Source organism: Cyrtonyx montezumae, unplaced genomic scaffold (assembly GCF_038088225.1).
Source record: "Cyrtonyx montezumae isolate F1298 unplaced genomic scaffold, pur_monq_1.0 scaffold_30, whole genome shotgun sequence".
NCBI classification, from domain to species: Eukaryota; Metazoa; Chordata; class Aves; order Galliformes; family Odontophoridae; genus Cyrtonyx; species Cyrtonyx montezumae.
In genome coordinates, this window is record NW_027072035.1 from 11,557,393 (window position 1) to 11,629,481 (window position 72,089).

Sequence of the window (72,089 nt, forward strand, 5' to 3'; positions counted from 1 at the left end):
TGCATGTGGTGTGCACAGGTAACAGCCCTGCAACAAATCTGTTTCTCTAATACATTTTTTTTTTTTTAGAAAAAATAAAAATGTTTCAGTCATAAAAGACAGCTTTCTGTACATGTCACAAAGTTGCTTTGTAAGGTGGAGCTCTGCGGAACAGACAATGATTAGAATCAACATAATGTTCTCGTTGGTTTTGGATGGCCTCTTTGAGGCAGCAAACATCACACTTGTTCTGTTTCCCACCTACAGATAATGTAGTTTATGAGACAGATTCTAGTAGACATGTGTCAGTTTAATACGTATCTGTCTGAAATAACGCATGGCTGGTAGTTTAGTCAAGAAAAAATAAATCTGTGGAGAATTTAATCCAGTTTTACAATCAGTAACCTCTGTCCTCAAAAAGTCCATTCATCCGCAGTCTCAACATGGTCTTACAGCTTTAGCCCACTCATGTAGCTGGGGTGGTGTCTGAACTCCTAGTTCAGGCTCAAAAATATACATCTTTCATTTCCAGGTATTCATGTGACAAGGAGTATACATGAGCACACTTTCTTCAGGAAAACATATGGCCACAGCTATCCCAGTTCTGCCTATATGAGTGAATTAACTCATTTTATAAATATCTGCTATCTTGATACTGGCCTTTATGAGAATGTTTCTACCTGAAGAATTACCTGGCTACAGTGACAGCCTCTGGTGCTGTGTAATACCACTCAGCTGAAAATGTTCCATAGGGATGATTAACACTTCTCCCTGGCTCGTTCCTTCAAAGCAACATTACACACATCATTGAAGAGTTGAGGTAGGGACCTCTAGAGGCCATCTAGTCCAACCCCCTTGGTGAGGAAGGGCCATCCATGTTCCAAACCCAGGAAACTTTTAAAGATTTCCACAGGCTCCCTGGGCAACCTGCGCCAGAATTCAGACACCCTTACATAAATGCTTCCCTCTGCTCAAATGGAATCTCATACTCCAATTTGTCCAGTCAGTTCTCTTTGCATCCTTCCATCATGTATTTATAGACATGAAGAAGATCCAGTGCAGACCAGAAGACTGACAACCTTCCCTGTGGCAAGGGCACACTGCTGGCTCATGTTCAAATTGGTACCTACCAGAATGACCTTTCTTGCCTATTAGGCAGTCCCCCAGCATAAACTGAAGCACAGGTCATCCCCCTCCAAGTGCAAGAGTTTGCACTTTTCCTTGCTGAACTTCATGAGCTGATTCACTTCCCCAGCCTATCCAAGTTCTTCTGGATGTATCCTTTGACTCCATTTATTTTCTAATATCTCAAGCAAGAGAAAAAGTGAATGAGATTGTAAAGGCAAAACAAAAAGAACAACACTGCTATAAGCAGTACAGAGATTTTACAACAGCTGTGTTAGCTACCTCTTGTCATTCCTTATCCCTAAGTGCTATACTCTGCTCAACTATTAACTAGTTACAAAACTTTGTATTCCAGTGTTCCACATTGAAAGAAATTGTTACCCAGTATGAAAGAATTAATGATAAGATAAAGCTATGTTAAAACAGCCTTCTGTAGCACTCTAGCAAATCTTTTTAATAAATTGTGCATGTAGAGATTATTTCAATTTTTAAAAAACAGAAAGACTTTATATCGCAGTGTGAAATGCCCTCAACTGAAATAATGAGGGAGCTACAAGATAAAGCCTCACTGAAGTTCCATACCATTTATAAAAATAACTCATATAGGAGTAGGAGTGATTGTCTAAAAAAGATGGGCAGAGATGAAGTTCAAGGGTTTTCCCCTGTACAGAAAAAAAAACAAACATAACAGCAGGATGCAAATAAATATAATGGTCTTTGTTATTTTAGTGGGCCCATGAAAGCTTAAGACAAAAAAACATTTTAATTTTAATTACAAGCCAGCTAGATTCATAGGAATTAGGATGTCTAAGGTAATATAAATGAAGACAAACACACACATAAGAAGTTATCAAAGAGTACAGCCATTTAATTTTCTTTAGAATTAATATAGAAATATATGCATCTTTATAAGAATTTTTTATTTAGATAAAGATGAACAATGAGAGATGTATCATTATTTACTGCTGCTGAGAAAGAAAGAATGAATTTTAATGGTTATAGTCATTTCAAGATGTGTCTACAGCAAGTAAAGTAACTTGTATATTAGCAATATAAAGAATCAGATTAATGTTAAGTAATCTGCAAAATGTTTCAATTGTTGCTTCTGAAGTAACTGAATTTTTTGTATTCTGAAGTTCTTCACTACTGTGGTAGATGATCAAGGAGTTCAGAGCTTGGCATAATCTTTCAGGATCATTTCCAATTTCTTGCTCAGCATGATGTTCCCCTTCACTTTCAGTTTACCAGAAAAGAATGCCTATAAAAACCAAGAACAGAAAAAATATATTCACCTGTTCATTCACAATTGAAAGAATTACTATTACCAAACAAGAACCCAATGAAAATTGGGGTTGCTTTGTGCTTATATGAAAGCCTTATGTGAGCAATACACACTGGTTCTGGGTAATTAAAAGAAAACAATTCCAGCTCCAATTCAGTAGAAGCCAGAGCACAGCGTGATGGAGTAGGCCAGTTTACCTCTCAGGAAAAATTAAACAAAATAAATAAAATCCATTTCAGTGGCCTGCATCTCTTTTCTAAGCATAGCACAGAGGATTTCATCTGGTACAAGCAAACTTTTTCATAAGCTGATAATAAAACTTTGAAGATGAACAAAAATAACGCTACCAGTCTATTCTTGCCTTTGCAACCTAAGTCCATTCATTTCTGTCTGACTAAATGGACACCTACTTGCTCAATTTCATAACAATTCCAAATAGGAATTTTAACAATACACATTTAAATATATTCTGAGGAATTGCAATGGGTTTATATAAAGCATTTTAAAACATTCAAGAACTAGAAAATGGAGTAGGAGACTGTTGTACTTGTAGAATCAGAGATCAACCAATATTTTCAACTGGTATACTATACTTGTATTGCCCCTAGCTCAAAGAGCTATATATGCTGTTTCAATCTATTCTAGTTGGGTTTCTTTAAGTTTTGTTTCACTGTGGCTTCACAATTTGAAAGCCCTTTTAATGTTCTCAGAGAAAATGTTTTGCATAGCTCCATTAACTTGAAATAGATTAAAATTAGGAAGAGAAATAGCAGAACAGAAATCAAATAGACGCTTATAGCTCCTTAGATGAGAAAACTCCAAATCAACTCAAAGGAAATACTAAATTCTTCAGAATAGATAATATGCCTGAATTGCAGTCACAGCTCTCTTGCTTTCTGGAGATTACACATCAACATCTAAAGCTTGGTTTATGCCCTATGCTTGCTATATACAGACGAGCACAAAGGATTTTACCTCTGTAGTAATGTGGACTTCTAACAGACAGCTGCCATCACTGGTAGCCTCCAATTTTAAACTCAATTCTCTTACAACTTTTCTTTGGGATCAGAGAAATATATGATGAGCTAATTAAAGTGCTCTTTACTAAATGCTACTTTTGTGTTTGTTTAATTTACTCTTACACATGGCATTTTACTAGTAAAATTAGTAATTTTATGTAGTTCATTAACCTAAGAAACTGAAAGTACCAACTCTGGTTACAACTGAATTTTGGTGAATGGATCTGCCTTTATGCATTGTGTGCGATTTTTCCTTGCAGCAGTAGTAGCAGTAAACCAGGGTTCTGCAACAAATACCAGTTCCCTGTAACATGACATATCAAAACACCAAAAGGAGCTGTAAAACTTCATTCTTACAGATGATACTGTGAAAAAAGGGAAAAGAAAAAAGAGGGAAAAAAAAAAGGAAAATTAAAACTAGCAACTTTGTAATGTTAGGCATTATCATCTGAGGTATTTTTGTCATCCTTTACCACTTCTAGGAGGTAAAGATGGCATAAATTCATTTCCATGCTTTCTCACTTATTCAGTATAATGTGTGCTTATATCTAATCTAAGTCTGGTTTGCTTCATCCAAACACCCAGTGCTGCAGGTTTTGGAATGAAAACAGTCATGAACCAAAACTTGAACTTAGGCAAACTTCCCAGGCAAGTGAGTTTGTCACAATCATTTTACCATTTCAGGACTGGTCTTCTGTTGCACCACATCCATAAAATCCTGGTCTGAGAGTGTGAAGGTGGTATCAGCAGAACTTCTTGCAGGTCCCTGGTACACAGCTCCAGAACCATTTTTCAAGTCAATTGCTGAGAAAAAAAAACAGCAAAATATAGTTTTAGTTCAAAAGAAAGGTCAAACCTTCGGATTAAAGAACACTACTCTCCACAAGCATTATTGTGAAACATCCAGCATAAGATAAATGTCAAGCTAAAAGTTACTTAGAAAATGAAGGTTTTTCTAATTCTTTTAATGAAAGAAAACAACAGAGATTAGAGGGAAAAAAAAAAGACACCTTTTCTTGTGCTGTTGCAACAAACTGGACATGTACAGACAGTAAAAATGTTTTCATCCTACATGTTTGCAGTTAAGAGATTAAATTCTGAAAATGCCAAATTTTGAACATTTTTGTAAATTAACATTTGTAAATGAGATTACAAAAGTTTTCTATCTCTTTTAGAACGTAAACCAGAGAGAAACATAAGAATGTAACTGTTGATTAGTTTGTACTTCAGTCACAAGCACCTACTTTTATAGTAATTGAAGGGAGAAAATACCTACCTTACCTTAAAATTCCTGTCCTTTTGTATTTATAGACACAAAATGTATGCATCAGCATTGCACTAGCCCAGTTTGCATTACATTGCTAGACTGAACTTTTGATATTCAAATCAGACCGGCCCCTCTCCTTTAAAAAACGCTTATTTTAGCACAACAAATTATTAAGGGGCACATGCACCTAAATCTTATTACTTTATCATGGTTCCATGCATATGGGTTTCAGTAATTTCACTGTCATCAGTATAGTTTAACATAGCACAGCAATCTGGATGGGAACTTTAGTGGATCAAAGGAAAATAAATCCACTAATTACACAAGGCAGGAAAATATCTGTTTAAACAAAAACAATTTTTAGGTATTAAAACACTTCCTGGAGGAAGAAAAAAAAAAGTAATAGGAAAGTTTTCAATTAAATCTCAGCTTTTTTGTTAACTCTAGAAGACATATATAGACTATCTGCCTAACAAGGAGGGGAACTTACTGGAAGGAGTGCCATTTCAATATGATTTTATAGTCAGATGAAAACATTTTCAAACAACATTTAAGCGTCACAAGGTATTAATGAGTGCAAACAATCCAAAATGGTAATGTTAGCAGCAAAGTTGTGAGGTCTTTAATTCGGTACCCTTTAGTCAGAGAAACCAAATGTGGTGGTGCTCAGTACTTGATGGTATTTTCTTTTTTTTTTTTGCCGGACAGCAGAATGCAGCCTATTCTACTTGGTGGAAAGAGCATTTCAAGCCTTGCCAAACAGATGTCCTCTTCTGGAAAGCCAAAAATTTCCTGAAGTGCCTGGAGATTTGAAGTGTTATTTTCCCAAATTTTCCCTGCCAAAATGATCTGTTACAAGGCTAACACTATCAGGTATAATGTCATTTGTTAAAAGTATTTTGACAATTTGTGCTCTGTCAACTTTTTCTCAGATTTCACAAATTCTCGGCCTCTCTACATAATTTTCCTTTCGATCCGCTCTTTCATAAGCACAAAACAGTATCATCACTGAAGGATACAACATGAGGGACAAGGACTGTCAGTTTCCAAATTTTAAGTCACTTGCCTAACTGTGGTGACTAAAAACTGGTTCATCTTTTTTTTTTCCCTTATTTTTCTGAATAGTATTTCTGAAAGGTTAACTACACAGCTTTTGACTATTTGAGGCTATTAAATCTTTCATTTTCTGAAATCTGTTCTACATATTATCTTTTCCAGTTAAAATAAAACTAGAAAGAGAATTAAGTGTGCAGTGATGTTCAGTGACAGAAACGACATACTACATAATTATTATTCATTTGATTTTTAAGGTAAGTTGTAATTCCAGAAACAGGTTTAATGGACATCACAACCTTGATACAGTAAGAATAGAAAGGAAAATTACTCAACAGCAGATAAACAACCTGCCCATCTATCATAAAAGAAGTGTATCAGTAGTAAATATACCGCTCCAAGATACAAATAAGCCTAAATAATATTGTATACTTTCTTTTTTTAAAAAAATTGTTCATATATTTTTTAGTTTTGTACTCTTCACAGCTGGTGAAACAAAACACCAAGTTCTGCTTCTTGTCATATCAGCTTCCTCTACATATATATATTAAAAAAAAATCCATAAATATTTTGGTTGCAAAGCTCCACCATGTTCACATGATGAAAGCCTGTTTTAAGAAAAAAGCGCAAAAAATATTTGTCTAGCATTAGGGCCACAACTGTTTTTCTACAACTCCTCTGTTTGTGGGCTGGAGCTGTGTAATGTCCCTTTCAAGCCATAAACCATACCACTGTAAACCTAACTGAGCTCATTCTGAGCCACACAAACAGCAATGACCAGCAAGTCCTTCTGTCTTGGCTTGACCTCAGATGGCTACCAGGAGCCACAAAGCCACTCTCACTCCTGCTTCTCACCAGAATGCAAGAGGAAATACTATGGAAAAGATTGTGGGTCAAGATAGGGACATATCACTCAACAGTTGCTATGTTTGACAAAACAGACTCGACCTGGAGAAGATTTGCTTTATTTATTGCCAATTAAAAATAGGGTAGGCTAGTGAGAAACAAAAACTCAACTAAAAATATATTCCCCTCTTAATTCTCAGTTCCTCTAAACCCTCACCAACTCTGAGCACTACAGAAGGATATGGATATGAAGTTGTGTTCAGCCCACTGCCATTCCTCTCTGCTGAACCTCTCATCTAACTCGTCTCCTCTGTAGTTTCCTCAGGAGAACCTGCTTCTGTATGGGCTCCTCTCCATGGGCCATGGCTTCCTTAATCCACTACTGCACCTCAAGGGCTGCATGTGGAGATCTGCCAATCTGCTACACATGGTGCCCAAGGGCTGTTGGGGACAGCCTGCTCCAGCATGGGTCAATCCTGGGCTGAAGGGAACTTATACTCTGTGCCTGGAGTACTTCTTGTCCTCCTTCTGCACTGACCTTAGCTCCTGCAGGGCTGCTTCTCAGCATTTTGTCACTTCTCTCTCTCAGCTGTTGCGCAGTCTTTTTCACACTTTCTTAAATGTGCTGTGACAGAGGAACCACCAGCATTGCTGATGGGCTAAGTTCTGTCCTGAGATGGCTCAGTTTTGGAGACGTGATGGCTGTATCCACCATGATGTAGGTAGCCCCTGTTCTCTTCTCACAGCAGCCAACCCCAGCAAGCAACCTACTTAAAAGCTTGCCACATGCAACCCAAACATCTAAATTCATGAAATACATACACGCTCTTATAGGATGCTTATAGTTCCTAATCAATTATTTTTAAAGACTTCTGCACTTTAGAAATAAATAAATAAACAAGCACAAGTCCCTCTTTTGGTCATCATTTTGCACTTGTTATATTTTTTTCTTGTTTGTCCCTAATCCCAACAACATCCAAAAGGAAACCCAGATGCTGAAAGCCTGACATAACATCTCCTAAGGCACAACAGATCCTCTTTTCTCTACTGAGTACCAGCTAGAAAGGCATATTTTTATATATCTCTCAATTATATTTTGATATATCTCAATTGTATTTGTTGATCTGACTCAGTACTGTAAGGTTTAGAAGACACAATGTTGAATTAAATGTTTCAATTACTTAGACAAATTCTTATATATCTGAACAAAAAAATACAAAATACACTGTGCTACAAAGGCTGTTCTCTATTTCACATCTGAATCACAACAGCATTGCTGATCAAATCATTCCCATAAATAATTGTAAGCTCTAAAGCCACAAGAACATCTTTAAATACTGCATGACCATGGCACCATGGATAATATTAAATCATGAAACCATTTTTAATTAAAAGTTATTAGAAAACTTCAAAATAGAGGAAACAATGTTCTATTCCAGATATATGAAAATATGAAAACTATAATTTCCATTACCACTTTATTCTCTTCAACAGTGTTACTATATTCACTGGAGAAGAAAAAATAAAAATAAAAATAAAAAAATTCCAGCAGACACAAATGAAGAGCTCCGTAACAACAAATCCTGCCAGTTTCATAAAAACACGAAGGATACTCTCCTGAGACTACAGTGCCAGCACACAGAAATGCAGATATAAATTAGCAATGAAAGAAATTAGCTGAATACCAGAACAGATTCCAACCATCAAAGCAGAAAAATTTTAACTCTCCAAAGTGATTTAAGACTAAAGATGGTGCCTTAGTGTAAAACACACCTTTGTGAGACTAAGGCAAATAACACAGCTGTATGCTGTAGAAGAAAATGGTCTTGACACAAGCTTCCTATATACATTTCCTACAAAATCTCCTGGATATGTGTCTCTGCAATTAACGTTTGCATTTTGCACAGCCATTACCAGTGGTCAACTTAATAATGATGTGATATTGGTGTGCCACTGTCCCTGCTTAGACTCCAAGTGCAGGTGCATGGTGGCCTGGTTAGATGCCCTTCCACACTGCCAGCATAGTTCCACAGCTCCAGAAACACCTGAGTAGTTCCAGGATGTCCCAGCTTTTCCCCTACCCACTCACACAGCTCATAGGTTCATAAGGTTGGAAAGGACCTACAAGATCATCTAGTCCAACCATCCTCCTATCACTATCCCTACCCAACTACTAAATCAAATCCCTCAGCACCTCATCTAAACGCTTCTTGAACAGCACTAGGGATGGTGCCTCAACCGCCTCCCTAGGCAGGCCATTCCAGTGCCTGACCACTCTGAGTAGCTCCATTCAAAAACAAGTTTGAGACAGAGGCATGGTACTCCTCAATACTCTGTGTAGCAACATAACTTAAATGAAACTTAAAGCTGAAGTCTCTTCAAAATCAACTAGCTTCTCAAATACATAAAATTGAGGTACTGCTTTCATAGTAAAAAACAAATTCAAGCATTTCCAGTGCATAAAGCAGTAGCCAATCTTTTTGTTTTTAATTATATATATAAATGCTACACTACAGTAAATACCTAGGAATTATTATTCTCTGTAAGATGTGCTTGTCAGACTGCCCTGCTATTCACAGGAAAAAGTTATCAGGTGATCACCTTTTTTTTTTTTTTCCTTCACCCCAATTCTCCCTCACAGAAGATAAGTAACTGCAATATGAAGCTCAGCCTGAGTGAAAACAGAACAAAGTGTCACCCACTCTTCACTGCCCAAAGTTACTTTGCAACATAAATGATTAAACTGCTTCCCAGTAATTTTAGTGACATTCACACTGAAATGCGCATAATCATTTTTCCAATGTTTTCCTATAAAAATTTCATTTTTTCTAGAACTGGAAAAGAAGATAAATATTTTATGCCTTCAGGATGATATAGAGCAACAGAAGAGGAAACTTCTAAACTGAACATAGTCGGCTAATAAATCTCAATGGCAATATCTGAAAACTACTGAAAACAACCGAAGCAATTGTACAGTAATAAATATGCAGAAGAGTTAAGAGTATTCTTTAGGTAGTGAAGCTAATGGGAGAAGCTGCAGTTAAAGCTGGGGGATGTCTAATAGGAAATCTGTTTTTAAAAAAAAAAGATAAAAAAAAAGATACCCTCCACTGATAAATTTATTCTATATAGTTTCAATACTGTCCAAATAGATATTGATTTATATTCATTTTCAGCATGCTTGTACATTAGATTAATTTTTTTCTGTGACAACAAGAAAAAAAAAAACCCTCTAATTAAGATCAGTTGTCAATAGCTACAGTTCAAAACTTTTCAGACAGCGAATGAGCTGACAAAACATCCAGACTGCAAAACCAGAATTTCTATAACTATATCATTTATAGACATTAAGATGAAAATAAAGATCACTGCAAATCAAAAATACTGTTACTATTAGTACTATCATCAGAAGTGCCTCTGTAACAAGTTACACAAGGTACAAGTTAGTGTAGCCAGCAGGAGCAGGGAGGTGATCATCCCCCTGTACTCAGCTCTGGTACGGCCGCACCTCGAGTACTGTGTTCAGTTTTGGGCCCCTCACTACAAGAAGGACATTGAGGCCCTGGAGCGTGTTCAGAGAAGGGCAACAAAACTGGTGAGGGGTCTGGAGCACAAGTCTTCTGAGGAGCGGCTGAGGGAGCTGGGATTGTTTAGTCTGGAGAAGAGGAGGCTCAGAGGAGACCTTATTGCACTCTACCACTTCCTGAAGGGGGGTTGTGGTGAGGAGGGGGTGGGCCTCTTCTCCCTGATAAATAATGACAGGACGAGAGGGAATGGCCACAAGTTGCGCTGGGGAAGATTTAGATTAGACCTGAGGAAACATTTTTTGTCTGAAAGAGTGGTCATGCACTGGAATGGCCTGCCTAGGGAGGTGGTTGAGGCACCATCCCTAGCGCTGTTCAAGAAGCGTTTAGATGGAGTGCTGAGGGATTTGATTTAGTAGTTGGGTAGGGATAGTGATAGGGGGATGGTTGGACTAGATGATCTTGTAGGTCCTTTCCAACATAATGTACCTACAAACCTATGAACCTATGAACACATTCTAATTAAAATAATAACAACAATTAGTCTTACTGCAAAAAAAAAAAGAGATAAAAAGGTTAGAGTAACACTTAAAACAAAGCTCTAAAAGAAACTAATACTAGAAAGAAAAGACATCAAAAAACCCTGATGTCTTTAAAATTTGGAAAACACTAGAATGACTACCTGTATGAAAAAAAAAATCACAGCAGCCCATGATACTGTTTGCTTTCTCTCATCTGCTTCCCCTCTCACCCCTCCAAGATCTTAAGAAGCTCAAGGACATTAGCAGGAGATGCTATCAAGAGAGACAGAAATGAGCTACAGGGCCCAGATTGTTTCTAGCACTGTCAATTGCTGCAGTTTTCACAACAGCACAAAGCTGTGCAGAAGTGACAAGTCCAAAGATCAGAAGACAAGGAAACACAACTAAGTAACAAATTTAATACAGGAAAGAAGCCCAGCAGGTAGCAAAGGAGAACCATAAACACTATTTGTGAAGTCCTGTGTGGTCCTTATAAGTAGAGGTTTAGAAAGAAGATGGATAATGAAACAATTAGTACAAACTCAGAGCTTAGAATAAAACAAAAACCTCTCCCAGGTTAATCTCACATTCCAGATGTTTCAGTGATAAGAATTCTGAACACACATTGAAGAAATATGCAATATCTACCCAAAGAAACCAAATTCAAAGTTAATTTTTATTTCATATGTTTCTCCACATTATTATACCTATTTTTCACAGGATCGCACTCAAGCAGAGGAAAAGATGACAGAGAAAAGTTATCTCTAATGGCTTTTAGGTGGTAAAACATTCACTGGAAGAAGGAACAACTTTCCTCCTACTGCTTCAGTAGCAAACAGAAGAAACAGGGATAGATCCTCTCTCTAGATACAGAGGCAAAAACATCTTTAGGAGATGATTTTAGGAGTGAGCATTCATCTACTAGTTTATCTTTGTTAAAAAAAAAAAACAGTTTAATTAAAATGAGTATAATTAATCTCACTTCATTTTAAAAAATGCACTGTGACATTATATAATAGCTATTACTTACTCCACTGCATTGCTGTTTTTCCATCTTTAGTGATGTCCCACTGGAACACAGCACTTACTTTCCTTACCAACTCATGTCCAATCTCTTTGATGCGATGGCCAATTTCTTCAAACACCAGGTCACTCTGCAGCCCTGCAGTCTTAAAAAAAATAAAAATAATAAAAAAAAGAGAACAGTGAGAATTTGAAAAGGAAAGCTCCTTTTAAAAATAGAATACATATGACTATTAGTTTAAGCATTGTGTGAAGGAAAGTTTCTACTACAGAACTAGGAAATGCAATTGAAATGTTTTCCGCCACAAATAATTACTTCTATTAGTTGTCAGCACTAAAGAGTACACTCTAGCAGAAAATGCTTCACAGACTATTATTTGAGAATTATTTCATGTCTTGTTTTTACAGTTTTATTCATTTATCACTATAATATAGGATATGTTTTACACTTAGGATTTTTTAACAACTTCTAAATTCCCTTTTATTCCATTTAGAGGATAGTAATTGTCACTTTTTCCATAGTGAATGAAATATTCATTTTTAGAACACAAAAATTGTTTCCAATGGTATGTTACCTTAGTGCGTCATGATAGATTATCAGAGACTACAATATGAACATGGTCAGAACTCAATCTAATCACACTACATTTACTACTTCAGAGTGGGTTCGGCTACATTCTCTTTTAACTTTTACAAATGTGATGTTGTGCAAGCCTTTCATTGTTTTACTTCACCTAGTACTTGTACTTGATAAAGTGCTCTTTGAGAAGCTCCTGAGCAATATTTTTATCCAAAGAGAACTGAAGAAAGAAGTTACCTTAGCTTTGTTTTTTCTGCTATATCGACCCATGTAACAGGATGCAATACTCCTCACGCTACTAACTTTTCTTCTCCATGGTTATGGCTAAGAAACATTTTCCATTATTCAACATGATTTCTGATGACATCTTAATTTGACAATCACTCAGGTGAGTTTCCCCTAGTGTGTGACTCAGCCAATCAGGAAACTCCTGCCCAAATACCTTAATTTCTCAGAATAAGCTTGAAGAAAAAAAAACTTTCTGTGTTAAACAAATGTCTGTAATTATTTCACTGAAATGTTCTAATGCCTAAATGTTTGTAACTCAAATGTAGATTTGGCAACAGTTCAGAATATCAAAGGATTGGACACAGTCAATGTAAAGACACAGGTTCCAGGAATATATCACAAGCTTTAGATGAATATCACTATCTCAGTATTTTATAAACTTCAGTGGATTAAAGTCTCACCCTTTGCACACAAAAATCAATGGAAAAAAAAATCAAGGTTTATTAAGGCAAAGTACTATGCAATCACATCTCCAAAGACTACTTAACAACCCAGAAAGACATCAGCAGATGCTATTTTGTCTTTTGTATCAAGTCCAGTACTCTGTGAATATACCAATACCCCACCAAATCTCTCTCTCTTTCTCTCCCTCTCCCTGTTTCTCTTTTTCAGAGGATACACACTGTGAAGCACACAGTTTGTTAGATCACATGCTCAAACAGCATTGAAAACTTTCTCAAAAATAATTAAATGATAAAATTGTTCTGTGAGGACACTATTTCATTTTTCTCTTGCTCCTTTCTTCTACTGCCTTCCTGTCACTCTCCCCATGTCTCTGGATGAATGGGAAAAGAAAACACTCACTTTCACAGCTCACAATTAACTCAGTCTCTATCATCTGCAAAAGAAAATTGACACGCTCCTTCTATAGTTACTGCCCTAATGCATTACTGGTTACTGAATGTCTCTCTTGTTTTGTAATGCACAGAGGAATGCTTATACAAACAGCTCAAATGGTATAAAGAACTTCAAAGTCCACCAGGTATTCTGTGGATTCTGCCAGCGTGTTTCCCTCAGAATAGATCCATGAGCCCTACACAATAACCACAGAGTGTGTTCACATCTCTGAAGTCATATACTCATGTAATCTTTGTGAAAAAGCAAGCAAAAGGCAAGCAATCCTAGTTTCTCACAACAGTAAAGCCTAACCATGCTCTTTTACAAGTCAAAGCATCTGTTGCTTACAGGCTCCCGTGAAGAAGGCTTATCCAAGGCAGATATTAAATCCACATAGCCCCCTGTAATAGCAATGTCTCCAGTCTCTTTGACCTGTGATGGGAAAAGAAGATTACATTAAAGAGGTAGTGCATTGGAAAAAACAATTACAATAACACAACTTCTTTATGTTTTAAGCCCAGAGATCAAGAAAACAAAATAGATTGGTTTCAGTGAGAAGAAAAACAAAGCCTAGCTTTAAAGCAAAATAGTATTATACCATTTGCAAACAACTCTTCAAATGAAACAATTAATTCTTAACAAATTAAACCAAAAGATAATTATGTTTTTCTGTTTACAGAGTGATCCAAAAACATTATGTATCTGAAAAACCATAATCTCTGATACAATTAACTGTTGATCTTACTTCATTACAAATATGCTTCATCAATAACTGAGAAAAACACATAGCTCTAATATGGTTTTAGTGAGGCAGGTGAGCAGCTTACAGTATCTTTAGGCATCTTACACTGCAACTTGCACAATAAACAATTTTTTAAACACCGTAATATGAGAAAGAGTGCAAGGAGAAAGAAGAAAAAAAATACTTGAATTCCTTCCTGTTTTATTTTTTTAAATAGTTATGATAGATATGAAAATGAGTTTCATTTTGGCATTGTTTCTTTAATGAGTACTGACACACAAACCATTTTGACTACTCGACAGTGAAAAAAAGGCAGCAGCAAAATGATTCACTGACAATGCATATAGAGATTTATATGATAAATTGATAAGAATAGGCAAAAATCATACTCTAGCTTATTGCACAGTTGAATTCAATACAGAAAGAATGTACACAAAAGATTATTCAAGTCATTCCTAACATCCTGTCACCACCACCACTGCAACTTCGGGCAGTGTTGAAAAAGTTAGATGTGTATTTTCCATTTGATTCATCCTGAGTGTACTACAAGTACACAGATGAGCTGATTTTGGACTACCTTGATTTACAAAAAGCAATAGAACTCAGCATAATTGCTTTGAGTAAGCAACTGTCAGAACAACATTGTTTTTCTATAATCGTGTTAAATTCTACAATCTGCCCTCAAACTAAGTTATGTTATTCCAGTCTGAAGCTTACTAAGAAAATCTGTATCAGTATCCCCCAGAACTCTGCATACAATGCTAACATTAAACCAAGCACAACAATAAATCCAGCCTTGGAACACAATGAATGATCACATTCTGTACACAAATTTCAGAGGGCTGGGAAGCAAACCATAAGCACTGTTAGTTTAGACTGTACACACAACCAACCTAAAAATTCTCTCAGAACTGAGCAGTAGTAACTTTTAACAAATAACAGCAGCAATTCATGATTTAAAATAATGCCAATGGCATAGGACACTATAACAGAAACAATGAGAATTTACTTTTCACCTCTACATGAAGTATTTTTGCCTGACATTGAAGTTTTCCGCCATTACAGGATATTAACACAAAATGCTAACAGCAAATTCAAAGAAAATTCAGTAACACAAAAAGTGCATTTATAGAAGAGTAAGATCTCTTTTACTGTAGTTATTATGTCTGACTGCTATGAAACTTCAATTGTTAAGAAAGCTCTTCTGTGTAGATGCAGCTAAAGTTTAAGTCAATTTAATTACATTCTTTTGAAATTCACCTTCATTTACTGTCACGAGTTCATTTAAGCTTGTTAAACAAATCGTAAAAAAAAAATGCACATGTACAAGACTATGATTATTTGCAAAAAACAAAGGATACTGACTTAATAATTCTTGCTTTTTTGATTTTTCCATAGTGGACAAACCAGAAAACATGATACAGTGAAATGTGTTTCAATAGTATTTAAAACAAGGAACATATAAAGTCCCCTAACAATATTTTCGTTATTTTACTGTAATCTTTGTGAAACAATAAGTAGGAATATTTACTTATTTTCCTGAATTTTCTTCAGTGGTGTGGCTTGTTCAACGAGCCACTTTTTTAACTTCCTGTCATACCCACAAACAATACAACCCACACTTTCCACTGCAGTCAGCAACAGTGTCTGCATTCTCACCTTGGTCTGAAAATGAATTCTATTTCCTTCCCTCCACATTTCAGTTTGTAAAGTTTGCCCTGGAAAGACTGGCTTTGCAAAGCGAACCTGAAAATAAACAAATAAAAAGATTAAAGAAAATAAATAAAACATTGTCAAATCTGTCATAATAAAGTAATTCTAATAAATGAGAAAAAGAAAAAAAAATCAGTCAAATAGTGATGCAAAACATACAAATATTTATGGAAACATAATAGACAGAGGCATTAGAATGTATTAGAATGCATACAACAATAAGTAAGACTAATTGTGTCAGGACAATGAAAATAACATATCCACCCTGAAGAACCTTCTGTCACTGAAATCAGAAAATTATGAAAATTAACATCTAAGAACAAACTCACAGACCTTGATTGCCTTGAATCTGGTGACATCATTGTTTGCAAACTGCTTCAAGACATTTCTAGCAGCAAACCCAAAGGTGCATAGTCCATGAAGTATTGGCTTCTGAAATCCTGTTTAAAAAATTAACATTTTAGTGATTGTAACATTAGGAGTTTGCATGTTTCTACTACAAATATTTGTGTTTTAGTTGGAGTATTTTCCTGCAGTGAAATTATTAAATTAGTCTAATAGAAAGATTATCTTGCTGAAAAAGCATCTGTAACTACTTATTACTAACTCAAGGCAAAGGAATGTGTTCACTGAGAACACTGAGTATGCCATGTAAGACTCAAAAGCATGAATGAGTCACTGGCTGTACAGGTGATAAAATGAAAATAAGATTATCTGTGTTATTATGTGCGCACAGGCATACCAGATATATCATTACAAGGATGTCTGCATATTAATAGCAAGGGGTATAGTAACAACTGAAAAGTGGTGACACATGAACAAAATGCGTCACATTTTGAATTCATATCAATCAATATCAAACATGTTCATATTTAGTACACAATTCAGGAACAGCTTTAGCTTGTTTGGAACGGAAAAAAAAATCACTCAAAAGGGTTCAAGCATTCAGAATGAAATGAATAATAAATAAAAAAATAAAAAGTTATACTGCTTTGTTCATACTGACATTTTGCTCAGGCTTCCTTGAAGCATCATGCTTTGCAGCAGAAGCTGGATCATGGAAGAGGATAAACTTTATATTAGCAATGAATCTTCCACTCCTGGCAAGACTGACAGAACAAGCCTTTAAAAATCAGCCTGACTTGTGCTAAAGCACAGTGATTAAGTTATAAAAATACAGCTTGCACTCAGTATGCTCTGATCCCTCAGTAGGTTGCTCTGACCTCACTGGGCATGTGAACAATAATTGATCATGCTTGTTAACAGCTCATGGATCTGAGACAGGTCTGCCCAGACTTGGCTCTGAAAACAGCTGCTTTGCCTGGCTCATCTGCCGCTCTCAACTGTCAGAATCTGTTTTTCCTGAACTACATGAACAACTCCTCACAGCATCTACACATCATGAAAAGCTGTCTTAAGGGACAACTAGGAGAAAAACAAAAAAAGAAAGAATAAATAATAATGTGTGTATGTATGTACATCCTGTAGGAGACAGGAGAAAGATTGGCCTGAGGAGAATCAGAAAAGATAAAAGACACCACTTTCAAGATCAAGACAAGAAGGCCACTAGCACTTGATGTAGGGAAAGACAGAAAGTCTAAGACAGAGCCTAAAGGGAAGACAAGACTACCAGGAGTCAGAATGACATACAGAGATTATGACTGGTCAGGTTAAGAAAAGAGACATAAGGACAAAAAATACACAAAGAAAAATCCCTAAGGTAATCTAGTGACTTTTTACCTACACTAAGATGAAAGCAAAAAAATGTTATTTTCAAATTTCAATATCTTCATGTATTCACATGCTGTGGGAATAAAAGCACAGAGATACCAATATGTTTTCTTCCAGTATCTTCTCTGACATATTACACACCTGCAAGAAGGTGTAACTGTAATCACCTAAATACATTAAGCTTTATGCTTCCTTCCTGTGTACACAGGTAAGAGGTCAATTTAAAAGATAAGAACGAATTTAAATGCATACTAGGAAAACGTTTCTGTATAACTAGAATAAATACTTTTGAAAGATATCTTCAGAAATTTTCTTTTTCTTTTAAAAATATATTTAGTATAGATATCTGAGTAGGAAACTGCCATAGTTGTAAAATCCAGTACGGTACTTTCGTATTCAGACAGAATCACCTACAGAGTAAATTTTGTTTTTCACTGTAAGTACTAGTGCTCTTGGTATGTTGAAGAATTTTACTCCTTCTGTAAGGACTTTTTATGCAGCATTATATAAGTGGCCAGTCTACTGCGCTACCAAGAGGTCTAGGTAGGCAACCTTACAAGAAAAACGTGCTGCCAAATACCCCCTCTCTGCTCTTTCATGTCCTCTTGTCCTTTACTGGAGTTGAGAAGACTACACAGAAGCAGAAAAGGCTATTTGAGCACTAACATAATCTCAAAATCATTTAGATGGAAAGAATGATCTATCATATAGTTTATGTAATTCCCTCCAAACATTTTGATAGTTAATAGAATTATTTCTGCTTATGAAAACAGAGATTGAACAGATGGGAAGGTGGACATATACAAACTCCAGCAGGAAAATAGGACAAAACATGAGCTTCCACTGAAGATAAGGATTTCAGCATCATTCCAAGCATTCCCAGCTAAAGAAGGAATGCTTGTGAGGCAAACACAAAACTATGAAGACATCTAAAGCTGATTTTAAGGATACCTATGAAAAAGCATAGCTTTTCCCAGCCTCTTAGAGACTTTTTGATCAAGTGAAAAGAAAAAAAAAAGTACATTTGCATCATCCTTTATCCACATATAAATACAACAGGATCCCTTAACTCACCTCCCAGTGCAGCAAAACTTGGATCAACGTGTAAAGGATTCCAGTCCCCACTAAGCCGATATAAAGCAGCCTTCAGAAGCAAAGAAAAATGGGAGGTTAGCTGGGCTTGTAGAAACCAGCACAATCACTTCAAACTATAGCTCAACAAACTGCTTAAAATTTGTTTTACTAGCTACTGGATAATAAACTCTAGAATAAAACAGATTAACGTAATTTTTTTTCTACAGATGAACTGCCAAAGTTCAGAACAAATTAAGAAAATGTGATGTGTCTTGGTACATGGTAAAATAATTAACTGCTTAATGGGATTAAAAAACAACATATTCTGGTGACAGGCAAATCCAGCTTTACAAAATTTGGCAGCAGGGAACTAACATATTTATTAGAATTTGTCAGTAGGTTCATTTGCTTGAAGTGTAATTTTAAATAGTCTTCTTGCATGACAGATTCTTTTACTTAAAAAAAAAAATTACATATGAAAACTTTCAAAATAAACAACAACAAAAAAGGCGACTATGCTTCTTCAACACATGATTCATTTATAGAGACCAGAAACATTTGCTTTTTAAGAGTAACGTGACAGACTAATTGTGATAGTGTCCTCTCAGCGCTTTCCAGGAGGGCCAATCCCAATATTAAATAAACAAAAGCCCCCAGATTGACAGGTCAGGTTTTCTAAAAGGTCTCTGCTTCACATTAAATCTTTCCTTCACTAGGAAAAATACAAGACATACAAATGTATATACTGTATATGTAGATAAACCTGAGAAACAATAAACAACATGGTTGTTGTATTGTACTTAAGTTTCCTATGTTTGTATGGCTTTAGCATTCACACCATCAAATCTTCTATTTGGTATATGTGTGGAGTGGCCAGAAGTCCATAAGGGGAGATAATAGCAAGACAACCTTATCTTTCTGGTCTATATTATTCCACAGTCATGAGATTTCATTCAAAGAACTAAATCACGAAGTACTTGTACCATAATGTTTCCAACTGTGTATAGACAATCAGCAACTAACATTAGTTAAAAGGCATATACCAATTGAGCAATAGTTTAACTGAAAAAATAGCATATAATTATCATGAACATTCTTTCCCAGTACTTTGCACCAAGACTATACAAAAATCTATGCAATTATACGAATGAGGGTAGATTCCACGAAAGGAAGGTAACAATCTGAAATGAATCTTGTATGATCAGCAAGAAATCAAGATAGCTAAAATACCTTGCCGAACAAGAATAAAGTCAGGATCTGAAAGCAGTGCCTTTCAGTGCCATGGCACTACAGCTAGCTACCTACAGGCCAAATAAAGTTGAAAAGAGGAAGTCAAATTTACTGCCAAGTGCTGTGACATCACCAATGCCATGCCAGAGGGGGCTTCCAGGGAGTGTGCACTGAAATACACACTGCTGGCTGAGGAGCTTAATGTAATAATATAAATATTAATGTAAATATCTTCACTGCCACATATGAGGTATATGCAGCAAATAGTGGAAAAGAAACAACTAGAAAGAAGCTAATCATTATTATCTGTGGATATATCTATAGTAATTAGAAAGATAATCTGAGTTAAGAATTTCTTCCCAGTGTCTAATCTCTGCCCTGCACTAACACAGGCGGTTCATACAGCCCCAGTTCTCAAGCCTATCAAGGTCCCTCTGGATTGTGTCCTTTCCTTCCTGGATGTTGACTGCATCATACAGGTTGGTGTCATTCTGTCTGATCTCAGCTCCCACTGGAATTGAAGGAAAAAAGGGAACTAAGAGTGGCACTACAGAGGTTCAATATACTATACTATGAGGTTCAATAAGACCAATGAGGTCCTGCACTTTGGCCACAATAACCCCATGCAGTGCTATAGGCTTGGGGCAGAATGGCTTGAAGAATGTAGAGAGGAAAAGGACCTGGGGGTGTTGGTTGATGCTCGGCTCAACATGAGCCAGCAGTGTGCCCAGGTGGCCAAGAAGGCCAACAGCATCCTGGCCTGTACTAGAAATAGTGTAGCCAGCAGGAGCAGGGAGGTGATCATCCCCCTGTACTCAGCTCTGGTACAGCCGCACCTCGAGTACTGTGTTCAGTTTTGGGCCCCTCACTACAAGGAGGACATTGAGGCCCTGGAGCGTGTTCAGAGAAGGGCAACAAAACTGGTGAGGGGTCTGGAGCACAAGTCTTATGAGGAGCGGCTGAGGGAGCTGGGATTGTTCAGTCTGGAGAAGAGGAGGCTCAGAGGAGACCTTATGGCACTCTACCACTTCCTGAAGGGGGGTTGTGGTGAGGAGGGGGTAGGCCTCTTCTCCCTGATAAATAATGACAGGACGAGAGGGAATGGCCACAAGTTGCGCCGGGGAAGATTTAGATTAGACCTGAGGAAGCATTTTTTCTCTGAAAGAGTGGTCAGGCACTGGAATGGCCTGCCTGGGGAGGCACCATCCCTAGCGCTGTTCAAGAAGCGTTTAGATGGAGTGCTGAGGGATTTGATTTAGTAGTTGGGTAGGGATAGTGATAGGAGGATGGTTGGACTAGATGATCTTGTAGGTCCATTCCAACAATGTTTTCTCTGCCAAAAGCTAGAATGAATAGCAGCTCCGAGGTACCACTAATTTCTTTGCTAAGAGCAATCTGTGGTCTTCATGACACACAAATCATGATGAAAGAAGTTTTTGTGGGAAGCAGAACCTTAGCTTCACATAAAATAATTAGTGGGCAACAACTTTAATGAAGTTGCTCTCAACACAATTAAACAAAGCAAAATATCATCCTTTATTAATGAAGTTCTTTCAATAGAGTCAAAAATGTAACAATCACCACTTCTTAGAAGCAGAAAATTAAAGTTGCCAAATATTAATTGCACAAAAATATTAGACTACTTTAAATTAAATAAAAAGCCATCAAAGGGCTTCCCCCCTCCAAGGAGCTGTTGCAATCAGTGTTAATCAATACTAACAGTTAAGGTAGAGGAAATTTTTTTAAATAAAATATTATATACGTAATATTATATCTAAATTATATAAACATTTTATTATATATTATATGTAATAACTTATTTATAAATATATTAAATATTATATACGTAAATAAATCATATTTACGTATGAGACCAAATTTCAAGTTAAATCTAGCTGTGCAGCTGTTTCTTACTGAACTTGTTACTTAAACTCATTTACTTATTTATTTAGGGTGACAATAAGCAGTACTTGGGATCCAGTACTTGTACCAAATGCCTTTCAAAATAACTAGTGAAAAATATCATTACACCAGTGACAATATGAATGTAACATTTAGGAAATAATTAAGTTCAGAGAATTAAATGTGATCAAAATATTTTACTAAAAACCTTACACATGAATATAGGAAATACTCGTGCTTTTCTATTTTTGACAGTTAAAGTGGCAGGGGTCACAGTCAGAAAACACATAGCTTGGAACAAGTAACACAGGCAGGCTATTTCAATTTCAGGGGAGTCTGGTTAGGTCTGCCATCAAACATTTTTTCACTTACCAAATTCTTTGGTATTACTTAATTAAATAAAATTATATGAAGTACATACCACATTAGAAAAGAATTGCTTTGAAGCCTTCTTAGCCCTACTTCCTATACTCCTACAATAACATTTCCTGAAATCTTGAGTGATAGGACAAAAGAAAGGAAGCTGATGCATCCTTGGAGGATGACAAGAGCCAATTGATATGGGGCATTAGACTGAAGTCAGTTATAATATGGTTAGATTGTTCTCCAATTAATAACACAATCTGTCAAGTCTCATTTCCTAACAATTTAGGAGTTCTGCCAGACCACAAAAGGAAAGGCGATATTCAATCTGTCTGTGCCAACATTTCAGTCTTGCCTGTGGACTGCAATAAAGGTCAGTGGTAAAGCTAACAAAAAATGAAGCCAACTCTCCATACAATTTCCCTTCTGACTTGTCAGACAGAGCTTAAAGACCCAAGAGCTTACACTTTCAGTACTTTCATGTATGTGCATGTGCATTTATGTGCTTGTGTGTATACTTCACTGAATAACTTATTGAAGCGACTGCAAGCACCCAAGCCATCTCATAAAGAAAAAAAAAAAAAAACCAGCCACAAATCTCATCTACATTTCAATGAGCTCTGTCTTACACTAACAGCAATGAATTTTTCCAGGTAGACTGTCAGTGATGATGCTTCAAGGAATCAAATTAACTCACTATAGTAATAAATAAGCAACTACATTTCAACTGTTTAAGATCCCTGCCATAACTTCTTTTTAACTCTCTTTTTATGTCTAAATATAGATATTGAGAAGGAGCAATCAGTAAACAGTAACACATAGCAAAGTAAAAGTGTTTGTTTGTCCCTTCCGATAACCATTTTTCTCACCAAAGTAGGCCTGTGTGTAAAACACAACAGATAATATTAGTTGTTCATAACAGCTTCCAATGTCTGAACATGTTTTGTCGAAATCTGGTTCAAATACAATTTATTTTTTAACAAGACTGTAACTAAGATTAACAAATGTAGTTTGCTAGGCTTTTTTAAGTTTGCAATTAAATTTTCTTTGTTGTTTGGACAACATAAGCTCAACACTTCTGTGGAACAGGCTTCAAAGATATTAGCTATTTATTGCCTCGTTTAAACATAATCACTGCTATCCTACTATCTTTGTTATTATTATTATTATTTTTATTTAACAATCTTACTGCATAAAATTCTAGTATAACTGAAGCCACCAATCATTTTTCAAAACCATCATAAGTAGAAATTTATATTCTGATCCTCTCAACAGCGATAAGCGTGCACACGCACATACAAACAAAACAAACAATGCAACAAAAAAAAAATCAATCAGGTACAGCAGGCACCGTAATATGTAATAAACTTCAAATGTAAGCATTTACTAACTACACAATGTCAAGAGTCCAAAGAATACCATGTCTGCATCCTGAAATCTCTAGACAAATTTAAAAAAGATTATCAAGTCTTTGCAATGGCTTCACATTCCTTTGTTCTGCATGCATCATCCTTAGTTGTTAAGCACATTTTGTCAGGCGCACTCTCAGTATCTGAGAACCTACTGAAGAACTTTGTTCTTTTCATTATGAAACAAATTATTTATGCTACAAATAGCAAAAATCACCTGAGGCTCACAGGAGGCTCTCTGGCACTATGTTCTGAAGTTAATTTAAATTTACATGTTTTCAGGCAATGCTCTACCACAGTCTTTACAGAACAGGACATAAAGAAACATTTGTCCTGTAACCATATTTTCCCAATCCGCATGAACATGCTTTCATCATCATCCCTCTTACAGAAGTATATTCTACTCATTCAAAAAAACAATCTTAATTCAAAACACTCCCATTCCTCTGTTTTTGTTTTTGTTTTTACTCTTCTAAGCTGTGAAAAATAAGAATAAAATCTCTCCAGAGAAACGGATAAAAGCTGAAAAAAAAAACCTTTTATGTAGACTGTCACAACATGAAAATCGTTCTACCTACATCTATGTTTTCTAAAAACACACACAAATATTTAGTCTTAAAACAAAAACAGAAATGAAAAGTGTTGTATGAAAGATTATTTTCCACAGCTGAGTACCAACATGCCAATTAGACAGAAGCTTGTAGGGGTCTTCACATTTCATACTAAGTGTAAAGTGATGTCTTACAGCACTGAACCTGCTGACAATGGGTGGATAACATCTTACTGCAGATTTCAATTTAATAATGCACTACACTTTTAAATGTTTCCTATAGATATCTTTCCTTCCAAGATATCGTTTTAATAAGGTTTATTTCAAAGTCCACATTTTTGCAATAAACTTATTTTGTACACTGTCTTCACAATTGTTTCCACTTGAATGAAGAAGCGTGATTTTGACAGAACATTAGACAGTGAAAACTCAAATAGCTAGAGGACAGCAGTAAATGAAAGAGGACAGCAAGACTGAGAGTCACTCATGAAAGAGAGTGCTGTGGTTTAACCCTGCAGGCAGATAAACACTACACAGCCTTTCACTCGCTCCCCCCACCTAGCCAGATAGAGGAGAGAAAAAAAGGAGAGAATTAAGAAGAAAAATGAAGTAGAATTCTTACATTGAGATAAAATATTTACTAAACAGAAAAGGAAGAGAGAAATAATAGTAATTATAATTGTATGTATATTATTTTCCTTATATACATACACACACACATATATATTTGCCAAACAAGTGATGCATAATGCAATTGTTTACCACCTGCTGACTGATGCTCAGGCAGTCCCTGTGCAGTGGTTCCTTCTCTTGCCAACTCTGCAGTTTTGCAGATTTTTCATGTCATAAAGTATGGAACCTCCCTCCTGACAGTTTAGGTCAGCTGTCCTGACTCTGTCCCCTCTCAGCATCTTGTGTCCCCCCCTACTGGTAGGACAGCTTGGGAAGCAGAAAAGCTGAAACATCTCTGCCTCTGTGCAGCACTGCTCAGCAGCAACTAAAACATCAGTGCGTTATCAACACTGTTCTTCTCCTAAAGCTGAACTACAGCATCATATCAGACATTATAAAGAAAATCAGTTCTGTCTCAGCTGAAACTAGGACAGAGGGAAACTCCTGAAGTCATAGTCACAAGAGATGATGATGCTACCTGAAATATCACAGGTACCAATTCTTCAAGAAAAGCACCTGCCTTTTAGGAAACAAAAAAGACTAGAAAGGAGCAATTTCTTCATATCTTATTATTCAATGTTTGATCTGCATGTGGCTGTATACAGTTTGTGTGTTTTAAATCCTATCAAATTAGTTTCAGTGTGTATTTGCTGAATCTTTTGGAAAACTAATGAAGAAATACTAAATCACTGCATTTCCTAAAGCTGGCTTTTCTATGCTGTTTATTTTATCACTGTCTTGAAGAGCACCAGGCACTGTACGTCATTTCTTTAAACACACTCTGTGGAATTAAATGCCTCATGCATTTATAAACATCTTTACCTTACAGACAGCAGAAAAGGTCAGAATTGTCAGCAGCACAAACCAACTTGGGCTCTCCAATGTAACATTTTATTTAAAACTGTATTATAAAGCACTGCATTCACCAGATATTAGGACTACACTCAAAGCAAGCTTTATTCACTTTTTTTTTTTTTTAATTTGAAATTCTCTGCAACACTTATAACCTCACCATAACTTTCCACAGAAGATCAACTCATAAATGACAGGATATCAAAAAGCTGTTTATCACCATCAGTCTCAGTTTCACCAGCTTTAACAACAAATTTCAAAAATTCTTGAAAACAGATCCACCCAAAAGGATGGCCAACTTTTTTAAGCCCCATACTAGAAGTGTCATGTGCTTCAGACAGTTAAATGCATGGAAAAGTAGCACCAAGAGTACAGTTTGTGTGACAAGCCACGTGACACTATTTTGCAGAGGCATACCAGAAGCACAGTTGCCTCTACACAATTGGCTCCAAAACAACTGGAGATTGAGACACTGGTTTTACGAAATCCATCCTAACAGTCTTTTCTACCTCTTTGATTTGCCTGCTTCTCATCTATTTAAGTAACAATGAATACTCAAGTTTCAAAATTTTAATGGGAAAATACTCCAATGAAATACAGGATACAGTCACAAGAAAACATGTTTTTCCAACTAGTAACAATTTCTGAAATACTAGACATTTTACTGAACTGATCTGATTTTGTTAATGCAAAAATCTGGAAGTTCTGCAAACTTCTTACAACTTTCATTTTTCCTGTCGACAAAGTGGGAACACAGAACAGTAAAAACAAAACTGGTTCTTGAAAAACTTAATTTTAAAGAATACTGTGTATTTACAGTGACAACACTGTACATGCTGAATATTCATTTTGATATCTGAAGTTAGATAACAGTTCCAGTTAGATAACAGAAGAAACGTATCAAACTGCACAGTATTAGAATGCTAATGTATGCAAATGAACAAAAGAAAAACTGAAAGCCCCCCAACATACTCAAGACCCCATGCTTCTTTCTTTCCTCAGAAGTTGCCTGCATCACTCAGACATTGTCAACTTTAAATACAGACTACAGCTTATTTTGTGTTTGCCATCAAAAAGTCAATTCCAAAATAATCTACACATTTGGGAAGGTCATGAAAACTCTCCAGAGATACAAGTGTGTAATATTTAAGCACATCTAAATTACAGGAGGAATCATTTACCAGAATTTGTTTCACTGACTAGTTTACAGCCCTGTCAAGAAAGAAAAGAAAGCTGGCAAGAAAGGAGTAGTTTGGTGATACTGAAAATCTGTCACTATGTTATACACTCCCCTAATGGGCTGAAACTGTATGAATCATTTCTTATTAAATGGCTAATAGTTAAGCACCCTCTAGTCTTTCTGATCTTCTGTCAAAATCTCTATTTTTACTCAAAAGATTTATGGAAGTATGCCCAGTAAAGCATGGCTCTGGTTTCAGAGAACACACTAGAAAATTCCACCTCATAAACATATCTCTTCAATATGGGGAAAATGTCACTAGTTCTTTACAGAATATCTCATGAATATCACAAAGAAAATACTTTATGTACTTCTGGAGGATGCAATTTTTAGTCCTTAAACTGCTTTAGAAGCTCAGACTCTTAACTACTTTTCATCTTCCAGCAGCTCACAGTATGGCACTTCAGGTCACTCATTCAAAAGCACCGGCTGATGTTTAAACAACTTCTCTGGAACAGGATAAAGACTTATAACAGTATATTACTATATTAATAATTAGTCTTTGATACCACGAACCAAAAGGATGAGTTTGCTCTATCAGCAAACACTGACATAAGAAACAATCATATTTCAAGGAACTGTAGGTGGCTGCAGCCTCCACTGTGCAGCACATACAGTGAAGGGCTGAAAACAGCTGTCGTGCCTATGTTCCCACTGCCTTCTTCCCTGAAATACACTGTTCTGTCTGGAAACACATTGAAAAGTATTCTTCCTCTTACACTCTAACTTCACCCAGAGTTTTCAAAAGTTGTCTTATTTCTACAGAGTGCACATAAAGCTGCAAAGTGCAGCAAGAGAAATGTCAACACACAGATAACAGAAAGCAGTTCATTTAAAATTAAATGTAGCTTCTACAACAACCAGTGAAAGAAAGGAGTCACTAAATACTTTCAAAAGTTGCACAGTGATAGTTATCAGAAAGTTTACTACCTGATGAGACTGCAAGAAGTGAAAGGGGAAAAAACTGTATTTTTCTTAAGAAAACAGTGGTAACACAAAAACAGCCTGTTGAACATCACAACAATCTTTGGAAACTAATACAGTTCATGTTAACAAACTGTCTCAGTCTGTCTCCTCAAACTCAAACACAATGAGTTTCAATGAGTTAATGGCAATGGTCACTTCTGCCGAAACCTTAGGCATTTAAACACAAGGAAGAAATACATTCCAGAAACATTAATGCAATTTGCATGCCAGCTTATATTTACAAAAACGATTTTAGGCAGTTACATGTCATTCCACAGACACAGAAATGTAAAATTTTGATATCATTTCCCCAAGTGGTCCAACACCTAGAAGTCTGTATTTTTCCTCAATATAGTTCCTAAGATCTGCATATTCTCAATCCTATAGACATGTATCATTACTTGAGCACAGATGTTACTGAATAATTTGACAGATAAACCTTCTGATGCTGAAACTCCACTTCCTTTGGCTCCTGCAAGATCTAATGGAAGATCAATTATCACTGTATACTTATCTGCCAGAGAAGATCATGAAACAAACACAGTGTGATGGCTATTCTGCAACACATCTTTTATTGCCAAAACCTAATTTGTTGTAGCAAAGTTTCCAAATTTCTGCATCAACGGATCACTACCACACAGCAACAACGCTAGACAGACTCTAGCTTGATATTTAGGCTCAGAAACTAACCTATGAACAAGGGGTCGCATACATCTTCTGAAAGCTGACAAATCTGGAATGAGTTCTGAAACTATAACATAAAGAAGAATCTGAACTAGATTTTCAACATTGAAATTAACTGGGTAATTAAAATTGCTGTGTCTTATTTTCCAATTACTAGACAGAACGATTTATCCACCTGGGTGTCCTTTAGACTGACATCATGAACTCAGGATGCAGCAAGTAAATTAGTGACAGAAACAGAAATGCTGACCTATTGTCCTTCCTGTTCAAGTGACTAGGGCTAACTTGGACTTCAAGCATGTAAATCAGCTGGATGAGACTTCAACTGAATTACAGTTTACAAATACAGAGCCAACCAGGCATCATGGTTACCACAGCTCAGATGATGTCCAATAATGTAACTGAGCATCTCCAAAAGGTATAGCCTCCTGTCAGGACTGCATTACTCTTAAAACTAATACTCAGTGTCTTAATGCTAGTACCTTTCCCTTCTTACATGTCTTCCTCTTGCATTTCTGCACATTCAGGGAAGGATGTATTTTCTTTACTCGGGTTTTTCCCTTCGGAAAGTAGATGCCTGTAATTCATTGTGACAGTGGATAGGAGGAAACATAACTAAATGGGCATTTCTCAGTATTTCAGGTTTACCTCACTACAACTACAAAAGAAGCATGTGGCATTTAATGTAAATTCTGAACCTTCTTTATTTTCCTACAACAGAATACATACATTCAGTATGTTCATCTACTCTGCATAGAATTTTGTAATAAAAAACATAAGAAAAGTGTTACCATCTTGTGTAAAGAATGTTTTAGAACACTGAATATACTATGGTAACTTAACATGGCAAAAATTTTACCTGGAGTACAAAGATATATAAATAGATGAGGAATAATACTGGAACTATTAGTATTGTGTAAGACTAGTTTCTCCATGTTTTCTCCAAAAAACATTTTTACATCCTTAGCATGTACAACTCTACCTGATCAGATGTTGTGATGTCAGAAAGTACAGCATCTGGAGGCCTCTTGGGTGGATTCACTGTTACCTAAAGCAAAAGTAGTTATATCAGTATTTCAGCACAAAAAATCTTATATCAGAACTACAGTCAAAAATGTACAGACAAAAATAGCATTTACAAAGCTGTTAGGGTTCCTCCCAACCTTTCTTCAAAGACAAGTAGGAGAAAAATATTAACATTAGAATGTTCTGAAACTTATCTTTGCAAAAACAGTGAACGAGGCACCAGATCTGCCTATGCAGCACCAAGCTACTCAACTTGATTACATTTCTTCTGAACAATTAAAAAAGAACAAACAAGAATGACCCCAAAAATTAGTTGTCTCATGCAACATGAATATTTTTGGAATGCAGATATAAAAGGGAAGATTTTAAAACTATATCCAAAGCTCAATAGGATACCAAAGAAAAATTACATCAGTTCTGGTCTTTCAATACCTTTTTCCTTCTGTTTTTAGAAATACATGCTGCATATGAAGCCACACAATATTCTAAGCAGGCTGTTCTTTTGCAACCTGCAGCTTCTCTTTTTTGCTCAGTTTTGACTGTATATATATGTACTTTACCACCAGCATACTGTGAGAGAATAACATATGTAATGATAAAAAACAAAAAAAATTGCATAAGTATTTGAAAAGTTTTGAAGTAAATAAGAGTGGAAAATTCTCACTTCTTTTTATAGGGACTTAAAAACAAAACAAAATGCAAAACAAGTAAAAAAAACAACAACTGGCTTAAGCTCTAAAGCAAAACTAACTTGACTCTTATCTATATAAATTCTCCTTAGTCTTCATTTTATAACCTTTTTCACAAAGGAAAAAAAAAGGAAACTGAGTACTGAGTGGTTACACATCAAATAACAGCAAAGGCACTTCTTATGCAGAAGAAATGTAGATATCACATCACTCCTGCACAAAGAACCACAATGGCTACACAGATTATTCAGCTTAAACATTACCCAACATGATTTCAGAACATGAGCAGCTTGCCAGCTTATTTTAGGTTGGTTAAAAGAAACTCAACTTGTGCCACTGAGCCACAAAGAGGCTGAAATTAGCCAACAAATGAAATGGAAGCCTGTTACCAGCTGGGCACAGCTAAACAGGAGAAATACAGCTAACAGTGTTGCTCACATTATACTCCAACTTGGAAATTAGTTCTCCTTGGCTTGCAAGAACTATAAACGCATCAGGTGACAAAAACATATATTGCATAACACATTGCCTAGGATTTACTTTTGGCACAGAGGAACATGAAAGGTTGTTCTCTGACCTCCCTTCGCTGCCTCTCTGAAGGTTGTGAACACAAAACAGGGAAAGCTGTCACGTGAAAATGGCCTCTTGCATGCAGAAAGATTGTTAAGAGTGCTGATCATGTGTTGCCTTAATTAGACAGTATTTATTAATTTCTTCTATTACAAGAAAAACTGTTTCCTGAAATGAGCACTCTGTATTTTGAAACGTAAAATTATTTAAATTGCATTCTCGTCCTTCATGAGAAGCATTTGTCTTTAGTGCACAGTTTACACAAACACTGCTAAGGCTCTACAGTGAGACTCACTGACACCCCTATAGATTACTATAGAGGCAACGCCTCTTTTGGATTATTATTTTTATATGCACTATTACAAAGCTTATTACATGAGCACTAAGGGTTCCATCAAAGAACATTATGCATCACCTAGAAGAATATACTATAAATTTATTACACTACACAGAAGCTTCTCCCGTTTCATTTGATTTGTAAAGTTAAAAAAAATCCTCTATTAATGAAATAGGTTTAAGTTAAAAAGATTAACATAAAATAAAAAGTCCAAAAATCCTAAATAATGTTCACGACTGTATTACAAATGTATGAAAACTAGGTATTCCGAATTAGTGAAAATGCTGAGCGTACAATAGCCCATGCTGAACTGACTTATTACTGTAGTGCCTTAAGGCTCTAGTTAATAGTAACAGCATTCTGTCATGCTGGCACTACTCTTCAAACTCAGTATTAAAGAAAAGGTCGGAAACCGGACTAGTTACTGCATTCATTTGGTCATGCACACTGTGTGTTCATGTGACACTGTTCATCACTTGCTAACTCTCCCCCAGAATGCAGGAGCATCACTCCAGCAGAAGTGATAAATAAAAACTCTTCTCTCCTCTTACGTTTTCCAAACCTCCTTCATATAGATTTATGAAGAGCTACACCTAGAGTTTTCTTCCAGAAATTGCAAATTCAAACCCAACACTCTTCAGCATTTTAGCAAGATAAGATTTTCAACACAGCAATGTATTGAAGCATTAAAATTTGATCAACTACTAGCACAAACCTATGAAAAAAAAATTGTGAATGAAACATTAGCACTCTCTGTATACATACACAGAATATTCTAATTAGATATCAGTTATCTTTAAATGAAAACAGCCCCCTCAAACACCTCACCCTTCCCAAACAGAAATAATAAGCTCCGAAGTGGAGGAGAAGAATACATTGCAGTGATAAACTGATGGAACACGGGATTATGGGTTCTAAATTGGAGTTATAAACTTGAGGCAGAAATGAAAGCTGGAGCAGGTTTAAAATCACACACACACACACACACACAAAAAAAAAAAACCTTTATGCATCTCGATGGCACAATCCCAACCACTCAGTAGCAGGCCTTCAGGCAGTCTCTAAAATCTCTGCTTCATTCTTGTCACTGACCTTGCTGCTCATGTTAGAACAAGAACAGCCAAAAATTACAATCTTGAAGTTATGTATGAGAGGTAAAGCTCCTCAAATCTACTTTTACAAATAAAAGACACTTCACTACTTTTGTTCAGATCTCAGCGGCTTTTAAAAATTGTTCAGATCATAAATAAATGGATTAGAAACACTTTCAAGACCAGCTTTTATGAAGTGACATACATTTCTTCTCAGTCTATTTACTGAGTGTGGTTGACAGCAATTAAATATGAGGGCTGTTCTGAAAGTAATGCCTCCTATTTTTTTATGTTGGCCTGTGACATCAGAGGTGAATACTCGTAGTACTGCAGGAGAGGTTGAACCAATATTTTTTTCCATGTTGCTGCTGTGTGCCAGACAGCAGCAGAGGGGCAGTTTGATAGGATGGCATTTGATACTGAAGCACCTATGAGGCAAAGATGTGTCACTGAATTCCTCCATTGAAAAAATGATACCCACTGACATTCATTGAGACTTTCTAAATGTTTATGCACTCTGAACAGCAGCTGTCAGCATAGTGGCATCATAGGTGGTACACTTCAGCAGTGGCAACAGCAGGCCTCTTCTGCTGGTGCAGATCTTCATAAGTGTGGCACATAGGCTCATTGCTGGAGAAAAGGCACAATTAATGGTGTTGACTGTTTAAGAAACAGTGTTTTGTGGCTGAGATTTTGCTCTTTCAAACAGTGTTATTTTGCTCTTTGTACCTCTTGCAGTTTCCACTGAAATAAAAATGAGGCTTTACTTTCAGAGAGACCGAAAAATCAAAACTTCAAATTTCATATAAGTTTCTTTTTTTGTCAGGGCTTACATTCGGTCACATCAAAATTAAGTCAGTCTGACACCTGCAAGTTGAACTGATAGCATCTTCCATTGACGTACAGCATCAAGAGTTTAAGATTTTAGCTTTGCCCAAACTACAACGTATGAAAACTTTCACTACTTCTGTGGAATTAGTTGGATCAAATTTAACTACTTCGGATTACAGCCAGCTGGACTGTCACCTCAAAAAGATCCTCTTCTAAAAGACCTAATATAAATCCACTTGAGGAGCTTCTTGTCCACATTATGCACTTCATATTAATTTCAATTCTATGCAACTCAGTTTCGATTCTAAACATTTTCCAGAGAATTTTCTACAAGTACAAAGTATCCTAATTGAATACATGTTATTTCAAAAATTTTACTGTAGAATATCTCAGCAGTAACATGCTCAGATTCACTCTGATCTCTAATTGTAAGAATGTATGCACTGGTTGCCCAGTTACTGAACAGTATCTTTTTCACAGGTTCTTACCACCCTTATTTTACCTCATTTCTATACTACTCAAATGCTAGCCTATCTTTTGTAGTTGTAATAGCAAGAATTTTTTTGAGAGTGATAGAGCTATTATTTTTTTAATGTGAATGTGCTTTAACTTACCTTGGCCTTTCCTGATGTTCGTTTTCCACCAAATCCTCCAGCTCCAACAAAAAATAAAGAGAACTGGTTATAGCACACTAGATCCTTTCCACAATAGGTATTCACTGAAAGACAAGAAAAGAGAATGGCTGTATATTGTACATTGTTTTTCATATACCTAGCATGCGTTGGTACAACAGAATAGTTTAGATTTAAATATGCCAAAGCTCACTTTAACAAGTTAAGGAAAAGGCAGTGGTTACACTTCATATTGCATTATTGTAAATCACTTCTTGGTTACTGAAAACTGATCAGCTGTTTTGAATATTATCCTGAATTCTATCTATATGGAAGCACTAAAATTTTAAAATGAGCTATCAAAATGCTGATGACATTTAAGCTGTTAGAAATGCAGTGCTGCAATTAGTATTTATTTCAGCATTTCACACAGCATTAGCAATTTATTTAATAGGACAGACTTGAGCTATAAAATATGAGTTATTAATAGCTACTAAGAGTCCATAGTGTGTTAAGTATGCTAGCAACTCACACAAAAAAATACCAGTCTACATTGAATGGCGCATTAAAAGAGCTCCAGAGCAAATTTTACTTTAAGGTCACTCATTCCTGAAGATAAATGTCTCACACTGAATTATTAAGATTTAGGTTCCTATTTCTAGTTCATGCATACTCCACTCCCTCACACCTCAGACTGAAATTTACTGTATTGACTGCAATGCCCACTTTCATTTCTGGAAGGAGTTTAAATGCCACCACCATTCTGTTCAGAAAAAGATCTTAAAACCAGGGCACTTTGATCTGGTGAGAGGCAACCCTGCCCACAGTGGGGGGTTGGAACTGGACAGGCTTTAAGGTCCCTTCCACCCTAATCCATTTTATGATTCCACGTTAGGCTAATAAAGAAGCAAAACAGAGCAAGGAGGACAGAAACACCTTAATAAAATTTTATCAGTAGATTGTAAGAAAACAAATTAAAATCAGTGATTAGAGATTCACTGATCTATTCCTGCAGTCTAATTCCCCATAGGACTGTGGTATACCACACATAAGGATTTCAAAATTCAGAAAATGACCACTTAGCGACTTCCAGAAATGTTCTGATCCCTTAACTTGGATACAAGAGGAAGAAACAGGGTTTTCATGGACACATGCTCTGTTGCTGATGGGCAGCAGGATCTAAAATGGCAGCATTCAGATAAGAGTAACTATTATTAATAAAGAACTTTGTTTAGTTTGCACAGTGCATTATTCCCCTTAGACAGAAAGCAAACATTCTCTGAAATCTTTTTCCAAAAAAAACATTCTTAATTTCAATACCTTAACTGCCTAACAATGGCATTATCTTTCTACACAGCTATCAATAATTAGCTCATTTCTCAGCTCTCATTAACATGTAAGAAGGTTGAAATAAAATTTCATTATGGAAAGGCTGGCAGTTACTGCTACAGTTAGTTAAATACTGAGCCTGTCAAGTTTTTATGCATCTTCTCAGAAAATCATGAAGTTTCTCACCATCAATAAGCAAGACTGCTCCAGAACCTTTGTCAATTAGATCAGCAATAGTTGAAACTGAGGTTAATTCACCTGTAAAACAGTAAGAACATGTACACATTTTAGAATCATAAGCTTCTGCTTCAAGAATGTTTACAGATCAATCTTCATCCAATTTTAATTACAATAATAATCATCACAGTAGCCATAATAATCACAATCACCATGATTAAAAAAAAGGAATATTTTCAAATCTTGGTGGATTATTTCCGCTTGTTTTTATCCTGAATATTCCTGCTGCTTATGAGTTTAGAGCTAAACAAAAACGTTTCAAGCTTAAACGTTACACTAACTCCAAAGAGAAACCATACCCCATATAGTTAGTCCACACATTTCAAGAGGGATGAAACAACTGCAGTTAGACAGAAGAGAAGCTCAGTTAAGGCTTGGGACTATATGTGTACGAAGCTTGTTTTTAAAGAGACTGCTGCTCTAAAGAGATGTAACCACATATATTTACATAATCAGTCTATGCAATGGAATTTATGTCTATAAATTATCAGACTTCTTCAAAAGGAATATGATTTCACACATCTCATTTTGTTCCTACAAGATACGCCAGTTATCCATTGCTTTTAAGATTTCTTTCCTTCTACATTCTGAAAAAATCTATTTTCAAAAGCAATTAGTGAAGAAACCTAGACACATGCACATATATCCTGAACAAGTCTAACACGTATCTCTCAAATGTTTTAATAAGGGAAAATATAGTAATAATAATAGGAAATTTAATAATAGGAAAACATAGTGAAAAGAACTTACTTAAAAGAATAACGAATATCTTAATTTTTATAAGATAAAAAGTTAATATTTTTTAGCCTCTTCATAAAGATGACCATTATTCCTTTATATGTATGCTGTTTAATTCCAGTTCTCCTCAAGGCATAAGAACTCAAACAGCATCAAAGAACTTTTGGGTAAACATCCCAAAATAGAACAATACTACCTCACAGAAAGTATTAAAAGTTATGCTAGTTAATGTCAAATTATATGATTCCATTCAAATTTCTATGACTCAACTATTCCATATGATTAATAGATGTGTATGTATAGTTTTTTCTTAATAATTAGCTCATTTATTTTAATATATTTCTATATTAAAATAAACAAAGAAGGAAAAACCTGCTTTTACTATTTCAAACATTAGGCATGAGTTTTCTGTTGAATATCTGTTTCTATGTATAGAAACACAACACCAGAGCCCCAAAACATGCAATTTATTATTTCCTTCAACAATGCAACAGTTTGTCTGTCTTCTCCCATACTCCCTGTAATAAGAATATGCAAAAATAAAAATAATAATAATAAAAAAATTGAAACAAAGCTTCCCTCTTTCTACTTTTAACATAATTACAATAGAAGTTGTCATAATGACAAGCAAATGAGCAACACAGAAGGACTGACCTGAGGTTGGTAATGGTTTATACAGTTCCAAGTACTGCTCACCATGCAGCATCTATGTAGAGAGAGGCAATACTACAATAACAATATGTTCTATACTCTGTTGCTCCCCATTCTCCCCAGTCACAAAGGAGAAGAAATAAAACAAATATTTTAGAATGTGTTCAGAAGAAGGAAACGACAATAACATGGTGCTTTGTGTTTTGTTTTTTTTACACCCAATTTTACATCCAACAGAAAGTATTTTCGAAGCTATATTTAAAGGGGTTTTTTTGTGTATCATGAAGATTCATTTCACGTAAGCGCAGTAAATTTGTAAATTCTTACGATGAGCAAATACAAATCACTGAATTTTACTTTTCTAAAACAGACAGAACTTTTTAGTATTACAAATGCGGTAATTAAAGTTAATTTATAATTACATAAAGGACAAACAAAACTAGATTCTTAGCTCTTCCATACCTTTGTGAGATCCATGTTTAGTCCTGGAAGAGAAGGAATGCCTTCAAACATTGAAGTCTGAGCTGGAATGACTCCAAAGGTAGGTAAACAGCAGAACTCATCACTTCCTTCAAAGAGAAATTTCAGGTGATCTGGATCTTTAGTTGACATTCCCACACCAAGAGCATACAGAATGGGCTCCAAGTGAGTATATTTATACACCTTAGTAGTTAACTCCCGGCCAACAAAGCTTGTCTGAAAATTAGAAATCAGAGTAAAATAAAACTTCATTATTCTTAGGATTGCATTTACACTCCCTCTATATGAAGTAAAATTCATGTCTGAGCATTTAATTACAAGTAAAGTTGCATGTAAAGGTAAAGTATGAGCAACAGATACTCCAACACATCATTATTTTTGTTGCAGAACAAGCAGCCCTTCTATATTGCATTATATCTTACTGCTAGCAGTTTACTTCATGAATAAATGGCAAAACTTCATATGGTTCTGCACCCTGCAATGTGCAAGAGTTTGTGGGTTTTTTTTTTTGTTTTTTTTTTTTAAGACAGTCAATGGAATAGTTAATACTAATAAAATTCAGAAAAGGAAAAATTAGCTATATTTTAAGAAGGAGACAGACTAAAAGTGCATAGCCTAGTGCACGTCCTCTGCCTCCAGCTTTATCACAGGGAGCAGAGGGGCAGCATCGATCTCTGCTCTCTGGTGACAGCAACAGGACCTATGAGAACAGCACAGAGCTGCACCAGGGGAGGTCAGGTTGGGTGTTAGGAAAAGGTACTTCACCAGAGGGTGGTGGGCATGGGGTGCACAGGCTCCCCACATTAGTCAGTGGTCGTGGCTCCATACTCCCAGAGTTAGTGTTCACTCACTGACATAGGGTTTGAGTGCTGGGTGGTTCTGTGGGCCTGCAGTTCTACTCAATGATCCTCATGGGTCTCTTTCAACTTGAGATATTTGGTGATTCTTGTCAGAACAATGCCTAATTAAAGAGGCTCACAGGATTTACAAGCATTTGCATTCCACATTATTCAGTCTATTTAGCCTCAGTTCTTCAACTGATAATGAAAACGAAAACTGGAATCCACTAAAGTTTCTTATTTTGCTTCTACACTTCACACCCTTCATTCTGCAGACAGTAAGCTAAAAAAGAAGGTATTCACTAACAAAAGAAGGGTTTATACTCAAGGTTTTCAGCTATGTTAAAGCATGTCTGGTAGACAGAGGTACTCACTGTGTCAACAGCTGAAGAAACCACTGATCTAGAGTTTGTGGAATTCATAGATATACCTCCTTGTGCTTCTATCTGGCTTAGGGCATCATTCAATACACTTATAGATTCTAGAGAAAGGAATTAAAGAAAATAAAAACACATTTGAAATCAGACAGAAATGAGATACTCTGATTACACACACAACAAACATGACAGCAAATAAGACATAGCTTCTCAGTTTATTTTTAAATAAAAGTACATACCTGCAAATTGACTACAGTGCTGTTTTCTACAGACACTTACTGATGGTAAATGGTGTCTACACACATGTAGTAGTTTTAATCTCAGAGAGTATCATTTTGTTCACTCCCTTTCCTAGTAGAAAGGGAGAGTTATGTGCTGAGATAGATAGATAGATAGAGCAAGGGCTGTGTACGCAAGCAAAGTGAAACAAGAAATTTATTCACCATCTCCAATAAGCAAGCAAATATTCAGCCTTTTTCAGAAAAGCAGGATTCACCATGTGAAATGGTTACTTGGGAAAGCAAACACCGTCACTTCAAACATTACCCCTGCCCTTCCACCCACTCTGTTCTCTGCCTCCATCTCCTGTTGCTAAGTGTGTCTGTCATCCCTTTAGTCACTTTAGGCCAGCTGTACTCGTGCTGTCTCCCCCCAGCTTTTCATGCACCTCCAGCCCCTCACTTTTAGGGTAGCATGAGAAGCAGAAAAGTCTCTGTGCTAGGACAGCTTACAGGAAAGTAAAATTTTGGTGAATTATCACCACTGCTTTCATAAAAAAAAAAAAAATCCAAAACAGTGCGATATGAGCCTCTGCAAAGAAAATTAACTCTATTTCAGACAAGACCAGGAAAATCTGCTCCATCAGGTCTGCTCTGAATAATAAACTATGAGACCTGGTGCTTGAAAAATCACCAACAGTATATACTTTAATTTAATTCCTGAACAATAGTACTAAGAAGATACTAAGAATTACTATTTTTCAACTGTCTAAATGTGACCATCTATAAATTAGTACTGTTGATATTCTAATATTTGTCATAAAGGTAACAGGTCACATCTCCTGGTGGCTGATTTCTTTCCTACAGACAAGAACAAAACAAAACAACAACAAAAAACCCCACCAACTGAGGCATGGCTAATGTCAAGATTACAAAAATATGATGCATGGAACCTAGTTCTAGTACTGGTAAAGCATCAAGACCAGCTTTCCTCACCTGGGTCCTCATAACTCAGTATGGCTAAGATCAGTATTTTTCATTCTGCCTTTCTTGCATTAGAAAGAACTGGATAGGTGGGCAAGCAGTATTCAAAACAGATGAACACAAAATCACTATTTAGCTTTTCTTACCTTGGAGACAGACACAGTTCATTTCAAAATTCCTATTCTCAGACTGACTTGCATGGTGTCAGGCTACCACCAACTTGCTCCATTCACTGATCTCCCCCTAAATATCCTGCCAGCTAACTGAATTCTCTCTTCCGTAATCTTGATTTTGCAAACTATTTCTTGCCTCCCAGACTCACTGATATTTTATTTCTGATGCAAATCTCTATTAAAACATTCATGCAATAAAGAAATTTACAGTTGGCACCATTCCTGCTAATGGTCATAGCATTGTGCACAAGCATTTTTATATTATGACATGAGAACACACACATAAACTCATTGCACACAAGAGAAAAGCAATATTGAAACGCTGAGCAAAGCAAGGCAGTTTCTGCCTTTCCTGCACTGACTAAAAAAAGGCTTCCACATCACTTCAAAATCTTCAGAACACAGCTTTGTTCCCCAAGGAAGAAGAAACATTTCACCAACTTCTCATGTCCACAACCCATTTCCACACAGAAAAATAACTTTCACTCTCTACACAGGTTTGTTTGCAAGCATACATTTCTCATGCAATGACACACATTAAAACAAACAGTACATATATGTCTATGGCTCTGCACACAAGTTTCTTGAGAGATACCAGTAGAAAGTGTGTTATATCTCATGATTCAGTGAGATATCAGTAAAAAGCACGTTATATTATACGACTGGTTTCATCTTTTACTATGAAAACATCTTGTAGAAGATGTCCATTGGAGCTGCCTGAAAAGTTTAGGTATACCATTAGAATATCACCAAATACAGGCAGTAAAATTCTTTCAGAAAAAGGAAATAAAAAATGATAATATTTTTACCTCAATTACTACAATATGAAGTATATAGTCTTGAATGCAATCACAGGGTATATGTGGGACAATAAGGGGATCAAGACTTGCCAGCATGGGGTCACGAAAGTCAGGTCTGGCTTGACAAACCCGCTTTCCTTCTATGATTGAGTGACACTCCTGGAAGATGAGGAAAAGGCTGTGGAAATATTTTACCTAGTCTTTAGTAAAGCCTTTGACTCTGTCTCCCTGAGTACTCTCCTGGAGAAGACCGTGACTTGGACAAGCATAGTCTTTGCTGGGTTAAAAAAGTAGCTGGAGGGGTGGACACAGCCAGTGGTGGTAAATGGAGGTAAATCCAGCTGGCAACCATCAGACACAAGCGATGCACATCAGGAGTCAGTACTGAAGCCAGCCTTGTTTAGTATCTTTACTGATGATCTGGATGAGTGGATTGAGTGCACCCTCACTACGTTCACGGGTGACTTCAAGTTGTGAGGAAGCATTGATTTATCTGAGGGTAGGAAGGCCCTACAGAGGAATCTGTACAGGCTGGATTGACAGACTGAGGTCAATGGATGAAGTTCAACATGCTTACGTTTCAGTGTTCTGCACTTTGGTCACAATAACTCCACGCAACACCACAGTCATAGGTTCATAGGTTCATAAGTACATTAGGTTGGAAAGGACCTACAAGATCATCTAGTCCAACCATCCTCCTGTCACCATCCCTACCCACTAAACTACTAAATCTGCAGAGTGGCTGGAAAGGTTCATGGAAAAAAGGGACACAGGAGTGTTAGTTGACTACTAACTGAACATGTGCCAACAGTTTGCTCAGGCAGACAAGAAGACCAATGGGATCTAGGCTTGTCTCAGAAACAGGACAGGCAGCAGGAGCAAGGAGGTAATCATCCCTCTGCACTCAGTGCTGGCGAGTGCACCTTTAGTACTGTGTTCAGTTTTGGGCTCCTTACTATGAGAAAGACGTCCATGACTGAAGCACATTTGAGAATAATTAAGCTAGTGAACGGTTAGAAGCAAAAGTCTTATGAAGAGTGGCTGAGGAAGCTGGGACTGTTTAGTCTGGTGATGAGGAGGCTCAGAGAAGACCTCTGAGCTCTGCAACTACCTGAAAGGAGTCTAACAAGGTAGAAATTGGCCACTTTTTCCAGGTGGCTAGCAATATAATGAGATGTAATGGCCTTAAGTTGCACCAGGAGAGGTTCAGGCTGGACATTAGGAAAAATAATTCTTCTCAGAAAAATTCATAAGGTATTGGAGCAGGCTGCCCAATGAAATAGTGGACTGTCCCTGGATGTGTTCAAGAAATGTATAGGTGCGGCACTGAGGAACATGGTTTAATGGGTGGTGGTGATTGACATTTGAACTGTATGATCTTAGTGCTCTTATTCAACCTCAATGATTCTGTAATACAGAACTTTCCCAGTTAAGAACCCTACCTATACTACTTTTGTCTTCCACAGACTGCAAGAGTAGCATGAAATTGAAGCAAATCAACACATTAATTCATTTCAGTCTTCAGTGGAATTCTGTTGCCTGGTTTAACAAGCAGAACTACCACCTCAGCACTAGATTTACAGTGAAATTCTAGTAGCTGATCAGATATCAGTCCTTTGAGGCAGTTACACCTTAAAAGATACCGTAAATTAGACCTTTTGCAATAAGAAGTACAAAGGTTGTGATTAGGTACATCGTTATGGGCTAACAGCTTGATAGAAATTGAACACTACAAATGCACTGATAAGGATGGTTTGTACACATGTTAAGGACTTGCCAGTAATCTTCATATTGTCCTGATGTACATTCATTTTGAGTACTGAAGTAAAACAGGGAGAAAGAAATTACAGAGTGGTACACCTTCTATGTGTTTTAGATTAATTTACTTTGTACCAAAGAATAGCCTCTCAAATGTGCCAGCTGGTGAGAATACTCAAGCATCTAGACAGCCTCCAGGAGAATAAAAAACACGCATAAACATAAGAGCATTCTAAAGACCACCAAGATGCTAGATTTAGCTAAAATGGCTCACTTTTTCACAAGAGTGGTAAAAACTGAGGCACTGAGAGAAAAAAAAAATGCCTCATAAGAGTGGCAGAGAATACAACATAGAGAAGTCATTGTTTTCCTAAAAAACAACCCAATGCACTAATTTGTGCAACACATACTGCACTGTACTGTATATAGTGTACAATCTGCAACACAAATTATCTTTCACCTGTCTCACAGCAGTTTAACCTTTGACTCTGCACAGCAGGATGAAACTGACCAGCACTAGCAGAAAGAGCCAATACACCAATGTGCAACTGTTACCCACTACAGGTGACCACACGTTCAAAAGCTTCTGTATCATATCTAATACAGTTTTCTACTCATACACAGGAGTTTGAGACCTCCAAGAGCCAGCTGCAAGTGAGTCCCATCAATAATTTTCTAGCACAAGCTAAGCCATGCCATGTTATTTCACAACTGTTGCTGCCTGAGAGCATTACACAGAGGTGGTTACAGTGGCTTGTCTGACACACAGGAAAGAGGAAAGTCACTATAACTTAATTCTATGTTCCAACCCTAGGGACTTGATTATGCTCTGCTTATTTTCTTGAATGGCTACTGATCTTGTTCTGAATTGGTAAAATAAGCTTGAAAAATATGAGTTTAGTTTAATCATTAGTGAAATAACATCATCATCCGAATCAGGAAAAAGCTCTGACACAAGACACTGCAGATTCACTGCTGCCTCAGATGCAGTGACATTTTCATTTGGGTTACATATATAGTCACGTTTCAATATTAGTGAAGAAAAGGTGGGAGAATCAGGAAAACTGATTCTTCCATTTCTTTGCCTTCCTAATAGTTAAACTCTCATATAGCTTGTTAATGGAAAAATAAATTTAAAAAGATATTTGTTCTCAGGTTTTCCTGCATTACAAAGACACTTTTTAGGGATTATGCAAGTAATCACATCTTTTGCTAGTTAACAGGACTATATGTGAAACTGGGAATGCAGAGAAACTGACACAGCTTCACGTACATTAAGGACTAAGCTTGTAAAGCTTAGGGAAGAACTAAAGAGAACAAAGACACCTGAGGCATCAAAAGCAGAGTGAAATGACAGGCATAGTCAGTTACCCATGTACCACCTTTAAAAGGTAAGGAAAGGAGCTGGTGCAAACTTACACTGCACAATCAGCAGGTGCTCTACAAAGATGTGCTTTACTCAACCCATTACTAAGGTAACTCAGAAAATTCAAAACCTACTTAATTATCAAACAACTGTCAAATCAAGTGACAATCGGCTATTTTCTATAAATTAAAATAGCACAAAGCCTATACAAATCTTCTTCATAAGATTTTTTTACTAATACACTTTATATGCTGAGAGAACAAATTAAGTCTACAAATTGAAGAGATGCCTAAAGCTAAAAAAATGTAGAAACAGAATTCCATCTTTCTACTTATACTGGCTTTAAGAAAAATAATCCAATGATTTTGCTTCTTAAAAGACCACCACTAAAACACAAAGATGAGACAGCTCTTCCAGTATTCAGACTTAGCAGAACACTCTCAGCTGAAGTACACAACTATGAACATAATCTAGCTAAACAACAAATGAATGTTAGATAGACGGTGTTCTAAGATGCATGATACATTACACCTGGAGTCCTTAATTTATTTATGAGAAAGGCTTTCCTTTATACTTGGAAGAAAACAAAGCTTTATATTTAAAAAGTTATTAAATTAATCAAAGTATTTAGTTATTAATTAAAGGTGTAGGAGAAGTTATTTTTCACAACAACAACACAGAATGCTCCTAGTTTTTTAAAATCTCAAGGAATTAAGGTTCAAATTGATCTTAGCAACATGCCCAAATTTAAGTTAAGATTTTATCTCTTAATATTCAATTTTTCTGTTATATTACAGGCAAACAGTTTATCTAATTAGCATTTTTTCTTTATAATTATACGTAATGGTTAATACATTATTGCTCTTCCCAGTGTCAAATTACTTAACTGAATCTTCTGAAAGAGCTTTTAACTTGCATACATGAGGTACTGCAACTTTTAATTTTTAAAGCAAGTACTCAAATTACATTCTCTTATTTAATGGTCTAAGGCTTTCAAACAATAACATTGAAATACTAACACTATGAAAAACTTATAAAACTGAAAATTTAAGTCTATTCAGACAAACTCTTCAGGATTTTGCTCAACCCTTCTGCTAATTCTTGTAAGGATCTAGTGTTAATTCTATATATAATTCATCCTTGCTGTACCTTAAGCTTGATGCGACTGAAATGACAACACTATATTTTAGTCTAAATTAATAACAAAACAGAAGCTAATGCATGAACACTGTGTAGGAGACACACTAACAAAGCTATTTCCTAACTGCAGAAACCCACTATACTTCAGAAGCCCGAAGTCTTGCCACATTCGCCTTCCATACTGCAACAAGAAGTGTATCTGCTTAGGCTAAATTAACTTTCAGAACAAATTCTCAACAACTGTTTCTCAACTTATTTTTGGCTTGCAAATCATAAAATTAATGAAGTACATGTGACAGGTTGGACAACAGATCAGAATTATAAAGTTGGAGTGGTATTTTCATGAACGCGGTTCCATAGCAAGAAATCTAACATTTATAACCTCACATACACTTGGAAATGGGATGTCTGCAGTGGGGTATCAGTGAAAACAGGATGCTGATACGTGAACCACTGTATGACTTGTTATATTCCTCCAGCAAGACATGAGAGAAAGGAGAGCTCTAGTTTTGTTTTAGACAGCTAAAATCACATCCCTTAAGTTTTGTTGAAACCACTAGCAGACTTCAAGACCAACAGTTTAAACATCTACTGAGCTTTCCGGTAACCTAAGTACCTCTGACATTCAACAGGCATTGCACACAGGATGCCTTTTCCACTTATCCCCCAAAAACGTACACAGTGGCATTTCCTAATTTAACAAACACTCAATTCTTGGCCTAAATAATGACAGGTATAATAATTAAGCAATCACAATTTAACTCATATTAACGAAAGGTGAAGGTAACACCTTGAGAATCAAAAATAAACCATCCAAACTAAATTTAAACAGACGTGTAGGACAAGGAAGGCACAGTGTGGAAGTTGAAAGCAAAGCAACTACAGTAACAAAAAAAGAACAGAGTCATTTTGGCATAAAACAGAAACAACAGCAGGAAGGAAAAATAAGGAAAAAAACAGAAAGGATACAAAGGATTGGAAGACACACACACTTGTCATCATCACTAGCAAAGGCGTTGATGCTGTTCAAGAACTGGAGTCAAAATGAAAAACTTCTTTACTGTTTATACCACTGCTTTTAGACCTACCACAGAGCTTTTTGGAATGGAAAAGTCTACCAGAAACAAAGATTTCAGAACCAAAAAGAATGTATGACCTCTCTGTTACATTGCTTACTACATCTTTTTGTGCCCAATCAAACAAAACCTTAGCTCCCATCTGGCTGTAATACATAAAACGACAGTAACATTACATCTGTCTCAATTATACAAGCAAGAATACGAAAGCTTCCTTTAAAAGATTTTACTACTCTGAAGCAGTAAATAGTTAATATTATACATTTACAAGAGAATTCGTTTTGTAGCTTTTTGATGTCTTAGTTGGTACATGTTAAAAAGAGTACTGATTTCAAAGCTTGTTTGCTTTAACTGTCTAGATTGTTAGAATTTCATTTACCTTGGATAGTTCTTGGTTTGCTGGCATTATTAAAGTCACAAACTTTCTCCCACTTATCTCTCACTGCTTCAGGAGTCATGGGCTGATCCTTTCCTCTGACAATAGCACCCAAGGATCTCTCCCAGCGCACTAATCAAAAGGGTAGAAACAGTAGACATTGATCAGAGGGCTCAAGCCGGTTGTCATGGTAAGAAGCAAAAAGCCATTTAGTCTCTTTAAAGTACTCTTCCTCAAGACCACTACTTTCAAGACAAGACACTCCAGTCTAACTTAAAAAAACAGAATAAAAAGACTCGCTGGTTTTCATTAATATTTAGAAAAGTAACAGCAGTGACCTTAAACTCTGTTAAAGCCAAAAATGGGCCGATCATTTAAAATATTAGATCAGTTTCAGAATTCTATCTAGTGAAACGTGGATAGTGTGCATCTACATTCTTTTCTGACATCATTTTTTGAAAAGATGTGCTGGTTAGGAATTTTTTTAGGAAAGCCCTGAAAAACTATATAGAAAATGCAAGAGTCATCTGTTACATATGAAAAATGTTAATATCAACAGCCAATAACAGTGCCTGAAGCCATATTTTAATACTGCAATTTGAGATAAATTGTTAAGACTAATGTGAAATCATTTCTGCAAAGATACATACTCCTTGGATCACAATTAACCAAGAATTAAACGTTATTTAGGTAGATTGCTAATTACCATTAAACAGCTTAAAGTATTTTAGAACACTTTCTTAAATTACCATGTTCCCCCATGCATTGTGTAATTTTTAACTTCTACTTAAAACAATTCCCTCAAAATGCTAACAAAAAAACAGAACTATTTAGAGCAGAGATGCACTGCAAAAGTTAGTAGATATTTGTTGTCAAATCAAAAATAAAATGAAACTGAACAAAAAGTACTTACATTTTCCAATCCACCCTGCTCCCACCTGCCAAAAGAAAAAAAAATAAATCAAAAGTCATCAGCTTATCACTTCACTACACAAACTTTTAATGATGTAGGGAAACAGAACTCTTCTTCAGAACAAACTATTTTCAAGCTATCATTAATTGCATTTAATAGTTCAAATAAGAGAATGTAGGAAACACAAGATTTCAAGAACATTTGATGGCAGTACTTATAATGCAATCCATAATTAATTCATCCTTCCTGCAAGTTTATTTCTATGTTTGAATGATATACAAAAATACAAACTTTGTTGTGAAGTGGCAGCTTTGCTATCTTTTCAAACATACAAGGTTACAATAAGAATTTTAAAAATCAATCAGTAACAATTTGGGCACTCTCCAGAATTTGACAGAGTTGCTACTGACATCTATCATAAACAACAACTTGTTGAATGCTTCTGTCTGTGTTTGTATGTAGTGTCTCACTGGACAGTTTAGTTTCAGCAAACAAGTTATGACTGCACAAGCAAAAAAAAAAGACTGATTTTCAGCTGGCAGGGTTGTAGGAGGGAGGAGGAAAAAGAAAAATTATTACCTCAAAGAGACTGCCATTCTCCATACATGTCTCGTGGCAAAGCCAAAGAACTAATGGAGCAACGTACTCTGGTTTGAATGCATCAATGAGATCTAGAACAAATTGGAGAAAGAGATATTGTAAAACAGAAAAACTATGATTTCAACGAATTGTTCTTCCTTAGCACCTTCTAATGAAGAGCAAAGATAAAGAGAGTTTAATCAACATAAAGAGCCATAAAAAGAAAGGGTGATCTAAACCAAATACTTGAAGATTCGGTGAAAAATCATTCAACATGGACAACTGAGCATATATCGCCAAACCAAACCATAGTGTTTCTGAGCCAGACAGAAAAAAGAGCATCTAAATGCTGGGAGCACTGTAACCCCCAGGCTGCAAGACCAAAAATTTTCCTAAATTTCCAGCTGATCAGCAACCTAAAACAAGTACAAGTCAGCCAGACATAAACCAGACAGACATGTACCTGAGCAATTACCCTTTCAATTTCCTAGTGATTTATAACTTACAGATAATGAGAACAGTTGCATCTGCTACTTGAGAAACATTCAATTTTGAAATGCCAGAATCTTTCAATAAGACATTGGGAATTATCAACCTTGCTAATTTTATATATCAAATGATTTACTATTATTATTATTATTTACATGGTCATTTGGCACAAAAGAAAACACTCTGAAAATGGAGAAATTGCCATGGACCAAAACTGGTTGTCCAGGCAGTTCTAACCATATATTCTGCCCATATATCCTGCAAATGAGGAATTGGAAAAGTTCGGCATTACCTACACTTCTTTAACAAGTCTAAGTAACACTAGTTTTACGGGTTTCACATGGGTAACAGGAAACGCAACTGCATTTGATATGGAGGTTTTTAAATGTATCACAAAATCTGTAGTTTTTGCTTATGTATGGTACACCACACCACACAAAATCCAGAAGTTAGCACTAGACTGTCATCACTAATGCTACTAGCCTACTAGTCAACCAGTAAATAAATTAAGGAACAGCTGACAGCCTGTTGAGATAACAATAATAATAATTAAAAAAGGCAAACTGCTCTTACCATCCCAGCATTAACAAAACTGAATGGACCAAACTAAACATGGACAGCTGTTGTTGCACTACAGTATAGCTGCTTGCAGATGACTCAGAATAGATAACAGGAAAGTACTACAATTACAAGGTTAATTTTACAAGATGTGTGAAAATATTTTAAAATGAGAGAGCTCAGTATGGAATTAGCAATCAGAGCTTTAGGTATCTTACAGGGAGACCTAATTAGCTTACACTTCTTAAAATGACTAAGGAAGAAGATTAGGAGCTGGATTTAATACTCCATGTAAAAATTTTCAGGAACTGTAACTGCTGAACACTTCTTTAAGCTTCAAGAGCTCATGGCTGCTAGCTTAACAATTCAGCACCTCTCTAAGTGGCACCAGGAGCCTATAGTGACATCATATTTTCTGATCAACTTGAACTACTTAGATCTATGGCAAGATACTTTGCACAGAACTTAATTAGTGAAACAAAATCATGTATCCAATATATGCAAAATACATACAACATACAGTGCATTCAGTACAACGTATACATATGCACACTATCTTATGTTTACTAACTCTTCCCTATCTTATGTTTGAAAAATTTAATCATTTTGGTGTCTGTGAACTGCCTATCACTAGGTAAAAGAACCAGGGGGATGAAATAAGCTGACAAGAAGACATTCTGGGAGCAATTTCTTTTTAGAGAGGTTTTCTCATCATCAAATTCTTTCTGCTTCTCCAGTCATTTCCAAAGTAAAAAACCAGTCTGTTCATACTAAATTCACACTTTACACACAGCTATGTCTCCCAGCATACTCCATTAGTGACTATATTAGTGATCACGCACAATGTTTTGTTAAAACCTGTACAAGCATTCAATGTTGCCCTATACAGAAAAATGTATTAGGCAACTCAGTTAATTATCACTGCTGCTGATAATGAAAAAAAGGAGTACACATGTGACAAGGGCAAAAAATGACATTTGTAGATCATAAAGAACTGGAAGTGCATATGGCCTATGCACACATGTGATTCCATAACTAATAAAAAAAGTATTTCCACTATTTAAACAAGGGAAGAGAACATAACTAAAAAGCCTTGAAACATGGAATTATTTTTGAGAATTACAGAAGTTTCTTGTGGAAGAAATTAAGGGTTCCTTGCAACAGAGTAGGCTGACTGTTCAAAGACAACAAGAAATGAACCAGCAATTCCTTAAGCGCAAGGGATTTGCTTTTTCTCGTAAGAATGTTAGTCATGTTTCAGTCCACTGAAATGTCTGAACACATACACCTTAAATAATTCACCTTGTGGCATGACAGTCTGGGTCAGTCTGGATCCAGCAGTAGGGGCAATGGTGTTGCAGTGGATGTTGTATTTTCGGCCTTCAATTGCAATCGTGTTTGACAGACCCAAAAGGCCAAGTTTTGCAGCACTGTAGTTGGCTTGACCAAAGTTTCCATATATTCCAGCAGCTGAAGAAGTCATAATTATTCTTAGGGGAACAGAAAAATAAATTATGTTGTTTCATACTATTTAATTCTTGACAGCAAATGAAAGTGTGGAAATAAGAATCAATCAATTTTTTACAACAAAACAAATGCCTTTTTAATGTTTGGCTGATGGAGAATACTGGACAAATCCTAAGTTATCAAAGCAGCAAATAACTAAGAAAGTCATATTGACTTACATTATGAAACTAGAATATATGCTTTCTTACAGTAGATTATGATATATTGAGAGGTGTTTTCTTTTCCTGCTCTAATTGTACTTTATGATATCAATAACGAATGGCTTCAGTGGTCAGGACAACTTATTTCACTGAAAATGCCTTCACTTTAATATTCATTTGGTAACACATGAAGGAACATTATTAAAGAATTTACAGAAACTTTCTAAGAATCCTAACGTCCATTAACTACCTAAAAAGAAGTAGATGGCAAAGTCTTGCCTTTCGCTGCCCCTTAACATTACTATGGAGATGACCTAACTGCTCACAAGACACTTCTAAAACATTTCCAGTTTATGCAAGGATCACTCCAAAAGTAACGACTCTTATTTTATTATGTTGGCCCATGATGTCAGAGTGACATGTCAAGTGACATGGAAGTAAAGGCTGAAACTTCCCACTAATATTCCACTACGTGCTGTTGCCATGCAACAGATGGCAGCAGAGAGGCAGTCTGACAAAACTGCTCTGACATAGGAAGCAGTTTTTTCACTGAACTCCACCATGCAGAAAAAATGACAGCCACTGACATCCATTGACATTTCCTGAATGTTTATGCACACCAAACAGTGGCTATTAGCACAGCGAGGCGGTGGGTGGTGTGTTTCAGCAGTGGCAAGAGCAGGTCTCTTCTGCTGGTAGAGGTTTCTATGAGCACCACATGCAGACTCTGGTTCACAGCAGGCAAAACTGCTCAGCTAACAGTGGTGACCATGTTAGAAAAATCATGTTCTGTAGCTGAGCATATGCCCTGTCAAATAGCACTACTGCATTCGTTGTTTCTCTTATCACTTCCACAGAAATAAATATGAAGCCTTTCTCTCAGAGCAACCTACATAGCTGTTTTGAGACAAGTCAATTTTGTGCTGTACTTCTTCTCATAAGACAGAACACAGGACTGTCTACATCTTCACCTTATCAGTTATACACTAATATAAACATACTGCATCTCTGAGATCAAATCGTGTGCTTCACTGGCAACAAGTCATTTTTTTTTATCTAAAGAGAAATTACAAGCATTAACTTTACAAGTATTAACTCATTTTTATCAAGATGACTTGCAGACGGCACCAAGGAAGGCTAAGACTCACTTGGAATTAAATTTGGCCAGGGAGGTCAAAGTCAACAAGTGGACAGTTGAACTGGATGATCTTAGAGGTCTTTTGCAATCTTGGTGATTCTATGATTCTAAGAAAGCCTTCTTTAAGTATATTAATAGCAAAAGGAAGACTTTTAAGAATAAGAAAAATGCCTGCTGCTGAATGAAGTGGCTCCTCTAGTAACTAAGCACACTGAGAAGGTGAAGTTACTGAGTGACTTCTTCGCTTCAGACTTTACCTCTGAGACTGACCCTTGGGAATCCCAAACTCTGGAAGAGAGAGTCTGGAAAAAGGAAGATTTCCCCTTCAATGAGGAGGATCTGATTAGAGATCATCTATGCAAATTCAACATATGCAAATCCATGGACCCCAACAGGTGCGCCTATACATGCTGACAGAGCTGTCAGAAGTGACTGCCAAGATATTCTCTATCATCTTTGAAAAGACACAGAGAATGGCAGAAGTGCCTGAAGACTGGAGGATAGCCAATGCCACTACAGTCTTCAGAAATGGAAAGGAGGAAGAACTAGGCAACTGCAGGCCAGTCAGCCTCATCTCCATCTTTAGGAAGCTGACAGAACTAGTTATTCTGGATGTCATCTCCAAGCAAGTGGAAGAAGAGTAGAAGGATCTCCCAGAATTGTAGTAACATGCATATATCTAATACACATTCCTAATGAGTCCTAGTGAGATAAAATGGTAATTCTAAAACACTACAGCTCGAGGCTAAGATACATTCATTTCTGTGGATAGAAACTGTAAAGACAGGAGTGAGGAGATCAGAAAAGAAAGCACTCTTCTATTGAGACAGCTTTTGTTTCATCTAAGGGACAGCAAAAGAAAAGGACATGAAAATCCTTCACTTTCAAAGCATGCATCAGTCTGCTACCTAGTTTACAAAAAAAAAAAAAAAAAAAGATAGATTAAGTCTTACCTGCCAAATTTCTGATTTTTCATATGATTCCATGCAGCTCGAGTGACCAGGAATGATCCCCTCAAATGAATTCTATGAATTATATCTAGGAATAAATTAGTGATTATTTAATAAAACTACAATTTCATCTGCATATTTGAAATGGTTTGTTTTTTTCTTATGACAAACAGCACTCCCTTCTCAAATTGTGTGTAGCACACTCTGAGCATATGCCAACCATGCTTTCCTCCTCTTGGATGGGGATTTCCTGTACAGAATTCATAAGCATCCAAAACCTCTGCATTTGAACAAGCTCTACAGAAGCTAAGACATCTTTAAATAACTTCACTCAATGTTTTATCAACACCCACCACCTCAATGGGGGTTTCTCCTGACCTGTCCCTTAGAACATCAGTTTTCTTCCTTCTCATTCGTTTCAGGTCTTCCAAGTCTGATTAGAATTCAGTCAGTGCTGGCACTAGGAATATATTCTGCTCACAACTCAGAAAACAGGAGCACCAGCTAGAGCTCTTCTTCCCTTTTCAAGATTCATCCACCTACTATGCCTTATAGATCTGGTTTACATGTCAAACACAGGGCAGCTGGACACAAGCAACTTACACCTAAACTTTCAATGCAAAGGCAGTTCTTTTATCTGGCACAGACAGATTTTTCCCCCCTTCTCTTTCTCCCTGTCTAAGCAGAGAGGATGTACTTTCCACCTTCAATACATTAAGTACATTTCAAAGATCATCAACTCACCCCAGTCTTCATCACTTATGCGAACAAACGAACGGTCTCTTAAAATTCTAGAAAACATAATTAGGAGAATAAAAATGAAAGATGAAACAGTGTTTACACAAAAGTGACATTGCACAATCATACAGGCAGTATCTTCAGGTTTACTTACCCAGCATTGTTTATCACAATATCTGCAAAAAAAAAAAGGAAATATAACTAAACAAATGCACTGACAAAATACAACCTTGTATCATTATCCAATTCTTAAAAATAAACAAAAGAACAACCAACCTCATATAGAAAAGTTTAAAACTCACACATATGTTACATTCAATTCCATAGCAGCTTCTTCCAGTTAAGAAAATAGTAATAAAGGAAAGACAAAAAATTTGAGTACAGGCAAGTCATAGCCTAACAACAAAATAGAGTTTTACAGAGGAAAAGATGAGAAGTGCTGGCTAACCTCCAGGATGCAGCCTTCCTGCTCAGTTTTACAGCTTATATTATACTCCACAGTGCACCAGGTAACACAGTTTGTACCACCATCTTTCCACAGTAATCTCAAATAAAAGCTGGAAGCACCACAGAGTTGCAGAGCCACTATGATAACTTGGATCAAGAACAACTTTTTATCAAGTATTTAATTTGGCTCTTCTTAACTTCGACTATATAAAAATTTTAGCCATTAAGAATAGGCTGAAGTTACAAAAACGTCGCAGGTAACCAGTGTAATCATATGCAAAACAGTCTCTTTACAGATGACAAAATATTTTCTATTGATTTCTGTTGGAGCCTTTTGATCTTCACATAAAAAGAGCTCCCAATACAACAGAGCCTCTCTAACTCTTCAGCTCAGCTATTTATTCACTGTTATGCAGCTAGTTATAATAACTGATGTGCAATACGCTTTGAAACAGAAACTACTAATTATTATTTAAGGACAAAAATTTTGCAGGACAGAAAAACATGAATAATACGCTGAGCTTTAAAACTGTGCTAAAAAGTACCAACAACAGCAAATGGCAGATGCAGCACAGCAAGTCCCTGCAGCGTAAGGAGATCAAGAGCTTTTTAGTTCTACTGATGTCAAGCTGTTCTTCATACACTTGTTAACCACAGCATTTATAATGGTTCTGCTCCCGTAAACAAGTTAAAACAAGTATTACGTAACCGTACCTATCCTCCCAAAAGCCTCAAGTGCTGACTTCACAAGTTTTTCACCATCTTCCACTGAATCTGTAAGAAAAGAAAAAGAAGTGAATTTAAGTAAATGAGCTAGATACACTGCACTTTCAGAATATTAATTCCATGGATCTGAGAAGCTAAATTGTATAAAACCTCAATAAAAAATGAATTTAGCCATCACTCATACATAGCCTAAAGCACACTCAGTAAGTCTTAATGATACAGCCTTTGGCATTGAAAGATAAACAAACCAGACTAGTAAGAACTGTCTGTACCCACTCTGCTTCTGACAACTACAGGTAGACAGATTACCAGTGATCCAGTACTGAGACAGCATATAATAAAAAAAAGTATTGCTAAACGAATAGTAACTAGAAAAACGTTTATGCCCTTTCTTTTAGCATCTCTGCCACCTTGTTCCTGCTCACAGTCCACCTGTTTCATTCATATGGTACTGGCAAACTTGAAGCAGTCCTTTATTAATCAGTGGAACTTTTCTTTAATGATGCCCACTGTGGACATTGATAGATGATTAAACTAGTCTGGAAAAACAACATACCATAATTGGGTACTGCTTTCCCTCCATTTGCTCTGATTTCACTGACAACTTTGTCAGCAGCTGAGGAGCTCTTGCCAAATCCTTTGAAGTCACCTCCAAGATCATTCACTGTGCAAAAAGAAAATTATATATATATTGATCTTTTATTGTTAATACTCAAAGTGTCATATCTCTGCTTATCTTGTTAACACAGTGGAAGTTCTGAGCAGTATAAATAAAATCTGCTGCTCTGGATCCTACAGAGAATTTCAGATGACTAGAGAAGAAGAGCAGGTGACATTACTGGCTCATAGGGAAAGAAAAAAAAAAGTAGTATAATATACACTAACTTTTCTTCTTAAAATAACACATGAAACAACTATTCTTTTTTCTTTCCACCATGCACACAACTTACTTGCCTTGTCCAGACTACCCCACTGTGTTGCTGTATTTCAAAAACAAAGATTGAGATAGCACTCCAATTACAGGCAATTAATTCAGGTCTGTCGTCAAACTGCCATAGCTACAGATGGAACTGTAAACAAGACTAGGAAGACTGCATGCCTGTTTAACACAGTAGGTGAAGTGTTACTAGCAATCTTCATTATTGAATAGATGAAAGAGTCTGAACAAAAGAAGAGCCTGCCCTTGGGACTTCAGATCTTGGTCCTGGAGGGACAGGAGGGCAACCTGACACAGCTAGCTGCCCTGTTTGCAGACTGCTCTGTACGAAAGGATGCACGTCATTAATGGCAGTCATACTGTACCCGTATGCTGCATCTGTATGTCCCAACGCTTCACACAATTCACGCACACTAGATTTGGCCAAAGAATTTAAAAAAAAAAAATTGCAAGATTGTTGCAACAGATTTAATAAGAAGTTGTCAGACAAACAGACCTGACTACAGGTTAATATGCAACATCAGTCTTTGGTTGTGGTGAACTTCAGCACTGTACCTTCCAACTTTTGCAAAGCTCTCAAGCAGGCAGCTATAGTGAAATTCATTTCTTGTTGGTCTTGATGCTTAACAACAACTGTAAATGTGCTGTATCTTCACAAAATAAAATAAATCTTTACTGTTCCCTTTTCTCCTCCTTTTAATATTCTACATTTAAAGAGGTACATAGCTTGCAGGTCACGGAACAAGATCATTCTCCATTACTCAAACCAAAAAGGTCTCATCTAGATTCCTGTATTTAGTTTTGTGTGCTACACTTCAGAGAGAGATGGGAACACTGGAGAAAATCCAAATGTGTGAAAAAGAATGCTAAAGCCCAGAAGAAGTGAGACACAAAAAGGGTCAAAGAAAGAAAAATGCACAGCCTAATGCAGGAAGACTTAATACAGAACATGCTGATATGCACAGGTATATTACAAAATTGATAGACAGTTTTGAACACACAGCCAGCAGAACTCAGGTGAGGCGTTAACGATATCAGTTCTAAGTGTCGCATTAGAGTAGGCAAAGCATTTAGTCCCCAGTATCAGTGGTCTTTAACTTGACATTACAGAAAGATCAGTGAGGATCAGGAGATAATTCTATCACATCCTGTGTAAGAAGAGTGGATAATTTTGTGCTAAACATTTATACACAGATGTTCAGTTAGTCTTTGAAAGGCAGTACAACTCTCAACAAAAGACACGCTTATGTGTGTACATCCTTCACTTCCTGCAGAAAGAAACAATATAGCCACTGCCAGCATATATCATACTTTCTAGGGCTACAAGTACTGTATGGCATTCTAATGTATTAGAACTCTCCTTGCAGAAGGTAGCAGAAGATGCATATTCACATTTCCAAATGGTTATATTAGAAGTTTCTGAAGGGTGCTCACCTGTGATAACATCCTCCCTGGCTACAAGGTACCATAAAGACTGGTATATATTGGATGAAATTCAAGCCAGGATGATTATCTGCTTCAATTTGGCTTTCCAGCAAAGATAAGTCCTTAGACACATTTAGGCAACTTGTTTCATAAAAAAATAAATCTCAGAAACTAAACAGCAAAAGACAAAGAACTATTCTACAAGAAAGTCTACTGTCAAAAAGGGCATGGATGGCTGAGTGCCAGACATGGGAAAAGGTGAAGACTAGTGTCTTGATCAAGTTAGTTAAGGTAGAACTTACCAACCACTGATGCTCCTCTTTCGGCAAAAGCGAGAGCATATGCTCTGCCCAAACCTGGTTTAAAAAAGCAGAAATTAAAAAAGTGTCAGTTTGTCTCCTGAAGCGTAACTCTAAAAAGGCTAAACAAAAATACACTGCATGGAGAAAAATGCAGCATTTCAAGACAAAAATCCTGCAAGTTTAAAGTGAAATCGTATTTCCCCTTGGAATTGAACTTTCACACGATTTCAAAACATAAAAGTTAATAAGCAGATAAATTCTTGGCAGACAAGAGGAAAAAAAAAATTGCCCATGATTACTCTTTGTTATTGCACTCAGGAAAACCATGAGGAAACGCTGCCTGCTGCTGTCTCTGTGTTCCTCTTGGAAAAATACACTGGGAAGGCAGAAAGTTTAATGTCTTGACACAAACTTGCAGGAGGGGATGTTTCAGGTTAATTAATTACATCTAATAGATTTCCAGAGTTCAAGTTAGTCTTTAAGACTTGAAGAACTTTACAAACCAATCTGCAGCTGAAGATGTACTGACAAAACCCCTCCGTGTATTTGGGTACAAAGCAGCCTCTCAGTACCACAGCTAGCCAGGTACACATATTTCACCTAGCCTTATGGCAGAATGTAATTTTTTGCCTCACCTACATAAGCAAGACTGTTGTACTTTTGCTCTGATTTCGATTCTAGACATGTTAAACATTAGTTATTTGTAGTGACAGATTATTTACTCACTGGGACATTATTCCCCTCTCAATCAAAAGTTACTGAAACCCATGATGAAGACACTCTATTTTCAGGCAAAAAAGAAAGTAATAATCAAAAAATTATAAAATAAAATAAAAGGGTTTCTCAGAATGTACCAGTATCTATTTGTCCCTTCCTAGCATATTCAAAACTACTCTCAAAACAAAACAAAATTAAAAAAAAAAAAACAACAGAGCACTTTAGACAGTTTTGAAACAAACTGATAATTGTAATTTGTAAATTTTCTTAAGACTCTTATGAGCCTCTGCAAGGAAGAGTAACACTGTTTGACGTAAACAGCACCCAAAAAAAGAACTTTTTTTGGAAAAGTCATGCAACTGAGAAGTATACAAAACCATGCCCATGTTTTATGTGCCCATGCTCTCAACTGGCAAGGAAAAACAGAGCATTTAAAAATAAAAAATAATCTCAACGTAAAATTAATTTGCTTAAATTGCAGAAACAATGACAGTGCTGAGTGACAGGCAAGTACAATGTATTCTGCACGAGGATTTGCCCAAAAGTTAAAGCAAACTAAAGTATTTTTAGATGCTTGTGTGTGTGAATACAAGAGCCACTTTGAAACAAACTCATGATGCTGATGTCTTAGTTAAATTTTCATCTCTTATCTGTGCATTGCCATTCAAAACAACTAATGTCAACAAACAAGGCAATCAGCAGTCTATCACTGAATCATAGGATATTTTGATTTCTTAAAGGCTATCTATTCCAACTCTCCTGTGTTCACAGTCCCATCCAGCTCAGAGAGTGTTCAGCGTCTCCAGCAACGGGGCATCCACCACATCTCTGGGCAATACAATAATAACAATGCTTTAAACCAGGCAGAAGCAAACTAAGAACTAACCCAGCATTAATAGAGCTTCCATTTACCTTTCCTTAGATTTAATCATCCACTTATAAAAAACTCTTGTGAAATAAACATCCAAGGACAGTTTTCTCTGTTTACAAACCATTTACAAGCAGCTAAAGACCAGAAGTACAAAGGTCACGGTATTCATACTTAGACAAGCAATTTTTGCTACATATGCTACTTTCTAGAACTTTTGTTACTGAGAAAGGTGCTCATTTGTTTAGGTTTTCTAAGAGCATGACCTCTATTTCAGTGACTTTTGTACATAGGAAGAGGCACATCAGTATAGGCTTGGTAAAAGCTGAGAGGCATCTCAAAAACAAGGCCTTCATTTTTCTCAGCATCATCCCCTACAAGCAACACAAATCAGTGGTTTACTGCTTTCAACAAGATTACTTATTCAGGGTCCCTACCCCCAAAACAGCACATCACCTAGGCCACAGAAATAAGCACATTTAAAATAAAATTAAAAAATAAATAAACAGGAAAGTGTACGCAGACAATCTTCTCAGGGGATTATGCAAAACTAAAAACAACAACACATTTCGCCTCCAACTCTTCAGAACTCATGAGGTTCATGGAGATGTACTGGATCCTGCACCTGAGGAATAACTGCATGTACTACCAGCACGGACCAGTGTCTGACATGCTGTATATGGGAGCTCTGTGAGGAAGGTGGCCCTGGGTGCAGTGGTGGACAATGTGGTCAACTGACCATGAGACAGCAGCATGCCTTTGCGGCCAAGAAGGACAGTGGTATTCTGGGGTGCACTAAAAGAGCATGGCCAGTAGATTTAGGGAGGTGACCCTGCCCCTCTCTCTACCTTGCCACATGGAGTACTGAGTCCAGCTCTGGGCTGCCCTGCTCAAGAAAGAAATATTCCACAGAGTCTAGCAGGGGGCCACAAGGATGATATGGGGTCTGGAGAACCTCTTGTGAGGAAATGCTGAAAGATCTGGGCTGTACAGCCTAGACAACACTCAGAGGGAATCTTATCAATGTAAATAAATATTTAAAGTGCAGAAGTGGATATGGCCAAGCTCCTCCCAGTAGCGTGCAGCCACAGGACAAGTGGCAACATGCAAACGCTGGAACACAGGTAGTTTAATCTGAAGGAAGAAATTCTTCACTTTGAGGGTGATAACGCACTGGAACAGAATGCTCAGAGAGGCTGAGGAGCGTTCTTCTCTGGAGATCGTCAGGACCCATCTGGACACATTCCTTGGCAACCCACTGTAGGGAACCTGCTCTCAGCGAGGCTGGACATGATGCTCTCCGGATGCTCGTTCCAAAAACAAACAACAGCACGGCAGCGTGCAGGTGCCAGACGCCAGGCCCGAGGCAGCAACCGAAAGAAGCGGCACGCGGATCGGAAGGCACTTCCGAAGAAAAAGCCCGCACGTCGGGGAGAAAGCACCGACGCAGTTTGCCCGCAGTCACCGCGGTCACCTCTGCGCAGCATTGGCACCGCGCCCCGCGGGATGGCGGGCAGCACCGGCCCGGCCCCGCCAAGCCTCCAGCACTGGCAGGGCACCGGCCTCGCGGGACAACAGAGCTCACCTCCTCCGGCGCCCGTCACCAGCACCACCCGCCCGTCAAACCGCAACCCCGCCGCCATCGCCGTCTGCTCCGCTGGCTGACAACGCTCGCAGGACGCACGCACGGCACGGTGGGCAGGGACAGGGAGGGCAGCGAGCAGGCGCAACCACCGCCCTCGAGCGGCAGCGTGGGGCGGGGCGGGAGAGCGGGGGCTGCAGCTCCGCCCCTCTTGCGAAAGGTCCGGGTTGAGCTCGCCAGCGGGTGTCCTGCGAGGTTGTAGCTGCCGGCGTGGATCTCGAGAAACACAGCCTTGGAAAGGGAGGTCTGTTCCCGAGAGGCCTCTTCTTCAGCAGAGGGGGGGGGGGAGCAGAAATGTAGAACATGTGGGTTGAGATCAAACGGTTTACTAAGATAGAGAAAATGAAAAAAATTATGAATGTATATATATGTATATAATAAGTGATGCAGATGTTAATAGCTTCCCACTGTCAGACTGGTATCTAGATAGTCCTGAAGCAGCAGACGAGGGTAAGATGAACTCCCACTCCCTTCAAAACTCCTTCCATATGATGTCATATGGTATGGAATATCATTTGGACAGTTTAAGTCAGCTGTCCTAATTCTGTTCCCTCCCAGCTCCATGGACTCTTCACTGCAAATGGCCTTGGCTCTGTACAACACTGCTCAGCAGCAAATATAATTATCAGTGTGTTATCAACCTTGATTTTCTTCTAGAACTAAAACACAGCATCAAACTGTACACTGAATAAAAAAAAATCAGCCCAGTTGAAACTAAGATAGGAGTGTTTTTACTTGCTTTCGTTTCTCAACATCTTACTCTCTTTTTAATCTGTCTCTGTCTTGACCCAAGCATTTTTGTTCTTACTTTGTCCTAGGCTCTCCAAGAATCACTGTGATGAAAATATGCCAACTATTGGGAATAACTTTCAACTTCCTGTATTCTTACACCTTAAAAACGGATTGTTTTCCTTGGAGATTATAGTGATCATAACGTAGTCACACTCACAACTTCCAGGTTTTTGCAGCCATCCTAACCAGATTACTTAATCACCAATACCTAACTGCTTAGTTAAAATAGAGATGGGTAGGTTTTTTGTTTGTTTTCCTCATTTCAATCATGAATTCACAGTCTGCCAAACCTTACTGAATTCATAGTAAATACATTTGAATGCAGTTTTTCATTTCCAGATAGCTGAAATTTTCTCATTTTCTTCTAAAACAGTTCTCTAACATTAATTTTCTGTTGGTCTGTTTCGTTGCTTTGGAAAGTTGGTTTAAGAAAATCCATCACTGAACTCAGGCTGAGGATATAAATGAATTCCATAGAAACATCAAATATATTTGCTTCTAAATAGCCCAGCAAAATAAACAGCTTCCATTTTACAGGCTGGAAGCCACAGAAGGATGTGTAACATATATGGCTGTGGAGCTCTAAGTATATAATTTAACTTATGGGTAGTCATCTGAATATTCTTTCACTTTCAGCAGTTGCTAGTAACTATATATTTTGTGAAACCAATCACCTGCATTAAATAGGAGTGAGAATAGTGGTTCTTTGTATCATTGTGGGTAAGAGAAAGTGTTCAAGTGTAACTGCGCTGGCTTTGGATCCTAGCGGCAGAACTAAGCAGGGTTTTCTATCATTACCTACCCGATTCTGAGCTGACAAAAAAATGGACACAGATCTCACAGAGTTCTTTCTTCTTATTTGCTCACCCTCTCAGCTCACTGAGAGCGTCATCAACCTTTGTCTCTAGGAGATGTAAACTCCCTGGAGGATAGTGTAAGGAGTGCCCAGAATTCAGAGCAGCAGACAAGCTTATTTCACTGGGGAAAGCAACAACATGCTCCTTCTGTGCGGACAATTTTTACTTCATGATAGCATTTCTTGTACAGTTCATATTGCTTGCTTTATTTCCAGAGCTAGCAGTACAAGGTTTTTGGGTTTTATTGTTGCAGATTATCTCCTTTGCTATTGAAGTATTATTGTATACAGTAAGAACCTGCATGATATCTACTAGAAGAAATTAGAATTTCTGACCTCAGGTAGTCAGAAACAATTGACATTATAGAAATATTGGGAAAATAGGTGTGTTGCCTGTGATGTTAATATGTACAGTTCTGTTTAAAGGGCAAAGTTACACCGAATTAAATCCCGCAATTGCAGTTTGTAGTTTGGACACTAGAGGAAGCATGGTGCTGCAGTAAAACCGAGATCCTTACATTTACAGGAAGCACAACACTAGCAACGAAATTTGCATCCAACAAACATAGAAAAGTTCACATCAAAGGGTCGCTCCTTTTACATACACTGGTTTTGCTTACCCAACAGGTTTGCTCAAGTGATGACATCCTCCTGGCTATATAGACATGTTATGCATCTGTACTGGAAACTGAAAGTAAATAGAACTGCTACTAAAAGTTTTAAGTGTGAGAAATACTGTTGAATTTTGTGCATAGAGAGCATCTTGCAGTGGATGCATGTTGTGCTGGCAATGTATTAATCAGAATAAAATATGGTCAGAAGTAATTATACTTCCAGAAATTGTGTTTCATTTTAACACAGCTCAACGCAAGGGCGGATTTTTCTATAGCATGATGATCAGTGCAATCAGCTATTACCACGAGAATATTACTTACTGAGTCACTTTGCAATTGCTCTTCTTGAGAAAGAAACAGGTAGAGCTCTTGTTAGCTCATTCTTGATATTTTCTTTATTGTTCCTGCATTGTGTGTCAGACTCCCACTGGGGAGAGGGAAGGAAAATCTCCCAGAACAAGACTTCTTCTTGCTGCTGCAGGAGCAGTGCACAGAGAAGAGTCTTGCACACAAATATTTAATATGCTATCTGTTGAGTGCTATGTGCTCTTTCCCATGTTTTTATCAGGGTGCCAATGGACATGTTTCTATACTGTCCAGTAAGTTTATGAGACCATTTCCTAGGGAAATGAATAAAAACTAACAGCAGGGATACCCACCTTAGTCAACTATATATATAGTCTTCTGGAAACCTCTAGTTAAGACTGAAAATAATAAGACACTAGATAGGAACTAACCTTGTCATCCTTACTCTATCAACAGTATTCGTATAATCCTTGTAGTAGTGGATATGCTATCCAAATCAGCATAGTTCTGTGAACAAAGCTATGAATTAGTCCTTACAGACCAGTTTTGGCTTCTTCCATGATCTTCAAGAAGGCATTTGGGTTCCACTTACTTCTGTGCTCTTTTTATTAGATGATGGGCTATTGAGGAAAAGAACTCTACTCATGAATTTGCCTGGAAGTTAGTGGTTGCATGCCCCTAAAGTCAGGCCTTGAGGTACTTCTTATAGCATATTTTCTTCACATGGCTAACATGCCTTGTTAACAACTCAGGATCTTTAATAGCTTTCTGGTTTTGATGTATGTACTGTGAATAGAATCAGAGAATCACAGAATAGATTGGGTTGGAAGGGTTCTTCAGAATCATCCAGTTCCAGCCTCCTTTACACCGGCAAGGTTTCTACCCAGCAGATCAGGCTGCCCAGGGCACCATCCAACCCGTCCTTGAGTACCCTTCAAGATGGGGCATCCACAACTTCTCTATGCAATCCATTCTCCAGCAGTTCCATTTCTCACCACACTGAGTAAGAATTTGCTTGTAATATCTAATACAAATTTCCCCTGTGTGTGTTTAATGTCATACCTCCTTGTCCTATCACTATCAGATCATGTAAAAAGTCAGTATCCATCCTGATTATAAGATCCTCTCAAATACTGGAAGGCTGAAGAGAGATCGCCTGGAACCTTCTGTTCTGCAGGCTGCCCAAGCCCAGTTTCCTCATGCTTTCTACATAGGAGAGGTGCTGCAGCCTGCTGATCATTTCTGTGGCCCTCCTCTGGACCGTCTCCAACAGCTGCACATCTTTGTTGTGCTGAGAGTCCCAGGCCTGGACACAGTACTCCAGATGGGGCCTCACTAGAGTTGAGTAGAGGGGGGACAATCATCTCCCTCTCCCTGCTGGCCATCCCTCTTTTGATGCATCCCAGAAAATTGTTGTCCTTCTGGGCCACAAGCACATACTGTTGGCTCACATCCACTTCTCAGTCTCCAGAACTCCCAGGTTCTTCAGTTCTGCTAGTCTGTATATGTATTTGTGATTTCCCTGATTCAAGTGCCCCACTTAGCTTGGTGTCATCTGCAAACTTGCTGAGAGTGCACTTGATCCCACCGTCTGTGTCACTGATAAAGATGTTGAAGAGCACCAGCCCCAGGATGGACCCCTGAGGGAAACCACTGCTCTCTAGCCTCCACCTCACATACAGCCAATGACCACAGTGCTCTGGCTGTGACCATCCAACCAATTCTTTATCCACAAAACAGACCACCTTCCAAATCCATACCTCTTAAGTTTAAAGATAAGGATGTGGTGTGTGAACACATCAAAGGCCTTGTACAAATCCAGATAGATAGCATCATTATCCTTCCTTTGTCCACCAGGGCCTGATGTTCTGTTGTAGGAGGCGACCAGTTTGGTCAGGCACAATCTGCCTCAGTGAAGCTGTGTTGGATGTCTCAGAACACCTCACATGTGCCTTAACTTATCTTCCAGGAAGATCTGCTCCATGATCTTCCCAGGCACAGTGTTGACACTCATCAGCTTGTAGTTCCCTGGATCTTCCTTTCTCTCTTTCTTGAAAATCAGAGTGATGTTTTCCTTTTTGAGTCACCAAGGACTTTGCCTGACAGCCACAATTTTGCAAATATGAGAGAGTGGCTTGGCTCTCAGCCAGTTCCTTTAGGACTCTGGGATGCACTGTCATCTGTCCCCATGGACTTGTACACATTCAGCACCATGAGATGGTCTCTGATTTGTTCCGCTTGTACAGTGGGAGGAAGGATTTTTCTCCCCAGTGCCAGCCTAGAGGTTCAGGGACCTGACAGATATGGGAAGGACATGAGAAATGTGAGGGAGGAAGGACATGAGAGACACGGGATTCAGCAAAGATCTGAAACTTCAGAACAGTAAATTGAATTGCGTTTTCCTCAACAGATTTGTGTGTGTGTGTGTGTGTGTGTGTGTGTGTGTGTCTGGAAAACAGCAGAAAGTGTACTAAAGTGAAAATGTGGTTTTTTGTTTTGTTTTTGTTTTTTTTTTCCTTTTGTTTTGTTTTATGTTTTTATTTTAATGACCTTTAAAAAAGTCAGTATACAAAGAGCCACTCAAACTGCAAAGGAATTTTGTGGGTTCAATGGAAAATAATTTGTTCTGAAAGTAAGTCATAGAGCTATCAGAAAATGGTACCAGTCGGAAAGGTCTCAACATAAGGCAGTACTACCCATAGCCACAGTGAGGTGATGTTAGGTGGAAAATCGGATGGAGTAGGTGTCAAGCCACAAATCAGTAACAAACTCAGTGTCAAACTGAGTTTTAAAATGAGTGAGTCATGGCAGGAGGGTAATAGCAGGATATCCAGTTTCCAAACTAATCTAGACAGGGTTTAAAGTGGTTGAAACTGATAACGAAATAAGTGAGTTGAAAAGGAAGATGAAGTCTACATTATTTTGTCTCTTAGTAACCAACATGAACTTTGTCACAAATATTTGACATTAACCCTTTCACTGGCATAGCAGGCCAGTAAATGAAAATTTGCCAAAAATAAAAAATCCCAGACATTAACCTGTTATACTGAGAATAGTTTGTTTTGATTTTTTTTGTTATGGGTCTTTCCCTGGAGCATAAAAGGTGAATTTGCACGTTACATTCTAAACAACTCTGATGTATGTTGTACAATCACTCTTTCATCTAAGAGGTTAAATTTCTTTTTCCTTTTTTTTTTTTTTAACCCAAGATTACATGTATTGTAGATACTGCAAGACTTCTTATAATATTATTCAGAACGTTTTCTACTGTCTCCTGCCACTGACTGTTGACAGACCCACTCTATAAAAAGTACTCTATACTTTTTAATACTGCTAAAAGATATGTTTGGGTCACAATGTTCATTTTTAAGAGCTTAATTTGCTTTCTAAATGCTTTTGTTCATGGTGGAAAGGGACTATCATATATTTCTTGCCATTACCAGCAGCTGTATATTGATTCCATGTTAAGAATGCGTTACCTTTCAATATAAAGAGCATGCAGAGATGGTAACAACCCACATGTGCTAACAGTCACAGCCCCGGAGAAGTCCCAGGTGCTTTTAATATCAATGCTTTCTGCTCTATCAAACCATTGTGCAGCCTCATCTTTAATCCCATTTCCTCTCTCTCACTGAAGCCGAACACTTGCTGTCAGCTCACAGAGAGGTCACTGAGATATCTCAGCCCTTAGCTCTTCATCTTATAAGAAACACTGCGTTGACTCACCTCACCCTATTACATTCCCAGTAAAAGCAGTCAGATAAAGCTATTTGCTTTGATTAGATATACTATTTTATGTGATATAATCCTCCCACTTAGGAAATTTCATATGCTAGCATATATTGTGATTCTGTTGATTTCCTTACCTGTGGAAATACTGACTATGATTCCCTCTCTAACTTGTCATCTCCTGTGTTCATAAGCCTACAGTGGTTTGTAAGACTAATTATCTTTCATTGAATCTGTTATGGTTTTATGATTTTTGTTGTATTATTGATATTCCACATCATAACATCATGTGGTGTATTGGGAGTTAAAGAGTTAATGCTCCAGCTCTGTAGATCGTTGATAGTTCTGGGTGTACCTCTCTCAAAGAGAAGAACTCCATTCCCCAGGGGACTTTGCGATGCTTTGCATTTTTACATATTTCCACCCAGAGGGAAAGATAAAAACTGTCTGCAGTCACGGGACTCTCTCTTCCCTTTGGGACTGAGCTCAGCAGTGGGTATTTGTTGCAGCCGTCCGCCTTCAGCGTTAGCGTAAGGCCTTCGGTTTATCAGACACTCTCTCTCTTGCTCATTTTATTTGATCCATTTGCCTCAATTCCAATTATATTATATTATATTGTGTTATTTTCCTTTCTGATATCTATTTAGTTAACTAGCTTTCCTCCTCAGATCATTGCTGCTGTTTTGTTCCTAGGCCCATCTCCCTTCTCATTTTTCCCTTTCCCCTTCCCCAGGGTGTGGGCCCGTGGGTCCCCTGCCTCAATTGTCACAGTACTGGGTCAAACTGTCCCGCAAACCGGTGACAGAATCCAACATATTTTACACTCAGAACTTCAAAAAGTAGCTTTTGTGATGCGATGTTGAGGAGTAGCATATTGTGCAGTTAGCAGTGGATGTATTCTTGTGAGCTAATTACAAATGTAAATGGAGATTTTTTTATACCTTTGTCAACAGCCTGCATCATAGGAGATCTTATGCCCCTGTTCTAGTAACAAACACTAATTTTTTGATTTGTTGCACATACTGCTCAATTAAGTGGAAAATCCATGCTGGGAGCGTAGGCAGAGCACTATGGAAGCTCTCCATTTGATGCCATGAAAGACTCAAGGTTTAGAGGAGACCAAAGCCCTGAGCCAGTCAGAGGTTGGTGGATTGCTTGTATGTAGTAATACATTACTATAATAAACACATTAAGAAGAAACTTGTTGCATGTGTACATTCATAGCTTTGAAAATATATGCTGGGGAGATGCCAGCAAAATGTTGCTCCTATAGCACAGCCCTAATTTTCACTCTAGATGTTTCTTCATCATAAATCCACTGATCTCCATAACAGAAAATAAATAAATAAATAAATAAATAAACCACATGGACTAAAATGAAAGTAAAGAGATGAGCAGATAACCATGTGCAACATTCTCTGAAAATCAGATGCATGTTGGCTCTACTACAAAATTAAGGGTAAAAAGATGCTACAGCTTCTGGAATGTGGGGGTGGTGTGTCTGTGAAATATATAACCTCACTGATCATCAGATTGTTTTGTCTGATATGGATGGCTGGATGGGTATCCCATTCTTGTCTCACTGCTCCATGTGTGTTTCTCTCAGAGCTGTACACTTAGTCAAAGAGGATGACTTCCATCATACAGACGTACATTCAGCAGTGCAGGGCATGCAGTAGCTGCACTCCCCTACTAGAACCTCCAAGCAAGTCCTGTAATTCTATGAGCTGAATCTTTACTGAATAGATGGAAGAGTTGAAATTTCTCCTGAGAAAACTGATTCAGCACAGTTTCTTCCTGAATTAATGGCCAGATTGAGCTTTGGGACAGGCAAAGAATTCCAAGAGGCTCTGTTGTTAGGATAAATCCAAGCAGATACTCTACTGAACAGAAAGTGAGTACAAAAGATAAGCTACTTTCAAGCTGTGCCTCCAAAAATAGCTCTTTCCTCAAAATGCCTACAAGCACATTCCAGGGTTCTCATTTCTGATGCTATTACAGAAGCGTTCTATTCTGTGCAGAACAGCACAAAAAAGTGTAAAATATCTAGCTGTAGCAGACTTCCATTTTTCTCTCAGAAATACCCAGTCCACCAGTTTCCACCTCAACCTCCCCAAAAACCTTCATGAAAGCCAAACAAACAAGGTTTAGAACAGATGTATTCTGTAATGAGGATTCCTCCCCAGCCTGAAGAGCACTTTTAGTAACAATTACATGAAGAATGTAACAGCTGATTAATGAGAAGCAGGATGGGGTAGGAGGGGTCAAGTTAGTAATGACATAAACACCCTTTCCTTCAGTAGCCATTACTCCTCCTCAGCCCTTGCTTTGTAAATCAGGAGTGAAGTGGGACATCCTAATTCCCCAGCTAAGGTTCTAAAAGCAGCAGAAACTACTTTTCATCAATAACAACTTGTACAGGGCTTTCTTCCCAGTTTCAGCTTTGGGGAAATGTAGGTTGCAGCGCCATAGGATACTGGAACTGTAAGATTAAACATATTATCTTACTCAGCGAGACAAAGATGTGTGCTTACTGTAGGCAGACCTTATCACAGAGAAGAAAGCAACGCAAAGTTAATGAAATCTTGGTGTCTGATCACAGCCCTTTCTCCTGGAAAAGTGCTGAGCTTTCCTTTCCACTTTTCCCTAATAGTTTCTCTTTTGATGGGACAGCCAATGTACCTTTGGGAGTGTCTGTACCATTGAAATCAAAGGAAGAAGTTTATGGCTGAGGCAGATAGCTTTTGAGTTGGGCAGAGGCTCCCTTCAAGAATGAGATCATTTTGCCATTGCTGAATTATCAAGATCCTTGAGACACAGAACCAGCTTTCTCAAAACGAACAGCTCATTTCATGGAATGTCCTGGGACCAAAGCACTTCTGCTGGCTCAAATCACTGCCTCAGTCTGCTCTACTTCTACAGTTTCTTTCAAGGTTGAGCAGCCAAGACGTAGCTGTAGACATTGATTCTACAAAATAAAAACAACCCTCAAACAAGCAAAGCAAGAAAACCACAGTATGTCAAATCCAGACAGTAAACTGCGAGCATCAGCAAAGCACCTCTGTACTGGGGAATAAGTGTCTCTTCACATCACAGGAACCTCTAATTTAACAGTGGTGCACTGCAATACCAACAGCCAGGAAACATTCTCCTCAGGACCCGAGCCAAGCCCAGGCACTGAAACTGATCCATCAAATGAAGGGAGATTAGACTCACAAAAGCCAATCATCACTATTTCAAAATGGGTAGAACAAGTCTGCTGCCATTCCCTTGCAAGAACACAAGGGTTGGTGTTGTAATACGGGCTGGTTTCTGACATCAGACTTTCTGTACTAAAAAAAACTTCACACAGCACAGAAAGTAACAAGAATTTTCATCCACTACTAGCTATGGCATGGCCAGAACTGTCAAAGATAAAAGAATTCTGAGAAACCTGATACAAAATGCTGCGGAATGGCTGCTGCAAATGAGCTCTAAATTACTGTGCTTAGAGTGAGACTGCCAACAGGAACGGAGAACAAGTGGGTGAAAAGCCAACAGTCTTCTCTCAGAACTACATGTGTGTATCAAAAACTTCAGAATTGTAACTGCCTAAAAATGTCTTTGTAGACCACAAAGCACCCAATAAAAAATATAGAATAATAAAAAAAGAGGTGTTTTTCAAAAAAACAGATACTTTGTACAGGGCTGCTTTCTTCTCCTTTATTTCAGCTCACACTTATGTGCATAATAAAAGCACTTCTTAAATCCAAATACTTAATTCAAATTGAAACAGGAAATATTTTGTCTTGAAGCCAGCAGGAAATAGGACCTTAAAATCCAGCAGGAGGATTCTTAAAGTAGAAATTGGAACATCTTATGTGCGATAGTAACAGCAATTCATATCTAACAGCGACTGTAGGAAGCTCCACCTTTGTCCTCCACCTACAGCAGCAGACTTTCCCACAGGGGAGAACAACAAACAGCAAACAGATTTCGGTTGCTTGGGAAAACAGGGCAAGTAACTTACCTCCTCGGCTCTATTATTCTTAGTTTCACAGTCTGCTTATCTGCTCGGTACTGTGCAAGTAGATCTCAAAGACTTGAGTATAGGTTATATAAAAAACAGTATCAAATGCTAAAGTGAGATTTACATTGTTCTTATAGATTTTCAAATTACTTTGAGGAGAAGAAAAAAACTAGGCCTGTTCTTTGCATTAACTGTGTAACCTATTCCATCTAATGTTCTCCTTACATTTATACCTAATACAATATAACAGGGACAAAATGAACAAGGAGGGAATAGATAACTAGATATGGCTGAAAAGCAGGTATTCCTGCTGCTTAGGAAGCAGGATAACTATGTAAAGCAAAGGAAAACTATGGCAGCAGGTCACTGGGCAACAAATGTTCCTAACACTGTCATCTTTGACCATGATGAATTTAGAAATACATTACCATGAAGACGACCATGTTCCAGTTCCCTGTGGGGTAACACGTACAGGTCCTTTCTATAGTCACATTGCAATTGGAATGGTGATAACTACCAGTGTTGGAAAGCAACTACATCAAACTGGCATTAAAATGAGACCACTCTTTTATTGGGATGATGCAATCTTCTTCCAAGGGGAGATGTGAGAAAACAACTGGCCATCTCTTCATTCTCTTGTTCTACAGGACTTTCAGGGAGGGGCTGAATCATATTTTAGAAGAGACATGATTTGGCATTCTCCTAAATTCAAACAGCTCCTGAAAGCTTGAGTCACCAAGGGACAGAATTACTCTAGGAGCTTCTGTAGTCCTGCTGATAACTTCTGTACTTTCCAAATGGAGGAAAAGCTCTAGAACTTATAAAATAATTCCTTCATTGCACAGTGTCTTCTGCATTCACACACACGCTTTACAAACATGGTTAAGGGATGGTCAAAAGTTCTAGTGAATCATTAAGATGACACACACAAAATGGGCACGATGACCATCCTGACCCTTTTTCCTCCGTATGGTTGAGAAAAGAGTTGTTTGATGATTCTTGCCAAAGGCAAAAAATCACTATTAGAAGCAATGCATCAGTTTTACTGCACATCGTAATGACATTATTCTATCTGTAATCAAACAGCACTACTGGAACCTTTTCACTTTTAAACCCCACCAGACAGGGAATGTACAACATCTGTGCTGGAGGTTTGATGAAAGGACATCAGGTGTATGACCAGGAAAACTGCTATCAACTTATTTCTGAGTTTTGATACTTAAAGTCACTATTAGTAATGCTGCAGGAAAAATTAAAGGACTGAAAGACAGCACAGCTTAAGTGCTATGCCATGCTATTTATGAAAGTAAATCTTTGGAAATCCTGTACCATTAGTTTCTTGAATAATCAGAGAAGTCACACCTTTGTAATTAAAAACAAATACCTATCAAGAACTGTCCTTACGGCATCTCAGAAGAATGTAACTAGGCTGACCTACACATCACTTCTCTCACATTTATATGTTGAAACTCTAATCTCACTTAGTAACAACTTTCACTTTTTCTAAATACAGCTGGA

At 37.3% G+C, this 72,089-nt stretch overlaps 1 protein-coding gene across 1 annotated transcript; it reads right to left on the reverse strand.

Annotated features, from left to right (window-relative positions):
- Positions 1-2,003: 2,003 nt before the first annotated feature.
- Positions 2,004-60,311, reverse strand: HSD17B4 (hydroxysteroid 17-beta dehydrogenase 4). Its single transcript, XM_065744292.1, has 24 exons — positions 60,209-60,311; positions 57,039-57,092; positions 54,931-55,038; positions 54,363-54,422; positions 53,356-53,377; positions 53,208-53,254; positions 52,467-52,551; positions 50,011-50,198; positions 47,662-47,753; positions 47,083-47,107; positions 46,173-46,301; positions 38,276-38,382; positions 37,045-37,278; positions 36,586-36,637; positions 35,143-35,214; positions 33,631-33,734; positions 29,455-29,520; positions 18,605-18,674; positions 16,133-16,239; positions 15,746-15,832; positions 13,693-13,776; positions 11,647-11,785; positions 4,082-4,209; positions 2,004-2,362 (listed from the first exon to the last, which is right to left on the reverse strand). The coding sequence occupies exons 1-24, from the start codon at positions 60,264-60,266 to the stop codon at positions 2,273-2,275; spliced, it is 2,208 nt and encodes a 735-aa protein (XP_065600364.1). The 5' UTR covers positions 60,267-60,311; the 3' UTR covers positions 2,004-2,272.
- Between the last annotated feature and the right edge of the window lie 11,778 nt (positions 60,312-72,089).

Coding starts and splice junctions, on each gene's coding strand:
- HSD17B4 (XM_065744292.1), bottom strand. CDS start 60,266: ATGGCGGCGGGGTTGCGGTTTGACGGGCGGGTGGTGCTGGTGACGGGC. Junction 47,108..47,661: donor AGAATGGCAGTCTCTTTGAG/GTAATAATTTTT, acceptor TTCTTTTGGCAG/GTGGGAGCAGGGTGGATTGG. Junction 38,383..46,172: donor CAAACCAAGAACTATCCAAG/GTAAATGAAATT, acceptor TCCTTTCTCTAG/AATCTATAAGTGTATTGAAT.